Here is a 72,089-nt window from a genome sequence, read left to right on the forward strand (position 1 = left end):
TTTGTTATATGATCATTGTGGTCATTTCCACATGACTATTTTGTGTTTGATCAAGTTGCTCATATGTTTTACAACATGTTTACTTGTTATATTATACTTGTCCTTTTATCACTTGATTTACCTTGAGGGTCTAATGTGTTTTGTGCAAGTGTTTCAAGTTATAGGTATAGATGTTCCAAGTTCATCATAGCTTCTAGAATTAGGTGTGAGTGAGTTTTGTCATTGTTTCCAAACTCACCTTTAAGTCTAGAGCCTGTTATAGGGTGTTTTTTCACGGAATAGCTAAAGGGGGAGATTGTTAAGTTACAATTTTTATCATAACATTAGTATTGGCTTATTCCATGACAAAAACTGTTGTAATAGCATAAATTTATTTCCTTGTATTTTTGTGGGATTTTATTATATTGGGTTTAGTATTAAGTTGGTGATGACTGAAGCTTAATTGAAAATCAAGTGGATTTTGCGAGAAGCTAACCCTCGAAGTAGCCACATGAGAAGCACATGACTAGAAGATGAAGGGTCGTGCCAGACTGTCAGTTTTGCGAGTGCCTTGCAAGTAAGGCCTTCTCGCGAAGTACTCGTAAAACATTCGGCCTAGAAGATTTTTAAGTGTGACTTTCTTACCCTTCACCCGTACTATATATACCCTCATTATCCATAGAAATTGTAAGGGGGCCATTTAGAAAGAAAAACCCTAGATAGGTTTTCAACAATACACACACCCATCTTTTAGAGAGAAAGCTACTCATCCTTAGTGAGAAATCATTTTAGCCTCTTCTCCTTCCCTCTCCCATTGTCATACCTTGAAAGGAGATTTGTACCCAAACACAACCCACATCTTTTCAGAGTGTAGAGAGTGTTTTGGAGCTTGGGAAGTTTTAGGGATTTTCCAAAAGAAGCCAGTAAGGCTTGGCGGATGCAATTGGACATATTGCATGATTCAGAGAGCTAGAGAAGACAAGGCTTCTGAAAGTTCAAATAGTGTATAAAACACCTATAAACGTTTAAAAGGAAAAGAGAAAAGGAAGAAAGATGCAAACGCAAAGATAACATGACGATGTGTTTATGAAGAGGAAGCCAAAATACTTGGCGAAAAACCTCTCTGCTGCTTTCCAAGCGGTTAATAATCCACTAGAGAATGAAGTTAGGATACATAAATAGTAGATGACCCTCCAAGCCTAATCTACTAGTGCACCTAAGCCCTTCAAGCTTCTTGCTCCAACAGGGTTACGCTGAACCTTGTCTTCTCTAACTTACTGGATACTGTAATAGCCCATTACATCAACTAAAATGAATTGGTCCCTTCTGAATTGCTTTCCAAGCACCAAAATACCTTCTCACTGATATAGGTATGGTGAGATAAGGATTTTCCTAAATGTACCTCTCAAGGATATGTCAATGGAGAAGGTGAGAGTAAAGGAATTTTGAGAATCAAAAGATGAAGATAGTGGATGAGTCAATCTTGTTTTTCTCTAGGGTTTCTCTCTCAAAATTCTCTCTAGAAGCTCTTTACATTTTGTAGGTATAAGGATATCTATAGTTGGGTGTCTGAGGAATGCGAAAGATCAGTTTTCATTAAACAAGGCATTTTGGCAACTCTACCTCGTGACTAGAACAAGTCCTGAGTTTGAGTCATGAGCTAATTGTCTAGCCAGACTCTGTAAGTTTTGTCCTGTAGTGCTACAGCTGGTGTGACCCTTCAACTCTCCTTGCATGCTTCATACGTGTGCCATTCTGGCGACTTGCCAGTCACTAGACTCCCTTGCATTGCACACTTCTTGAGATTTCTTCACACTCTCTCACACACTACTCCTACACAATTTCCACTTAAATACAGAGTATCTAGTTGCTAAATTGCAAGCAAATTTGGCACGGAATAAAGACAACACATGATTGAATAAATTTAACCTTACAATTTCGTTAAGTCAGTTGGTAGCAGGAGTTTGGAGGGCTCAAATAAATGGGGTAGATTAGGCTTGGAGGGTCTTTTGTTATTCGTGTACTCTAACTTATTCTCTAGTGGATCGATTTACCACTTGTAGGCTAGCAGAGAGGTTTTTCGCTGAGTTCTTTGGTTTCCTCTTCGATAACACATCGGAGTGTTATCTTGTGTTTGCATTCTTCTTCCTTACTCTTTTATCTTTCATTTTACTGCTATGATTTGATGAATATGGCTTAGATTAATTATATTGTTTATCCGCTCGCATTTACTCTATTCCACACTTAGTTTAAGTTAGAGTAAAATCAATTGAGCTGTAATTTTAATTTGGGGGTCTAAATAGCTCTTGTTTTTTCACACAAATTCGAGCTTTCAAACAAGAACCAACTAAACTTTTAAACAAAAGTTTTCCTCTTTCTTTTCATTGTTGTTTCTTTACTTTAATATATAATTTTTCACTTGATATTCAAAGCATCTACATTGTACTCCAAGAGATAACTTAATCCACTAGTTATTCAATTTTGGAATTTCACATGTACATTTTTAAACCCCTTAAATACAAATAGATTAATCTAGTTATTTAGCCAAGTGATTAACTTAGGTAAATTATTCAGATCTAGATTAACACAAGTAAATCATATCATTGAAACAGTGCGGAAAATAAAGAACACAGTGATATGATAATACAGGAAAACCAAACTGGTAAAAAACCTAAGGATGATTTAGCCTAACTATCCTCAAGGTAAAACAAATCCATTATGAAAGAATTGAAGTTTTACAATAGCGACTTAGACCACTAACATCCTATTTCTACCTTGAGTAGAAAACTTATTACTACGACCACGTGACAGCTCCGAGTCCACGGACTACTATTTTCTTAGATTTACACCAACCACAAGTACTCTCACTTGTGTTTTTCTTTAAACTCTTTATGCAGCAACTGAAACAATCATCAAGCTATCAACATCAATCTTGATCTTGATAACCCTAAGTATGTATGAAGGAAAACACCTCTAGATCTCACAAGAGATTCATACACACAGCATAAACAACAACAATAAAGTATGGTTAGAGTTTTTTCTTTTATACTTAAGACAAAACATTAAATCCTACACATCATATGGGCTTGGGCTGAGTTGGAAAATTCTGCAGAAAAACAATCTGCGCGAGCTTCGATCAATCGAGTCTAATTCTCGATCGATTGAGTCTTGTAGAAAGTGAATGGTAATTTTCTGCAATTACTCGATTCTAACTTTACAATAAACATACTTTAAGCTGCCTAATTCTAGACTTTAAGTTTTGACCATGGTTTTCCAACATTACACATTGAAGTTCTAATACATTCGGATCCTAAATCCTTAGAACCTAACAAATTCCCCCTTTGTCAATCCGTGACAAAACACATAATAAAACATAATGCTCAATGTTATGAAAACAGCCCATTACAATAAAATTGCCCAATCAAAAACAATCCAACCTAACTACTATTTATTAGTTGCAAGTGTAGGCGGTAGCACAACTGAATCAACCTATATATTCCTAAAACACTTTAACAAACACATAAACGCATGTGTGGAAAATACAAGTAAAGCAAAATAAATTCTTGATTTCACATAACATAAAATAAAAGATATATATCATGAATAACCTCATAAATATAAATCAATAGCCAATGTAGCACAATGTGACACAAGAAACAGAAATAAAAACATAATGTCTCCCCCTAACATATACAACTCATAAGAAAATAAATACATCAAGATAAATACATCATGAGCCAAAAAAATAAGTATAAGATGAAGCACCTAGATACAATCTGAAGCTCCAAAACAAAAAATAAATAAAAAAATCCCCCTATCTCCATCTATATGTACTCTCCCTTTTTGTGACAAATTGCCAAAGGGTAATCAAGACTCATCATCCAAAGGAGGTGGTGGAGGTGACCGTCTAAAGCTCGCCAAATCTGCATGTAAAGATTGAAGCTCTATGAGTATGTCCACCAAAAGCTGACCATGGGCCGCCTGAATGGTTATGACAGTGTCTAACATTTGATGAATGCTAGAATCATCCAAAGTAGAAGGTGGAGGAGCAGCAGCAGCAGTTGGATCAACAAACTCCTTAGCAGTGGGATCACCTAAAGAAGGAGGAGGAGGAGGTGCAACACCTGAAGAAGACTCAACTCTAGGGCGCTTAGAGCTACCTCTCATCTGAGCAGCTCTCTGCCTAAGGAAGGTGACACCTATGGGAGCTATAATATGTATGGTCTTAGAAGCAAGAAACTCATCTAAACCTAAATGTAATAAAATCTAATGAATAAAAACCAAGAAGAAAAGAGCATGTGCAGAAGAACTACTCCTATGAACCTCAACCAAGGATCAAATGAAAAGATGAAAAAAACTCATAGGTGCATCTATCACAAAGGCATACAAAAACACATCTCTCGATAAGAATGCTGTGTAAATGAGAGATGGGCCAGATGGAATGACAAGAAATCCAAAAAAACAGATAATGAATCTCAAACAACTCATGAGAGGTAATTTGAGGATCAGTACCCCACTGAATGGAAGTACCAGTGAGATATGACATAATGTCATCAAATGGAAGGCTTTCATCATAAGGGTACACAGGATGCTGTACCTTAGGCACCCTAAGAACAGAAGCCATTATTGAAAGAGTAATGACATACTTTTCACCCTGTATCCAACTCTTCACAAACTGAGTGTTGGAATCATTGGAGTGGACAAAGAGGTTTGAGTAGAACTCTTTAATCAAGGTAGTCGGAGGAGGATAATCTATATCCATCAAGGGTATCCATCCCCTATGCTCAAAATTTCTCCTAATTTCCGGATCAAGCTCATCTAAAACAACTTTTCTCTTAGCCCACATAGACCTAAGGATGTTCAGCTTCTCATAGGTCTCTTGGTTTTTCTCACTGAGAAACCTCTCACTATCAAAAGCTGGAGTAAAGGTGGAGGTGGATGTCCTATGGGCTCTAGTCTTCCTAACCATGATGCTAAAAAAAAAAAAAAAAAAAAAAAAAAAAAAAAAAAAAAACCCAAGGGTAGACTGCATTAGATAAGATTAGAGCAAAAATATTGAAAAGAACAATCTAAATGATACATGAACAGTATAAACACATGATGCATGCTCTAATGCATTGAGAATAGTTCAATTATACTTTAAAAACATAGAATTGGCTTGAACTTAGAGTTTTAGAACGAAAACCCAAACTTTAAAAAACCCAATTTCAAAAATCCCAACAAATTGATCAATTTATCATTACACAAGGTAGATAATAGTATATAATGACATAATTAATCAATTACATAGGCCAATTTCAGCAAATTAATCTCAATTGAACAAAATCCCCAAATCCGAGAGTTTCAAGCCCTAGAATTTTCAATTCTTCCCAATCCACCAAATTGATCAAAATAAATCATGAGAAACATGATTAAATTATCCAATAACAAAAACCCATTGATCAATTTTGAATGAAATCATCTCAAACATCAAAAGCCCAAAAATTATTAGGTCTGAAAATGTCCCTAAAATGCATGAAAAATGAGATTAAACTAAAAAAGAAAGGGTAGAATGGTCTTACCAGTGCTAGATGAGAAAAACCTTGAGAACAATTGGAGGGAAAACGACAAAAAATTGACAGTGAATCTAGATCGGTCGAAGAGAGAGAGAATAGCTTTTTGAAAACTTTTGAAATAGTGAAGAACATGTGAAAAGATCATTTTAAAAAAAAAAACTCTCTGATCGATTTTCAATAGGACGAAAAATAGGATTGATCGATCAAAAAACATATTCGATTGATCCAGCATCAATCGAGTAGCGATTGAGCCAGGCAGATTCAAACCAAATTTTTAATCACAATTTTGATCGGTCGAGCAATAGGTTCGATCGATCAAAAATCTGGAAAAATCAAAATTTTGAAAACAAAGCATTTTAATGCTAAAACTCCTCAAAGCACAATGTTTTAGGAATAAAATGCATGAGTATGAGATGAAAAGTTTTCTCAAAACCCTTGAATTTAACCCAGATTTTCCATAAACAAGATTTTCAATCAATTTGTCCCCAATTCTCAAACTTTAAACACATCTTACATTAAAATCAAGGAACTTTTAATTTTGGATGGCCACAACAAGATCACACACAATATAATGTACCAAGTTTAGCAAAGAAGAACTTGTATAGTATGTGCAACTAGCAAGAGCTTGAGATATATGTGAGGTGATAAGTAAATAGTAATCAATCATAATTTCTACAAAATTCATCACATAAGTTTGAAAGTGACTATCATCTAAAGAGTTACATCATATAACTCTCACATCTCCTAGAACACAAGCTTGCAATCATGTAAGTTTTTTTATTTGCCTCATAATGTACACATCAATTTTATTTGATTTGAAACTAATTAAAACAACCAAGATAATGTACACACCAATTTTATTTGAATTTGAATTTTATTATAAGCTGAGGCAACACCTTATGTTTTTTTTGTGCATGTGCTACACTTTCTCAAGCACAAAATCTTATGATATGCACTAAGGTGTTTATGATTGTCTAGTAAACAGTGGTGAGATGGTTATTTATGCATTTCTCTTAGGATTTTTTAGTCCTTACAATCAAAAGCATGTGACTTCAAGATCAAGATCATGTGATCAAAAACTATAAAAAAAACTCCCACACAGCATGCATTACAAAACTCAAATTAGTAAAGTGCAACAAAATAAGCTTATCCAAGCTAAATAAGGTACATAAACATGTTATGTAGAGATAATATGGCCAACCTTGATTTTAAATCCAAGAAAAATAATGCAAAACACATTTGTCTTCCCTTTTCCTTCATTTTTTGTTTTGTTTTTTTTTTTTAAAAAAAAAAAAAAAACTAAAAAACAATCTAGCATGAAATGCATGAATATTATACAATGCAAATCCTATAAACAAAGAAAACAAAAACAACAAAAAATAATGGTCACAAAGAGTAGAGAGATGAAGCACAAGGACCAAGTTAGAAAGACTCAATTAGATCGAGCCTTTTGCATCCATATTATTCATATTAGAATGTTGAGCAACACTAGGATTGAAATAAAGATTTAAAGCCTTTACCAATTCACTAATAAGTACCATAGGATCTTGTGCTCGAGGCATAGGTACTTTTGGCTTATTTGCTCACTTAGCAATTTGCAACTTGAAACAGTTTGGGCAAATATGCCCAAAATTTCCACAAAAATGACAAACCCATGCAGGTGTATCATGCAACTTGTCCTTAGGAGGGTTAGGAGTCTTAGGTTTAGACTTTTTGAGATCAACCCTAATCTTCCTAGGAGGTGTAACTTTTGTTGGTTTGACAATCTCATTCACGGGAGGATTAGAAGAAGAAACAAAATTTGTGGAATGATTCTTAGGCACATAGATGCTATCTTCAAAACCTAGACCAGTTTTTTCTAATGGAGACTTTTGAATACTCAACATGTGTTCAAGTTTAGAACTAGCAGACCTATTTGTTTGTTCTTTAGCAACAGATAATTCAAGTTCTAAATTCTTAAATTTATCAAGCAACAACATGTTCTCAGTCTTCACGTTATCAAGCAATTCATTAGCATCAAACAATTTTATGAGCAAATTCTTCTTATCAACATTCATAACTTCCTTTGCGGTAATCTTGCAAAGCTTATTATAGGTTTCTTGCAAATAAGCATTCTTAGAGAGTTCCCCTTCAGAAGATTTCTCATCAACCACAACACTTTCATCAACTATAGCAGTAGCTATGAAAGTAACAAAGTTTCCATCCTCATCACTACCAGACTCATGATTAGAAATTTCATCATTACTAAGGGTTACAGCCATAGTTTTACCCTTTGACCTACCTTCTCTTTAGGTTTTTCAATATTATTTACTTTAGTGGGATCATTCCTCTTAAAATTTCTAAGTTTAGTATTGTTTTTACCTCTTGCCCTTCTGTTATTGTTCCTAAGAAAATTTCTAAAGTTCTTGGCAAGATAAGCAATCTTTGTAGTAGAGAGTTCATCATCAAATCCATTCCCTTCAACATCATCAACTAATTTAAGAGTCATTGATTTGGATTTTTTTGTCTTAGGTAGATCTAACTCATGGGACTAGAGAGATCCTATAAGTTCATCAACAGGGATGAAGTCCACATCCTTACTTTCAATAATGGAAATCACTTTGGGTTTAAAGTCCTCAGTCAAAGATCTAAGTATCTTCCTAACGATCCTAGGTTGATCATAGATTTCACCCAAATTATAAGCAAAATTAACAATATCATTAAGCTTAGCATAGAATTTATCAAAATTTTCATTATCAGACATTCTAATACTTTCAAATCTAGTTGTTAACTGCTGTAGTTTGTTGATCTTAATTGCCTTTGTGCTTCATGCACAGTTTGAAGAATATTCCAAGCAGTATGAGCAACCTCAACATTTGAGATCCTCTTGAATTCCTCCATAGAAAGAGCATTAAAAATAGCATTCATGGCTTTGCTATTAAAAACGGCTACTTCTTTTTGAGAAGTTTGCCACTCACTAATTGGAGTAGTGAGCTTCTCTCATCAATAGATTTCAAGAATGCTTTCATCCTTACTTTTCAGTAGGCATAGTTATTCTCATCAAAGTGAGGTGGGATCACAAGAGAGTGACCGTGTTCCACGACAACAGGGGTTAAGGATCAACTCTTAGATCAAATGATCTAAATGCTAGAGCTAACTTGCTTTGATACCACATGTACATTTTAAGACTCCTTAAACAGAAACAGATTAACCTTGTTATTTAGCCAAGTGATTAACTTAGGTAAATTATTCAGATCTAGGTTAACACAAGTAAATCACATCAATGAAACAGTGCGAAAAATAAAGAACACAACAATATGATAACCCAGGAAAACCAAACCAGTATCCTTAAGGTAAAATAGATCCATTATGAAAGAAATGAAGTTTAACAATTCTTATCGCTACCTCGAGTAGAAAACTTGCTACCACGACCATGTGACAGCTCCGTGTCCACGAATTACTTCTTTCTTGGATTCATAGCAACCACAAGTACTCCTACTTGTGTTTTTCATTAAGCTCTTTATGCAACAATTGAAACGACCACCAAGCTCTCGAAATTAATCTTGATTTTGATAACCCTAAGTATGTATGAAGGCAAATACCTCTAGATCTCACAAGAGATTCATACACATAACATAAACAACAACAATAAAACGTGGCTAGAATTTTCCTTTTATACTTAAGGTAAAACACAAAACCCTACACATCATATGGGCTTGGGCTAAGTTGGAAAATTCTACAGAAAACAATATGCACGAGCTTCGATCGATCGAGTCTAATATTTGATCGATCGAGCCTTGCAGAAAATGAACGATAATTTTCTATAATTACTCGATTCCAACTTTACAATAAACATACATTGAGTAGCCTAATGCTAGACTCTAAGTTTTGATCATGGTTTGCCAACATTACACATTGAAGTTCTAATATATTTGGATCCTAAATCCTTAGAACCTAACATCACATAATACATCTCTTAATAAATTAAAGTACACAACTTTTATTAGATCCTAAAATACACAATACTACAAAGCTAAGCATCAAACTTCCAAAACAGGGGCTATACTTTTAAAACTAAAACCAATTCCTCCCAAAACTCGACTAAGGCTTCTTCTGGTTTAGAATAAAACCTGTTGACTGAAAGAGTGGAAGGGGTGAAAGGGTGAGCTAAACAGCTTAATAAGGGTAAGTTACATGAGAATTTAATAAGAATGCATGTAAACCAAAGCATTTCATTTAAGGACGGACCCAAGAATTCAAGCTAGGAGGGCCAAAGATAAGAAAAAAAATTCAAATACACATCCATATAGTAATAACAAACGATCAATCAAGACAAATATACAAAAATCATTATTTCTGAATATATTTAGATACAATCATTTACCAACAAAAACAAAAGACAGAAAACACTATTGTCTCTTAATACATTATCTATGAAAAGGGAACTCAACGCTCTTTTAAATCTTCAAAATCATCTATGATTGAATCCAAACTAAATGTCAAAGCTCTATCCTTTTCAATCTATAACATCAGAGAATCCATCAAAAAATCATTTTCCATTTTGTTACGAAGGTTAGTTTTGACAACTTTCATAACAGAAAATGCTTGCTCTGTAGTTGCAGTAGAAATTGGAAGAGTAAGCACAAGTCTCACCATTCTGAAAACAAGTTTGTAGTGTTTTGAGTTTCTAGTTCTCACTAACTATTGACACAACTCGAATAAACTTTTCAATTTTTTGAACTTTGGATCCTGAACTACATTATGCTCATAATGATAAAGTTCTTTCTCCAACACTTGTTTGTCATAATCTGTGAAATCTTGTGGATAGAACTTCTTTACCAACAAAAAAAGATCACTAATTCTGAAAAGAATTTAATGCTTCTCGAGGTTCTAAAGCTAATCTAAGCCTAAGTAACTCCATTGCATCCTTATTAAACTGATGATTTAGTTTCTGTAGTTGAGAATCTATTGCAGTATAAAAAATATTGATTCGATAATGATGCTCAATTGTAAAGTCATCTTGCTGTTTATGAGCTCGGCGTCGCCTCCCAACATAACAATCATTAATATCTAGGACATCAATGCAATACTTCTCACAAAATGATATCACAGTAGCAAGTAAGCCATCCATCCATCATCTCTAAATTTTTGGATAAGAGCTTTAGTAGATGAAACTAAATGCATGACATTTAAAATGTCTTAAGATTGGCTTTGCAAAACTTGACAAGGTTTATCAGTGATCTCTATAGTTTCCTTCTTAAGATGCAAGATGAAGACAAATTCAAATGAAGTTAAACTATCATAAGCTGACTCTGCTTCTGCTTGATGTTCACCATCACTTGCATCATCAATTATATTTAGTAAAACTGCACATGTTGGAGTAAACATCCTTAATAAGCTAGAAACTGATCTAAAATGTGAACTCCAACATGTTTCTACAGGCCGTTGTAAAGTGCCAATTTGATTATATCCATTTCCAGCCTCAAGCTCTTCAAGATCAATCAAACGTGTTATTTCATTAGCATTGGCAACTTTCAATTGCTCATTATGCTGGCATGAAGCATTAACAGTTTTGTAGTGTTTTGAGTTTCTAGTTCTCACTAACTATTGACACAACTCGAATAAACTTTTCAATTTTTTGAACTTTGGATCCTGAACTACATTATGCTCATAATGATAAAGTTCTTTCTCCAATACTTGTTTGTCATAATCTGTGAAATCTTGTGGATAGAGCTTCTTTACCAACAAAAAAAGATCACTAATTCTGAAAAGAATTTAATGCTTCTCGAGGTTCTAAAGCTAATCTAAGCCTAAGTAACTCCATTGCATCCTTATTAAACTAATGATTTAGTTTCTGTAGTTGAGAATCTATTGCAGTATAAAAAATATTGATTCGATAATGATGCTCAATTGTAAAGTCATCTTGCTGTTTATGAGCTCGGCATCACCTCCCAACATAACAATCATTAATATCTAGGACATCAATGCAATGCTTCTCACAAAATGATATCACAGTAGCAAGTAAGCCATCCATCCATCATCTCTAAATTTTTGGATAAGAGCTTTAGTAGATGAAACTAAATGCATGACATTTAAAATGTCTTAAGATTGGCTTTGCAAAACTTGACAAGGTTTATCAGTGATCTCTATAGTTTCCTTCTTAAGATGCAAGATGAAGACAAATTCAAATGAAGTTAAACCATTATATGCTAACTTTGCTTCTGCTTGATGTTCACCATCACTTGCATCATCAATTATATTTAGTAAAACTGCACATGTTGGAGTAAACATCCTTAATAAGCTAGAAACTGATCTAAAATGTGAACTCCAACATGTTTCTACAGGACGTTGTAAAGTGCCAATTTGATTATATCCATTTCCAGCCTCAAGCTCTTCAAGATCAATCAAACGTGCTATTTCATTAGCATTGACAACTTTCAATTGCTCATTAGGCTGGCATGAAGCATTAACAGTTTTGATTACCAAAATCAATTTTAGAAAAAACCCACTAATGGGAACAACTTGTTTTGATGCTTTTACTAACGCCAATTGTATGCGATGTGCAAAACAATGAATGTAGTAAGCATATGAGCCATCATTCAAAATCAAAGCTTGTATTCCATTCCACATGCCTTGCATATTGCTTGCTTCATCATATCCTTACCCTCAAATATTTTGTATATCTAAGCAATGTTGAGATAACAAAGAATAGACCCCCTTCTTTAGAGTCAAAGCCGCAATGTCGACAACATGAATAAGCCCAAAAAAACGTTATTTCACAAAGCCTTTTATATCAACATATCTAAAAACCACAACCATTTGCTCTTCCATGGACTCATCACGAGCTTCATTAGCCATTATGCAAAACTTTGCATCACCAATTTCTTCCCGAATGGCCTTCTTCACTTTGGCTGAGAAAACATATAGAATTTCCTTTTGAATCCTAGGTGATGTGTAGGTTGCATTTTTTGGAGTTTTTTCTATTATTTCAGCAACTTTCTGATTCCAAAAAGTCACAATATCCAATGATTCAAGAAAGTTCTCACAATTAGATGAACTAAAGCTTTCACCTCGACCTCTAAAAGATATAGCTTGAAAGGCAAGATGAAAAGATATATATATTCCCATTTAGAAGTCAAACCCAATTTAAGATGAAATTTACTCTTCTAAAAAATAAGGACTAAAGTTATAGTTGTACTTAGAAAAAACAAACTAAGGCTCTAACATACTATACCCAGCCAAATCAGCTACAATAATGGTGAATGGATTTAAGGCGATGTGAAGAGAGGGGGGGGGGGGGGGGGAGAAGCATTATACTGAAAAGATAACACTATAACAAATATGTACTCCTAATAGACCATTAGAAAACCATCCTATTAGCCATAATTATATTTCCTCTGTAATGGAAAGGTAATTAATGTTATTGCCAAGCACAAAATTGAGCTTGCAAAGTTTAATTGCTACATGATCAACATATTTGATGCCAGTCCTAAAAAATCCAAATATAATAAACATGACTAGCCATCTGAAAAAACAAACAAGAAGAGAGCAAATCGGTTCAAACTTATAAAGTGTAGATAATACATGAACTCTTAATGTCTACCATCTTTGATTTCTGTGTTGCTTCTGAAAAAACAAACAAAGAATTTGGGGAAACAAAACAAACAAACATGGCAATTAAGAGATTTCGCATATTTTATGGAATTAGGGTTTTGATCCTAACCTTCCAGTTCTACTATATCAAAGTGATTTTGATCTTTTTGAGAAACCTTCATTGGTGAGTAAAGCCACGAGATGGAGATGGAGATCACCCAAGTGACAGAAGAGAACGCGAGAGAGTCGATAGCTCAGATGAAAAAGTACGTGACTTTTTTTTTTTTTTTTGGCTTTTATACTAAACCTACTTGAACGGTAGCAGGTTTTTCATTAAAATAAAATAATGGTTAAGATTAGAGCAAGTAAAATCTATGGTTCTGATTTTAGTAGGTACCGTACCCACCAAAAAAATATATGGGTACCGTAGAATGACCCATGATTTAGATGCATATATGGAAATATCCTCCAGCTTTGCTGAAGCCATGTATAAGATGCCCTTTATGTAAGATGGTAGTAGGGTACAAAATTCTTGGCAGTAGCCGACTTCAAAAAACTAAAAACACGTTAAACCTGATTTTCGATGTTTCTAGCCACTGTTGAAGAGTAGTCAAAATGGGTACAAAGTATCGCCTTTCAGTGGCCTTTCCACACTTTTTTTTATTTTTATTTTTTGGTAATTTGGACTTTCATTAAAGCAAAAAAACCAAATAACAATATAAAGGACAATTAACCCTGTAAATATCAGCAATAACAGCATGGAGGTTGGACTTATTAATATATTACTAAAAGCTGAAGCGTAGAGTTTAATTCTGCTGCTCTCACGTTGCGCCACATCAGCTGCCATGTCATTTTCTTATTTTAAAAAAATATTCTTCCTTCAATTTTTAAATGGTTCTTCTAATTTACAGCCCTATAAATCTCATCAATATAAATCCCAACCCACTACTTCAATATAAATTTGTATGATTAATGCAGCCCACCTTTTATATATTGATTTCCACTATGAAGCCCAATCCAAAGCTTTTTCAGTTCACCTTAAAGGAAAAAATAAAATAAAAATAATAATGAGGCTTAAAGGGAGGATAATATTACGTTCAGGGTTTTGAAGATATGTTACATTCATGCCGGTTTGAAAAAAAGAAAAAAAGAAGAAGGAAAGCTTAAAGGGAGGATTGGGTTTTAAATATGTAACGTAGAGGGGAGATTAAAGGGAGCAAAAAGGAAAACAAAAAAGGGAAGGAAATCAAAATTAAAAAAACGTACATTCTTGAAGCAAGCCGGTTTGGAAGGAAAAAAAAAAAAAGGAAAGCTTAAAGGGAGGATTGGGTTTTAAATATGTAACGTAGAGGGGAGATTAAAGGGAGCAAAAAGGAAAACAAAAAAGGGAAGGAAATCAAAATTAAAAAAAACGTACATTCTTGAAGCAAGCCGGTTTGGAAGGAAAAAAAAAAAAGGAAAGCTTAAAGGGAGGATTGGGTTTTAAATATGTAACGTAGAGGGGAGATTAAAGAAGCAAAAAGAAAACAAAAAAGGGAAGGAAATCAAAATTAAAAAAAACGTACATTCTTGAAGCAAGCCGGTTTGGAAGGCAAAAAAAAAAAAAGGAAAGCTTAAAGGGAGGATTGGGTTTTAAATATGTAACGTAGAGGGGAGATTAAAGGGAGCAAAAAGGAAAACAAAAAAGGGAAGGAAATCAAAATTAAAAAAACGTACATTCTTGAAGCAAGCCGGTTTGGAAGGAAAAAAGAAGAAGGAAAGCTTAAAGGGAGGATTGGGTTTTAAATATGTAACGTAAAGGGAAGCTTAAAGGGAAAATGAAAAAGAAAAAGAAAAAAAAAAACGTTGAAGTCTTCAGGTATTGCTTGAGAAGACAGAGAGTTTGAAAGCTACCCACCTTCTTGCTCTATTGTTTCTCAGTAACGGTTGCCTATCTGATTTTCTTCCTCCCTTTATTCCTTTCCACGTGGTTTATAAATGCTGACAGAACCTCCCTGCTTTGGTTGAGGTATCTCTACATCTCAATTCTTTTTTTGGGTGCAAAACTTTTATTCTCTGTTTCAAATTTTTTTTTTTTTTTTTTGATGCAAAACTTTTATGCTCTATTTATATTAAAAGCTGAAGCGTAGAGTTTAATTCTGCTGCTCTCACGTTGCGCCACATCAGCTGCCATGTCATTTTCTTATTTTAAAAAAATATTCTTCCTTCAATTTTTAAATGGTTCTTCTAATTTACAGCCCTATAAATCTCATCAATATAAATCCCAACCCACTACTTCAATATAAATTTGTATGATTAATGCAGCCCACCTTTTATATATTGATTTCCACTATGAAGCCCAATCCAAAGCTTTTTCAGTTCACCTTAAAGGAAAAAATAAAATAAAAATAATAATGAGGCTTAAAGGGAGGATAATATTACGTTCAGGGTTTTGAAGATATGTTACATTCATGCCGGTTTGAAAAAAAGAAAAAAAAAAAGAAGGAAAGCTTAAAGGGAGGATTGGGTTTTAAATATGTATCGTAGAGGGGAGATTAAAGGGAGCAAAAAGGAAAACAAAAAAGGGAAGGAAATCAAAATTAAAAAAACGTACATTCTTGAAGCAAGCCGGTTTGGAAAAAAAAGGAGGATTGGTTTAAAATATGTAACGTAGAGGAGATTAAAGGGAGCAAAGGAACAAAAAGGGAAGGAAATCAAAATTAAAAAAAAGTACATTCTTGAAGCAAGCCGGTTTGGAAGGCAAAAAAAAAAAGGAAAGCTTAAAGGGAGGATTGGGTTTTAAATATGTAACGTAGAGGGGAGATTAAAGGGAGCAAAAAGGAAAACAAAAAGGGAAGGAAATCAAAATTAAAAAAAACGTACATTCTTGAAGCAGCCGGTTTGGAAGGCAAAAAAAAAAAAAGGAAAGCTTAAAGGGAGGATTGGGTTTTAAATATGTAACGTAGAGGGGAGATTAAAGGGAGCAAAAAGGAAAACAAAAAAGGGAAGGAAATCAAAATTAAAAAAACGTACATTCTTGAAGCAAGCCGGTTTGGAAGGAAAAAAGAAGAAGGAAAGCTTAAAGGGAGGATTGGGTTTTAAATATGTAACGTAAAGGGAAGCTTAAAGGGAAAATGAAAAAGAAAAAGAAAAAAAAAAACGTTGAAGTCTTCAGGTATTGCTTGAGAAGACAGAGAGTTTGAAAGCTACCCACCTTCTTGCTCTATTGTTTCTCAGTAACGGTTGCCTATCTGATTTTCTTCCTCCCTTTATTCCTTTCCACGTGGTTTATAAATGCTGACAGAACCTCCCTGCTTTGGTTGAGGTATCTCTACATCTCAATTCTTTTTTTGGGTGCAAAACTTTTATTCTCTGTTTCAAATTTTTTTTTTTTTTTTTTGATGCAAAACTTTTATGCTCTATTTATATTAAAAGCTGAAGCGTAGAGTTTAATTCTGCTGCTCTCACGTTGCGCCACATCAGCTGCCATGTCATTTTCTTATTTTAAAAAAATATTCTTCCTTCAATTTTTAAATGGTTCTTCTAATTTACAGCCCTATAAATCTCATCAATATAAATCCCAACCCACTACTTCAATATAAATTTGTATGATTAATGCAGCCCACCTTTTATATATTGATTTCCACTATGAAGCCCAATCCAAAGCTTTTTCAGTTCACCTTAAAGGAAAAAATAAAATAAAAATAATAATGAGGCTTAAAGGGAGGATAATATTACGTTCAGGGTTTTGAAGATATGTTACATTCATGCCGGTTTGAAAAAAAGAAAAAAAAAAAGAAGGAAAGCTTAAAGGGAGGATTGGGTTTTAAATATGTATCGTAGAGGGGAGATTAAAGGGAGCAAAAAGGAAAACAAAAAAGGGAAGGAAATCAAAATTAAAAAAACGTACATTCTTGAAGCAAGCCGGTTTGGAAGGAAAAAAAAAAAAAGGAAAGCTTAAAGGGAGGATTGGGTTTTAAATATGTAACGTAGAGGGGAGATTAAAGGGAGCAAAAAGGAAAACAAAAAAGGGAAGGAAATCAAAATTAAAAAAACGTACATTCTTGAAGCAAGCCGGTTTGGAAGGAAAAAAAAAAAGGAAAGCTTAAAGGGAGGATTGGGTTTTAAATATGTAACGTAGAGGGGAGATTAAAGGGAGCAAAAAGGAAAACAAAAAAGGGAAGGAAATCAAAATTAAAAAAACGTACATTCTTGAAGCAAGCCGGTTTGGAAGGCAAAAAAAAAAAAAGGAAAGCTTAAAGGGAGGATTGGGTTTTAAATATGTAACGTAGAGGGGAGATTAAAGGGAGCAAAAAGGAAAACAAAAAAGGGAAGGAAATCAAAATTAAAAAAACGTACATTCTTGAAGCAAGCCGGTTTGGAAGGAAAAAAAAAAAAGGAAAGCTTAAAGGGAGGATTGGGTTTTAAATATGTAACGTAAAGGGAAGCTTAAAGGGAAAATGAAAAAGAAAAAAAAAAAAAGTTGAAGTCTTCAGGTATTGCTTGAGAAGACAGAGAGTTTGAAAGCTACCCACCTTCTTGCTCTATTGTTTCTCAGTAACGGTTGCCTATCTGATTTTCTTCCTCCCTTTATTCCTTTCCACGTGGTTTATAAATGCTGACAGAACCTCCCTGCTTTGGTTGAGGTATCTCTACATCTCAATACTTTTTTTGGGTGCAAAACTTTTATTCTCTGTTTCAATTTTTTTTTTTTTTTTGATGCAAAACTTTTATGCTCTATTTATATTGATATGAGATGCTTTTATTTTATTTTATTTCATTTTTTATTTGTTTTTGTGTTTATATTATTTGAGCATCCTTGGCATGCCATTGATGTGTTTGTGAGATTGCCTGAATGTCATTTCAATAGTGCTATAATTTTACTGCCCAAAAAAGTATTTTATTTTACCTTGATTTATTTGGAAACAGACATGCTTATCAGTAGTTCATCTGTGGCAGCTGGGAATGGTGTCAGTGTCACACCTATTGGACATGTGGTGCTTTTACTACTCCGCCGAGTTATTCTTCTATAGAACGTACAAGGTCTACCTACTACTACAAACTTTTCTTAACAGACGATCTTGCTGAGTGCTAAGGAAGAATCTAGCAGATTTCACTCCATGGCAGCAAAAGTAAATAAACATATTACAACTCTAAAATGTTATTATTGTTATATATTTTGAATTAGTATCTTATTGAATTACAATTTTTTTATATTTTTAAGGTCCATGTCATAATTTATATTATATTTTTCCTTCAATTTTTAAATGGTTCTTATTGATATTTTTCACTGCACTTTCCATTGAAGAGGTATCGTGATCATCTCTATTAGCTGTATTCTTGGGAACCCACCAAACTCTTATGCTTTTGTCAAGGCTTCCACTATAGAGCAAGAACCCACCGCCAATATTACTTGATGATTCTTGCAAGCATTTGACTGGACCTTCATGGCCACTTAATGTTATGATTGTTATATATTTTGAATCAGTATCTTATTGAATTACAATTTTTTTTTTTTTTTTACATTTTTAAGGTCCATGTCAAATTTTGTTCAGATTTTTTTTTAGGTTCAAGGCCACCGTCAACTTTAATGGTGAGGAGTTGTTAGATGCCGAGCTGTTGATATCTACAAGGTTTGTATATCAAGTTGAGGCAGGTGGTGTATGTTTACTGTTTTAATTTTCATGTTGATGATCATGACATGTATTGGTTTGGGGAAAAAATATAGTTGCACTTTTAATGGTTTTCAGCTCACTATGAATATAATTTAGTATAAATGTGTCCACATCTTTATTTGATTAATCTTCAGTTGCATAAGAAAGTTAAGCTTAAAGTATGTAATATGGATATGTTTTACACATTTTGATGAATCGTTTTCCGTAAATGTCAAACATTGTAAGAAACAAAAAAAAACAAAAAAACAAAAAAAAAAATTGTTCTAGGAAAACCAAAGGTTGCCAACTCCATCAACAATCAAAGAATAGAAGTAGCAGAAAGTTTAACTAATAGTTCTCCACTTGCTTCCCTCATAACTGTTGAAGCTCTAAAATGCCAATCCAAATGCTTCACAAATAATTAAATAACTTATCTTTCCTATTTTTTTCCTTGAAGGAAACATATATTTTATTGCAATTGCATCAAGGATAAATTGTTGTTGGACAAAGCTTCATCCATCCACACTATCAAATTCGTCCCAAATTAGGCATGCCTAGCCACTGTAGATTTTCCATGTTAACTTCTCTTTTTACAACAAAAACTTCAAAGTGCTCAAAGCAGGACATTTGTGCGAATTTCTTCACAGTTTGTGAACAATGTATGTGAGCAGTACATGTTAATATAATTTGTCTATACATATTCATCATGGATGGTTTTAAATTTACATTTAACTTTGCATTTATGTATTCTTATGCTTTAATTTACATATTTATAACTAAACAATGAAAATTATGAAGAAAATAATTACAGCAGTTCTTTTTCCTACTCTTTAAAAAGTCACAAATTTTCTCTTTTTTTTTTTATTTTTTTTTTTTTAATGATTTCGGTTTGCTTTGCTATTGCATCGACCCATAACAAATATGACTTTAATTCTGTTTAATGACTTGCTGACTCCATACTTGGAAATGAGGCAAAATTTTGGTTCAGTTACTGTGGCGTTATAGCATCTTCAACAGCCATGCTTGAGGCTCTTCCTCTTCATTTTCTACATACCTCACTTGAGGCTTTGTAGAAAATCCAACTGCTACAGCGGCTCTCTAAATCCAGAAAGCCACTGTAGCTCTCCAAGGCATTATATTATATTTTCCTTCAATAATACACAGCTTTTTGACTCTTATAGAGAGCTAAATTTAATCCATGGTATTTTTCTCTGGCTTTCTTATTCATATCTCCAACAAACACATGCCTCTTGGATATACCCAAACCAACAATCTAACCCAACCTAGCTAGCCCTGAGCTCCAATGTTGCTCTATCTCCAGTCCCAACATTATATACTAAAAGTTGATGGTCGGCAGAGCAAAAGCCACCTGAACATATGAATAAGTTGAGTAAAAACAGAACCACCTGAATATATGAATAAGTTGATGTACACAATTACATGTCATTAATCCCACAACCATACCATTTAACATTTATTAAAAACAATGGCAGAAAGTATATTCAACTTCATAGCATGGGATAGGAAACATTATGAGGAAGTAGCTAAGGGCGATCATGCTATTGTGAGGCAGACAATGATGAATGTAAACACAAACAGAAGCAACCAGAACTTGGAACAGGAGTATCTAAAGGCTGTTCCCATATCAAATTAAAACAAGGATACTTGGGGAAGAAAATAACAATAAAGAGACCATATTCATTCCTCCATGCATACAATTTGTAGCATCCGGGTTTTTCTCCTGCTTATACATTAGTTCGGAGCCCAACTTTCAATTGGATCACTGATTCAGGCTTTTGGCTGCATATTATATCAGATACAAATCAAGTATAAGTTGGCTTCCCCACTAAGCTGATAAAACAGACTTTTTCTGAACTAGGTGGATCAATTTTCAAGGCACAATCCATTATTAAAATGATAGTTTAAAATAATAATGATTAACTAATAAGTCATAAATTCTCAATGATGAAACAGAACAAATCTAGCATGGCAAAAAGCTCATGCCCATATTCAAATAAACTCAACTCAGCCTTATACCCAACTAATTGGAGTTGGATCCTCTTATGCCACTTGGCCCTATCTAGAACCATTTCCCTATTTCCCTGTCATATTTGGCCTCCCTTTAGCCTTCACTGCTCCTTCCATTTTTTCACATTGGCGCATCCACTGGCCTACGTTGCACATGTTCAAACCATTAAAACGACTCTTCCTCTTTTTATGCTCAATTGGTGCTATCACTACTTTCTCACAAATAACTTTTCTTTAATCAGTAAATGGAAACTTTATTCAAAATAAAACAAAGGTACAGCAAAAGAAAACAGTTACCCAGACACACAGGGAGTGTACCAAAGCATTAAACAAAACTACATAAATCTAAAAAAAAATCCAACAAAAAAATATGGGAAGACAACTCAAATTAGTTATCCACTCAAACAAAGATAAGATGAAGATGTGCTTCAACTCAATGATAAGAAAAATGGAAAAAATAAAATATGCAAAAAAAAAAAACCAATGACAATTGAACAGTCAAACATAATTTACAGGATTTAGGACTTATAGAGAAGGGTATATGGAAAGCTTCTATTCAAAAATAAAACCCAAATAATTAATTATAAATAATTGCAAATAATTTCAACAATCACTCATCCATACAACAATCAAAACACTATAAATTACAGAACAAAACAACCAAAAAATACACACCAAAAATACCATAAAAATACACTCACCACAATCACAAAAATGAGCATGCAACATGAATTACCGACAGATTTATTGCTCGAAATATTTTCCAATGTTGGAAGACAATCACCAAAATTTTTAGGCAACATCAAAATCAGGTACACAACTTTAAATTCAAATCTCATGTTTGTTACTTTCATATGAACTCGCCACTTTTTCCCTACTAATCACAATAAATCACATCCATAATTGTGCCACAAAATATTGAAATCTTATATTTCGTCTTTTTATTAACTTTTTACTATGACATAGTGCGCAATTCTATAGTCATCGTTATATTTCTAAAACGTAAAATATTTATAGCTTCATAATCAAATATTGCAATTAAAAAATAATTAAAAAATTTACACTCCCTACGGGTTGAATAGATGTAGAGTTTTTCTTTATGACTATGGCCCTTCACATTAAACTTCCCTACGTTACATAGATGGTGTATTCCAAAATCATGACATGAATGATGTTACATATATATATATATATATATAGATATATTTTCTTCCTCATTACAATGTATAAATCTATATATATATATATATACACATACATTTTCTTTCTCATAACAATGTTGGTCCGTATATCACAACTTCAAATTTCCTCTTTTCATTAACTTTTTACTGTGAAGTACTGTGCAATTCTATAAACATTGTTCTATTTCTAAAAGAAAAAATATTTTTAACTTCAATAAAATATTGCAATTGTGATAATAATAATGTTCAATTATAATTCTTAATATATGATTATTGTCATGTTTTGTCACCAATTCATTTTTTCTAGCGCATTAGTTTCTTAATATGTCTTTTCATTTTTTTTTTTTAAAACAGCTACAAGCGATTCAATTGCCTAACCAAAAGGAAAAAAATTCTTCACCACATCAATCTAACTGGACTACTCCAAAATCCATTATTCCTTCGAAACGACGAAGAAAAACTCATTCATCAATGCTTTAGGGCTGAAAACAAACAAGCACTATTTTGGGTCGGAGCTCACAAATATTTTGTACAAGATCAAACTAAAGTGGGAAAACAAATCCTTCTTCAAGCAAACATAGAAGGAGACAAAAATGCAAAGTATGGATTGGCAATTGCGTTGTTATGCGAATCAAATGATGAAGGAATGCAATTACTATTATCAATTCTAAACCAACCAGATGGAAAACAATTGCTACAAAACTATCGACAAATCCTTCGACATACAGTTTTTGGAACAAAATCATTTTGCATCCCAAAAAACCAAGCATGCAAGAAAAATGGAGTGGGTCATTGGGATCGTGAATGCCCTTACCCATATTAAAATTTAATTAAAAACACTTGAAACAACTTAATTACAGTCCTCTAAAGTTTTCACCTACCATGACGCTAACTTTGAATTTATAAAATTCTTTCTATCTAATTTTAAGTTAATTAAAATTTCCTAACTTGGGAAGACGGATGATCAACTCTTGATTGACTACAAGGCCAACTATAGTTCTATTCTTTCCACATCTAATTCCAAGACAATACCTTCTATCATGGATCCTACAGTATATTGTTTATACATATATAACACGATCATTAAAAAAATAACCACGCGCAACGCGCGGGTCCACGACTAGTTATAAGAAAAATACCTTCTAAAACTACCAGTCAACTTAGCAGAAGTATGGGCTGCACTATTCCAGTCTCTACTAATTTCTAAAAAATTTCTAATGAAGGTGAAGATGAACGAGTACACTTGCTTTCCCTTTGAATGATCTAATATGATCATCATTTGGCATGTGTTTTCAATTTCAAAAGAACTTGATTAATCGTGCTTCTATTTTAACGCCAATTTTAGGCACATCATATTGTCTTGGCATTGTTAAATTTTCTAAAAGAAAGTTGAAAAAATAAAAACTATAACAAAATAATATCTACCATGAAGAAAATTTTACAATTGCAACCTAATTTAAACTCGAAGAAACAAGAAGTTTGAACTAACTAGTTAGAAAATATAAAGGGACAATACTCCAGGTAGCGCCATGACATGAGCTCCCCCACTGTTATACATCCATCTATCGTGCATTCATCTCGGAAATGGACAAGCCATTCACCGAATGGGTACTTGATTCTTTATCAAGAATATTTGCCCCACTTGCTTTCCTTCCAATAGAGAATGCTGGTTTTTTAGGCAAAGCTAGTGGCATATTTTCATTTGTCAGCATAAATAGTACATCTGACATGGTAGGCCGATCAATTGCACTATCCTCTACGCATAGTAGACTAACATGAATGCATCTTAGCACTTGATATTTGACACATGAATCACTTATTGTTGGATCAACTAGTTGTATCCCTTCACCTTCTTGCCATAAATCCCATGCCTAAAAAGAAGGTTATAGTTAATTAGAATGTCTAGAATACACAATGATCAAAATATACTTAATTCAAGGTCGATGTTTACTTAACGTACATATTCTACGAGACTGATCACATGGTTAGCATGATGGAAGCTATTGTTTCTTCGACCACTGACCATTTCAAGCATTAGTACTCCAAAGCTATACACATCAGATTTAATTGAGAATACACCCTTCATAGCATACTCGGGAGACATGTAACCACTACATAAAAAGACAAAATAAACATTTTTCATTTAACAAATTAACTACTAAGCTTTTTGAAATAATGCCTAATTAGCAAAAGCCAAACGAACAAAAGTATATGGATTCATGGTTAACTATTGTGTATAAGATAAATGATGTAATTTTAACTTACTATGTTCCAACAATTCTATTAGTATTTGCTACTAGTTCATTTTGTTTGAACATTCTTGCCATGCCAAAATCAGAAATCTTTGGGTTCATATTTTCATCAAGGAGTATGTTGCTTGCTTTTAAATCTCTATGAATTACTCTTAGCCTTGAATATTTATGGAGGTATATCAATCCTTGAATAATTCCTTCAATTATGTTGAAACGTTTCTTCCAATCTAGTAGCTTGCTTCTATTTTGATCTGTCCAATACAAAATGTTAAATATGATCAATATTATACTTTTAGTAAAAAATGAAATCTTAAGATGAAAGTGAATGTTGCACAAACCAAATAGAAAGTAGTCCAAACTTTTATTGGGCATGTATTCATAGATTAACATTCTTTCTTCTCCATGAATGCAACAACCCAAAAGCTTAACAAGATTCATGTGTTGGAGTTTAGATATGAGTATTAACTCATTCTTGAACTCTTGTATTCCTTGATTTGAATATTTGGATAATCGCTTTATGGCTACATTCTGCCCTGTTAGCAAATGTCCCTGATATGATGACCAAATAAGATTAAGCCAGCATTAAATATGTTAATTAAAACATCTTTCATTTCAATCAAATTAGAACTTACCATATAAACAGGTCCAAAGCCACCCTTTCCAAGCATGTCTTCTAATGAGAAGTTATTTGTGGCGGCTGCAACATGTGCATAACTAAATACACGTAAATCATGCTCCTTTTTCCCATCAATTGAAATATCATTGACACTAGATCTCTCTAATGTCACTATATCAAGCAATTCCTTTTCATCTTTTGTTATATTATTCCCTGTTTAAATTTAAATAATATATATAACTTCAATTAATCAATAATAGAAAATCATCATGATATTGCAAAATTATAGGTTAGGTTTTGGTGTAATAGCAATCGCCTTCCACCAAAAAGAGACAAATCGGGAGTTTGAGTTTGAGAATCAACTTCTCCAAATGCGCGTGTGCGAGGGGGGGTGGTGGGGTGGTTATGGCTAACTACCATGGCTTCTCCTAGACCCTACAAAAGTGTGAGTTTTATATAGTGGGTACGACTTTTGACATACCAATTAAGTTAAATCTATATGAGAGTGATATACCTTTAGACAAAACTTTTCTCCTTAGTCGATAGAACAATAATATTATAAGAAGAGCAATAGAAATGGAGATGGAAATACCAATCCATATCCAGTTCTTCGTTCCTACATTGGTAATAAGTAGTTGTGTTAGTATGCATCATATTTAATAAAAACAAATTATATATTGCAAACTTATTGAATCTCTACAAGGAGGAAGTGAGATTTTGATGGCTTAATCACGATTCCGAAGCTTGTGGAAGAGCCACTGCTAAATATATAACATGCCTGGTGTGCATCAAGATGCCTAATTACCTTAAGAAGTTAAAGAGGTTCATATGGGCCTAGCAATTTGTTTGGAACTTTGGGTGGAGCATTTTCTTTTTATTTTAGGAATGGAGAAAGGATTTAAGAATTTATAATAAAAAATCCAAACAAGTTTTCTACATGAAACATTAAATAAAATTAAACCATTCTTTCAAATAACTAAATATTTAGAATTTTAAGAATAAGTACGAAGAAAATGTGCAATGAGCTTACAAATAAAGTAGATCTGATACAAAAACATATTTATATTTTTTAATGGCACTTGAAGTTGATGAGTACCAATAGTATTTTCATCTAAGATATATAAAATACATAATATAAGCTTAGCATACAAAAAATACATTAAAAATTGGTCAACCAAAAAAATTAAATTTAAAATTTTATGGTAATGACTTTGGTTAGGTTGGTTCTATGTTTGACCCAATCAATTTGGGTTACCATTGGGTCCGAAACCTCTTGCCAACATCTTGGGGCCACCTTCATAGGATTCTTCCCTATAATCTTGAACCTTAGTCGGACCTCAAAAATTTCAGTCGAACCTCAAAAATCTTGAACCTCTCTCGTTTACAGTTCTTTGAACAATCCAAGTCTAAAAACCATGCTATCAACTCGAACCCAATCTAAATTGAGGTTTGAAATAAAATTCCTACCAAACTCAAATCTAACTTGAGGTTTGAAATAAAATTCCTACCAAACTCAATCCAACCCATCTACTCACAAAAATCAACCCTGAGTCAGTGTCATAGGGTTGGTAGGTTGGATGGATACTTCTAAAGACTCCAAGAAGTAAAAGCCACACAACCACAGTTGTTCCAGCAAATAGCTCTACAGTCACTGATGCTAAGACTTGAATTATAGTTAACTGAAAGGTCTCCAGCTACTAAATATCCAGATCTGAGATCGAACGTGTCACCATGATGCCTACATTCTGGCTGCTTCCATCTCTGACATCCTCCATTAGTGTTATAACCATAACAATTATCAGCTCTAGCAATATCTTGTCCTTTCAAATCCTTCAATTGTCCCATAGGAGTAAGCAACCATTCTGACATGAGACTTTGATTTCTGTTACTGAAAGAGAAGTATTCTTCATCTTCATTTGAAACAATGGTGAAATCATACATAGATGTTACATCTAGTGAGATACTCTTAAATCTGTTACCTCTCTTCAAGACCCCACTTGTCCAATAAACCTCCCCTTGTCGCCGAATGATCAATTGGAACCCCTTGGGGTCCCATTCAAGCTTGCAAGGCCCTGGAACAGGGATGTCATCAGTTAACCATGATGTGAGTGACCATGTTTGGCCAGTTTTGTGGCTGACCCCTAATTTCATTCCAGGCAAAAGTGTGTCACCAGGATAATCAAAACTTTGCTATAAGACCCGTTTCATAGATCCATTTGAGTGCATTTCTTTCAAGATAAAATTTCCGGAATCCAATAGAGTAGCAACTGTGTTTTCAGTAGGTTGAGGAGAAGAGTATAGAACTACAGGATCTCCACCCTGTGGAACAATTTTCAATGTTCCCTTGTTGTCAAAGGTAAACATTCCAGAATTGTTAACAATAGGTCTGTCTCGACTACCAAACCATACAAAGACATTGAAAAAAGAACTTTGATCAGCAATCTTACATATTGCTAAGTAGGTTTTGTTAATAGCACCGTCAATCCGGTGGAAGAACCCCAAAGCGAATGTGGCTTTAGCAGAAACTATGTAAGTTGAGGAATTAAGGGTGTCACCAGGATTGAGACTGTCACCTGGGGATGATATCTCAGCACCCATTGTGCAGCATGAGGAGTCCACAAGCATGTGAAGAAGAGCAGGAAAACTAGTTTGAGGTGTACAACATTGGTAAAATTCATTGGGAAGGTCTGAAAGAATATTAGAGGAGTAATTGGATCAATACAGTATGGTTGATCCAATTACTTGGTGGTATATTATTTATAGCCATCACATTTTTTTTTTTTTTTTGAGAAAATAGCCATCAAAATATGGCATATTCTTTTGGGGGAGCAGTTTGGGTCCAATGTCTAATGGCTGGACCCGTTGAGATGGTGTCACGTGTTCATTTTTTAACATTTGTCACAATCTACTTTGGTCCAATGCACTAGAAATACTGGACATAATCTAGACCCTTCTTTTGGCTAGTTTTTACACACTGACCACAATGCAATGACCTCATAATTTTAAGTCACCATTGAATCGGTGTGTAACAGATTTTCCTCTTTTTTTATTTTTTTTATTACTAAATCTTAGTATGGTATATTATGTATTAACTAGTATGTAATCCTGTGTATATCTACAGGTACATTTAAAAACAATCACAATTATATATATATATATTATGAAAAATATATATGATTTAGAATCTAATTGGATCTAGACTTTTCGGTTTTTGCACCCAATAATTCACTTGCTACAAAAATTAAAAAATTAGATAGGACACTTTCTTTTCTTTTGCTTTTTTGAGGGGGAAAACTGGAAATTTTATTAATGTAAGCCTATCAAATTAGCTTGTAAAATAAAAAGTATTTGTGATAGAACATCCTCTATCCATACTAAAAAATCTGGAATGCCTATTGCATATCTAGTCAGACTATGCACTACTTGATTACCGTCTCTCATAATTCTTCAAAATTATGAGACAAAGCCTTAACATCCTCTAAAAACAGTTAGATAGGACACATGGTGCAATATTGAACTATAATTAAAATTTAATTTAGAATCTAATTGAATTTAGACTCTTTGATTTTTGTATCTAATAATTCACTTGACATACAAATTTAAAAATTAAATGAGACACGTGGTACAAAATTAGACTACAATTTAGAATTTAATTAAATTTTCTCTCAGTTTTAACTATATATATATATATATATATATATAGATGATTGCCTAAAGTCCAAAGAACAAAATAATATTACTCCTTAACCGTGATGCTGTGAACATAGGTAAAATGTTTGGACGTATATTTTGACCCACTGAACGCACATTTTTTCTCAACAAAATTTATAGACCAATGGACCCATATTGGATTATTGGGTCAATTACGCGTGAAATTTTTTTAGTGGACCATCAATTCCACTTTATTGATTTTTTTGATGTTGAAATTAATTTAATTAGATGATTTTTTTTTTCTCAAAAAAAAAAAGATGATTTTTTTTTCTTTTAAAACCATGTTGTTTAAATTTTTTTTTTCTTTTGTTAATAATTTAATGGGAAACAAAAATAAAAAATGCTATTTAATTGATCTTGTTGTTTGATCTTTTTTTTTTATTATTTGTTTTTTTTTTTAAGAGATCTTGTTGTTTGATCAGTATCACGTTTTAACGCATATATAAAATTAAAAATAAATTCTTTTCAAAAAAAAATTAAAAATAATTTGGTAACATATTCACTTGAACATCTAATATCTAATGAATATCTAGTGAATATCTGTGAATATTATTAGATATACACTCGATCAGTTTCTAAAAAAGAAAAAGAAAAAAAGAAGAAGATATTCACTCAAACATGGTTCACAGCATGCCTCCTTGACAATCACATTTTGCAAAACTTCTCGTTGGCATAATGACGCGAAGTGTGAACAGAAGATAAAATATATAAATGCTTGACTGCATTTACTCTGTGTGACCTTGGGTCTGGGCTGAGATTCTTTAGGTAGGATGTCACATTATAGGATCTTGGATGTGGAAATTTCCCGATTTGGGTGAACAAGCCGAAGAATTTTCAAATTTTAGCCATAGTTTGATTTTACCGTATGCCTGGGAAAAAGAATTTCAATAAAGCTAAGTATATAATAAAAAGGGTCATGCTAACTGGTGCTCTTAGGACAATGATTAACAATCAATTTTAGGAAAGTTTTTACACTACTTTTGTGATAAATTAAAAAAGCTGTCAAAACGTTAATTACTTTTTAATCTTTTCCCATAAAACTTTATTTAAATGGATTGTTAACTATTACTCTAAAGACATTTATTAGCATTTTCCTTATAAAAAAATATAAGAGAAAAGTTAATTGATATCCTAAGAGAATTGTAATATAAAATATTTTTAGAAACTTTTTATATGAAAAAAATAATTAATTTTTTTTGAAGATTTTTAATATTTCCTATTAAATAGGTGTAAATTTTTTTCTAAAATGGTTTATTCATAATTGCCTTAAAGACGCCCGTTAACATGACTCAAAATTTGAAGTATTCAAAATTAGTGTGCCAATTTTTTTTAATGACCCATATGTTAGATGATAGGTTAATTTAGGAATAGTGTGAAATTGATGTGAAGTAGAGAAAGAATTTTCAAATTTTTGGTTCCAATGAACTAGAGAAGGATTTTTCAAATTTAGGCTAGGATTTGTGTGTTCCATATCCCAACTAAAAATTCAGCCCCATCATTTCCAAAATTTCTAAAAAAATCTTTCAGGCTGCTGAGACAACAAGATTGATTTGAAAAATATCTGAATTTCTCATTAGGATAAGTAGATACAAATGCTCTGTTTTTAACTTTTTATATGACTAATCACTAAACAAAGCATAACAAAAGTTAATTAACCAACCAATCACTGCCTTCTAATCGTTGCATAGTAATTAACAAACAAAACTTACATAGAGAGACTTTTATTAAATGACCACCGCGCACCTTTGGTGCAGCGGTCACTCTACAAGTATAAGTACTTGTGGGGTGTGGGAGGCAAGGGTCAGGGTTCAAATCTCTAAGAGGGAACTTCATACATATAAACACTTAAATTAAGTTAGAGTAGAAATTTCATCTTGTATAAAAAAAAAAATGATTTTTATTAAATGGCTAAATTGCAAATTACACCCCTAAAGTTTGGGGGTATTTGGATTTTACACCATGAAGGTTCAGAATTTGAATTTTATCCTGTAAATTTTAAGAGTGTTTTGATTTTATATCCTGAGTTTCAAATTTTGGATTTTGTACTCCTAAAGTTTAAGGGTGCTTGGATTTTATGCCCTAAAGTTTGGATGTATTTGGATTTTACGCTATGAAGTTTCAGAATTTATATTTTACTCCTTAAAGTTCTATTCCATTTGCATTAGCAATTTCTCGATCATTATTTTATCATTTTATTATACAATGCCAATTTTAATTATTATCAGAATGATTGAGAACAAATGGCACAACAGCTTGAAGGGAACAAGTCTGATAAGAAGGCAAAATGCAAGTTGTAAGAAGTGGAGCTAAACGACAGATTAGAGTAGACGACTTGTACTTTTGTAGTAGTCACGTGTGTAGCACATGTTTAGTTAGCTTGTTTTGGAGGGGTAGTCTTTATAGTTTGGAAGTTAGTTAAGGCTTTGGTTTTGTAAAATCTAAATTCTGAAATTTTAAGATGTAAAATTTAAATTTTGAAATTTGGAAGTCAGTTATGAATAAAATCTAAATTCTGAAACTTCAAAGTGTAAAATCTAAATTCTGAAATTTTAGAACGTAAAATCTAAATACTCCCAAATTTTAGAAATGTAGTTTGCAATAACCTTATTAAATTTAAAAGTCAGATATTATTAAAAATTATCAAAATTGAATTTTTTACAATGGACATTCTCACTTTCCATCACTTAGAATTAACCGAACTAAAATAGAGGGGTCAATTTTATCTTTTGTGCTAGTTCAAGGGTTTAAAAATATAAATTGATATTAAAGAAGGGCTATGTTTAAAAATGAGCAAAAACTCAAGAAGTGTCTATGCATTATCTTTGCCTTTTAATATTAACATCTTAGCTAGTTGGTTTATGTACAATTTTTTAAAATCCTCATTTTATATATATATATATATATATATATATATATAACTGAATGGAAGGAACTTTCTGTGAAGACGAAATTATTTATGAAATCACGTTCTATTTTTTTCGTTAAATGTAAAAAAGGGAATTTGATCTGGGGCTAAACCTCACAATAGGAATAGATACATGCCCCTTTAAGAAAATTATGGGGTGACTACTCTCAAATAATTGGGTTTAAATTGTAAAACCATCAAATCAGCTGAATTCAATTATTAGATATCCACTCGAACATGGTTCACAGCTTGCCTGCTCGATGATCACATTTTGCAAAACTTCTCATTGGTATAATGATGGCAAGTGTGAACATAATATAAAACATAAAAATGCTTTCATCCAAAAAAAAAAAAAAATTAAATGCTTGACTGCATTTAGTCAGTGTGACCTTGGGTCTGGGCAGAGAACTTTCGGTAGGATGTCAGATTATAGGATCTTGGACGTGGAAATTTCCCGATTTGGGTGAACGAGTCGAAGAATTTTCAAATTTTAGCCATAGTTTGATTTTAGCGTATGTCTGGGAAAAAGAATTTCAATAAGCCTAGGTACATAATAAAAAATTTAAGCAAAAAGTTAATTGATGCCCTAAGAATATTGTAATATAAAATATTTTTAGAAACTTTTTTGTATGATTAATTAGGTGTTGAAATTTTTCTAAAATGATTTATTCACATGAACTAGAGATAGGTTGATTTAGAAATGGTGTGAAATTGTTGTGTACAGAAAGAATTTTCATATTATTGGTTCCAATGAACTAGCTAGAGAAGGGTTTTTCAAATTTAGTGTCAGTTTGGCATGATTAATTTAACTAACTTATTTTATTATTCAGCTTATTTTTGCTATTATTCATGAGCTTCATTGTACTTTTTGATACTATTTATGAGTCCCATTGTACTATTCAGTCCATCATTTCTAAAATTTCTAAAAACTATTTCGGGCTACTGAGACAACAGGATTGATTAGAAAAATATATCAATTTCTCACTAGGATAAGTAGATACAAATGCTCTGTTTTTATATGACTAATCACTAAACAAAGCATAACAAAAGTTAGTTAACCAACCAATCACTGCCTTCTAATCGTTGCATTGTAATTAACAAATGAAACATACAAAGAGAAACTTTTATTAGAGAGAGCAATAGTCAAAAGTTACATACATAAGAGTATAATGCAAACTTTATCGTGCAGTTATATTAGAAATAAACCTGTCATTGAATGAATGAATTTTTGATTCATTTTCACGTGTACACCTCATTTACTTTTCTTCCAAATGAAAACGCTGGTTTTTTTGGCATTGGCAATGGCATATTTTCATTTGTCAACATGGATATAATTTCAGACATCGTTGGTCTATCAAATGCACACTCTCTTCTACGCATAAGAGACTAACCTGTATGCATCTTAACAGTTGCTGTGTAATACATGAATCACATAGTGTTGTATCCATTATCTCTACCCATGTGCCTTCCTTCCACAAGCCCCATGCCTGAGTCAAGAATTAATATTGTATAAATGTCAATTGCACACATAATAAAAATGTCAACAAATTTCATGTGTTTGACGTACATATCTAACTAGATTGAGTGGGTGCTCAACGTGGTAAAAGCTGTTAATTTTTCTGCCACTCAAAATTTCAAGTATTAGAACTGCAAAACTGTAGATATTAGATTTTATGGGAAAAAAATTCTCTCCATAGCATAATCAGGAGAAATATATCCACTACATCAAATAAAAAAACAAGTATTAAGTTTATAAATACATCAATAAGCATGTGGAAGAAATAATGCTAAGAATTTAAAGTAAAAATATATAAGAATGAATATATTTGTTTACTTACTATGTCCCCACAACCTTGGTAGTACTTGCTTCTTGTTCATTTTGTTGAAAAATTCTGGCCATGCCAAAATCAAAGATTTTGGGGTTCATATTTTCATCAAGGAGTATATTGCTAGCTTTTAAATCTCTATGAATCACTCTTAATCTAGAGTATTTATGGAGGTGAATCAATCCTTGAGCAATTCCTTTGATTATGTTGAGGCGTTTCTTCCAATCTAGTATTTTGCTTCTATTTGAATCTGTCTAACATAAAAATGTATATATGATATAGATATAAATAATTTAATAGAGGAAATCACATGAAGTCTAAAGATAATTATGAATGTTTTTCGAACCAAATATAATGTAATCCAAGCTTTTGTTGGGCATGAATTCATATATTATCATTCTTTCTTTTCCACAACTGCAGCAACCTAGATTTTTAACAAGATTCATGTGTTGGAGTTTAGATATAAGTATTGTTAACAATATAAAGTGAGAGGGAGAAAGACTGAATAGTCTATATATTATATGTGTAAACAATAATGTACAATAGAGGGCCTTATATAGGCTAGGTATGTGTGCAATACAAGTAATATGAGTAAACTACAAGTACAGTATATTGGGCTAAGCCTAATGGGCTAATCTAGTCTAAGCTATACACTAACACCCCCCCCCCCTCAAACTTGAGGTGGCAAAGAGGAAGCCAACTAGAGTTTGGATATAAGATCTCGAAGACGACCAGGCAAGTGAATCTTGGTGAAGATATTAGCAGGCTATTCAATAGAGGAGATGGAGAACAACTTGAGATTGCCTTTCTTAAGATGCTGGCGATTGATGTGGCGGTCGATCTCAATATGCTTGGTGCGTTCATGGAAGACATCTTTACGAGTAATGTAGATAGCACTACGATTGTCACAATAAAGAGGAGTGGCAGTGGGCTGTGAAGCATCCATGTCAGCCAAGAGCCAATGTAGCCTGACAAGCTCGCAGGTGGTGTCTGCAAGGGCATGATACTCAACCTCAGTACTGGAATGGGAAACCACATCCTGCTTCTTACTACGCCATGAGACAAGAGAAGTACCAAATAGGAAACAGAAATCTGTGATAGAGCATCGATCAGTCGGATCACCTACCCAATTCACATTTGAATAAGCATGAAACTCGAGAGAAGACCGAGAGGAGTAGTAGAGTCCATGACAAAGTGTGTCCTTGACATATCGAAGAATCCAAAGAATGGAAGCATAGTGGACAGAATGAGGGGCATCCATGAACTTATTGACCATACCCACGGCATGTGAAATATCCGGACGAGTAATAGTGAAATAGATCAAACTACCAACCAACTGACAATAGCTAGTAGCATCGGATATAGGTTCACCATCCAAGGGTGTGAGCTTTGCACTGTATTCCAAGGGAGTGGAAATAGTCTTGTTGTTGGTGATACTGGCTTTGGAGAGAAGATCAGAAGCATATTTAGCTTGGGAAAGATAGTAGCCTTCAGAGGATGAGATAACCTTCAGCCCAAGAAAATAGCTGAGAGAGCCCAGATCTTTCATCTCAAAATGTTGACTAAGGAAGTGCTGAAGAAAGCGAACATCTATAGAATCATCTCCAGTAATAATCATATCATCAACATAAAGAAGAATAAGAGTGATACCATTAGAGAATCTTTGAACAAAGAGAGCAGTGTCATGAGGACTCAAAGTGAAACCGTGCTGAGCAACAATTGAGCTAAACTTTTCAAACCAAGATTGCTTAAGGCCATAAAGAGCACGGCTAAGGTGACAAACTTGGCTGCCTGAGTGTGGATAACGACAAAGGTGACAAACTTGTATTTAATATTTTCGTTATCAAGTTGGAATCTCCTTGTAGCTCAAACTGATCCTGTAAAATGAAGTGTATATGTATTATAAAAATATTATTATATGAATTTAATATGCTTAGTGACAACAAAGACGAGTTAGACACTATCAATGTAAATTTACCGCGATATTTTGGAGCACCACATCTCTAGTAGTAGCATCAAAACTTTTCCAATTTTTCACGTCGTAACTGGACAAATTACTTCACACTTATACGCCAATTTGATTGACAAGCTTGCACACATTCTTCCCAATAGGAGCATCATACTCTGCAGCTATACGTACGGGCATCTTATCACTTTTTTCAACATGTACCCGTACTACTATACTACGTGTTGTTCCACGAGTATTTCTGCTAGTAGATCCTATTTAAACATTATCAATGTTAAAAAATTATACATTCCATGTACATTAAGTATAATGTCAATAGTAAAGACAGGGTGCAGTTGTAATTAAGTATGTTTTATGTAATTTACCAGTCATGCTAGTTAATGCGTCAATAGCCTCCACTCTAGAAGAACTTTGGGCGAGAGGATTTACTTCAGGAAGTATTTCCATAGATTGAATGGTAGATTGGACCACCGGGATATGTGTCTCACCTTACAAGCATATAAGTCGTCCTAGTGCCATCTATAACTAACGAACATACATATAATTGAACAACAAAGTCATTATAAATAATGGAACAACAAAGTTATTATCTATTGTACCCTATGAAACATCTATTGTACCTTATGGATTAAAGAATTAGATGACTCATCATCATTGTCATCGTCACCAATAGGTGGTACATAATCATCGTCTACCACAACACTAGCTCTACTTCTTTTCCCTTTTGCACAACTGGACTGAGTAGAATCCTTTAGAAAAGTTGAGATATGCTTCAATCCCAAAGCATTAATTCTCTCTTGATTTTGTCTCATTCTATCCAATCTTGCCATCTCATAACTTGGTATATTATGAGTGTATTTGGCATTTTTGGGCATTTTTTGAAACTATGTATTGACATGAAAGATAAGTACAATTGCTACTAACTTAACATCATAGTTCATACCATTATCCATATCAAGCAATTCACAAGTGCAAAATTTGAACATAATTGCTGCTAACTCAACACAACAAATGACCACATCAATATCCATATCAAGTTTAAGATAAGTACAAAACATCTCAATAACAATTACTACTAACTTTACATATCATAGTCCACACCATTATCCATATCAAGCAATTCATAAGTTCTAAATTTGAACACAATTGTTACTAACTCAACACAACAAATGACTACATCAATATCCATATCAAGTTCAAGATAAGAACAAAACATCTCAATAACAATTACTACTTAGACAAGTATAAAACTTTAAGACAAGTACACAACATTTAAGACAATTGTTATGAACTTTACATATCATAATCCATATCAAGATCAATATTAGGTATGTCATGCTCTTCATTTTGATTAGCATCTCTTGAAGTTCCACCTTCAGGAACAACCTCAGTTTCAACATCACCCATACAATACTTAATAATATTGTCTTCAACATTGATAATGACAACATCAACAATTGCTTCTTGTTGGAATGCATCACTATCTTTTGTATTATCATTAGATTCTCCGTCCCCAACTTCCGGGACATCAAACACTCCCTTATGTTGGATGCATTGCACAATTTTTCAAAAGTCACGCAATTTGGTATCTTGAAGGTAGAAAGCTTGTTTCGCTTGACTAGGAAGTATAAAATGGTCATTTTAATACCACCGACTTGTAACATCAATGCTCGTGTAGTGTGCATTGGTTCTTATCATTCTCCTTCGACCATTGGTACCAGTATTGTATCATTCACACTGGAACAAAACAACTTTATGGTGAAAAATATACTCTAATTCCCAAATTTTGCACACATGACTATAGAAGTCATGCATTTCTCCCTCATGGTCCCCTTCAGTACATATACCACTATTTTGGGTTACATGACAATTGTCTAGGTCCCTTGTATGAAACTTTACACCATTGACCATACAAACTATGTACTCCTTCACATTTGGCTTAGGACCATTTGCTAATGACCATAACTGTTTAATAGCTTTTGATGACTCGTTAACTTTCAATCTATTCATCTATAATGATACACAAGTGATATTAATTAGTAATAAGCAATGACAAATAAATTTAAATGTTTAAATTTATTAGTGTGTAATTAAATTTCAAATGTCTTACACATTTTCTAAACCACTTGGGAAACTCTTGTCGTTGGATTTGAGTTATGGCTTCTCCAATAGGATTATGTAATGTGCTTTTATGTTCGCTGTTAAAAATAAGGTGATTTATTTTCAGCTCAGCATTGCAGATAATATTTAAAACTTGATTAAACAATATATGCATATGAAATCACATACTTTAAATAAGGCTCTAACTCAGGATTATTGTACAACAAGTACCAATAAGTAGTGTCAAGCAATACACGAGACAAGTCGCCATCATTCCACCTATCACCTGTAGGTCAGGCAGTCTGTGAAAAAACCATCAATCCTTCATTAGATTCACCAAAATCTTCATTTCTTTCTCTTCGGTTATGCACAGTTTCGATCCCATCAATATACAAACACTAGTTCTTAATACATTCTTTAAGAATGTAAGCCTCTGCAATTGAAACTTCTAGTTGAGCTCGGTTGGAAACATATCTTTTCAATTTTCCAAGGTACCTACGAGGAAAAAATATGCACAATATGTGATTGTATACCACGTCGGAAAGATGCAATTGATGAATGCATCAAAGGATCTAATTACCTTTCAATTGGATACATCCATCGATAAAGTACCGGGCCTCCTAGAATTGCTTCTCGAGGCAAGTGAGCAGCAAGGTGGACTATAACATCAAAGAATGCTGGAGGAAAGAACCTCTCAAGCTTGCACAGTATAAGAACTATACAATCTTCTAGTTTCTCCAATTCACTCCGCTTTAGGGTCCTTAAGCATAAATCTTGGAAGAAGTTGCCTAGCTCAAACAATACAATACTAATGTCCTTATCTGCAAACCCTCGCAACCCAATTGGAAGAATTCGTTGTAGTAGCACATGACAGTCGTGGCTTTTCAAACTAGATAATTACCATTTTTTGCATTCATTGACCTTGATATGTTGGCTGCATAGCCATCCGGATACTTGATTGATTTCAAAATGTAATAAAAACCATCCCTTTCATTGGGGTTTAATGAAAAGAAAGCCCAAGGCTTGTCATATGATCCATCAGGATGTTGTTTCAAATGCAACGTGTGCCTAAAGTTCATATTTTGCAAGTCTATCTATGCCTTATCAGTGTCCTGGTTTTTCCCTTTAATGCCCAACAAAGTACCATAAGTACTCTCACTAAAGTTCTTCTTCACATGCGTGACATCAATGTTATGCTTAAACTTCTTATTTTTCCAATATGGAAGCTTGTACAAAATACTTACCTTTGACCGATTTGGCTCCCCAATGAGTTGTCTCTTCTTGTTACTTGGATGCTTTCCTAAAATTATATTTGACATTCTAAATAGCTACTCTTGTATCTTTCCCACTTGTAACTCTAAAGATCTCTTCTGTTTCTTCGGTAAACCATTATGCAACCGACTATATCTCCAATGATGTTCCATAGGCAAATAAGTTCGATGGTTAATGAATCCAATTTTATTTTCCAAAGCTTTTGAATATGGTTTATCGTTACAAGTGTAACAAGAATGATAACCCTTTGTCTTCCACCAGGACACATTACCAAATCTAAGATAGTCATGTATTGTCCACAACAAAGTTGCATGCATCTGGAAATACTCTTTACTATAAGCATCATAAGTTTCTACACCTTCTTCCCACAACTCCTTCAACTCGTCAACCAATGGTTTCAAGTAAATATTAATCTTATTTCCCGGTTGATGGGGACCAGGAATAAGCAAAGACAACATAAAATATGGCTCTTTCATAACCAGCCAAGGCAATAGGTTATAGGGGGATAAGTATGACAGGCCACATACTATAATTGTTGTTCATATTTCTAAAAGGGTTAAATCCATTTGTAGCCAATCCCAACCTTACACTGCAACGTTCAAGGGCAAAATCAAGATATTGCAAATCAAACTCCTTCCACTCCTCATTATCAGGCGGATGCCTCATTATCCCATCATCCACATATTTGTTTATATACCATCTCATGTCCTTAGCTCTTTGGCCTGACATGTACAATCTCCTCAGTATCGATGTCAACCGGAAGTAACGCAATATCTTATGAGGAATCTTCTTACCTTGGGCAAGTGTATCCTTGTACTTAGGCGCCTCACACACCGGCCATTTATTAAGGTTTTCATTTTCCTTCCAAAATAGTGCACAATCATTTTTGCATGCATCTATATGCTCGTATGACATGCCCAAGTCATGTAATATCTTCTTTGCTTCATAAGTTGACCTTGGAACCAATTTATCTTTCGGTAAAACCTTTGTTAGCAATTCTAGCATCATATCAAGTCCTTTATTACTCAAGTTGGTCATTACCTTTACATTCAACATCTCAATAAAAAACTTCAAGATACTATAATCAGTGCAACCCGGATACAATTCATGTTTTGCATCTTCCTCAAGTTTGTCAAAATGACGCACTTCCTCATCTTCAGTTGCGTTTCTTGGTTCCCCTTTAATTTGGTCACTTACCAAGGCATTGATACCATCCATATGATCACCATCCAACATTTCATTATCATGAATGTTCTCGTTCAATACACGAGATTTTCCATGATTATACCAATTAATTTAAGATTGCATAATACCATGATGAAGCAAATGGATACGCATAGTATGAAGAGATTATCAATAGCAATTCACATAGTGAATATACGGGCACAAAATATTACCACTCAAGTCCACAACCGCCTTTGCAAAATTAATAAATGCATTGACCCCTTCAATATATGGACGACTTAATCTGCCATTAGGTGTCTTACCCATTATCATCCAACTTTTATCCATGTTTGACTACAATTGCAAGGTGAATGCTATTTTAGCAAAATAAGGACAACTTACGTATAATGTATTCTAACATCTAAGTCTATAAGCTACTTAGGTAAAATAAGGACAACTCATGCACAATATCCCATTCATGAATGCACAAGTCTATGTTAATACTTAAACAAATATACATTGCACACTCAAATACTCCCAATATTAGTTTAAACTACCTTATAATATAATACAAGCCATCCACTTTCTCCAACATAACAACTTACCATAAAACCAATCACAAACATTACAAGTAGAGAGTTTTACAAGAATTTATATAAAATAAAATACTATTCAACACATTTAATCAACAATACTCATTCACATTTGCAAGAAATGAAAAACACTCCCAATATGAATTTAAACCACCTTATAACACCATGCGAGCCACTCGCTTGCTCCAACACAACAACCCACCACAAAACCAATTTCCAACATCACAAATATAGAGTGTTACAAATATTTAAATCATATAAAATGCTATTCATCACATCTAATCAACAATACTTATTCAAATTTGCAAGAAACGAAAAACACTCTCAATATGAATTTAAACCACCTTATAAAATTATGCAAGTCACCCGCTTACTCCAACACAACAACCCACTTCAAAACCAATTTCCAACATCACAAGTATAGAGTTTTACAAGTATTTAAATCAAATAAAATCTATTCATCTTATCTAATCAATAATACTCATTCAAACTAACAACCCACAAGAAAACCAATCACAAACATCACAACTATAATGCTTACAAGTATTGAAATCTACTATTTATCACATTTAATCAACAATACCCAATCATAATTCAAAAGAATGTAAAACACTCCCAATATGTATTTAAACCACCTTATAACACTATGTAAGCCACTCACTTGCTCCAACACAACATATCACCACAAATCTAATTTCCAACATCACAAGTATAAAATTTTATAAGTTTTTAACTAGAATTTATTTACTTTGATCAAGCTAAACTTACAACTTTCAGAAAAAAAAAAAAAAAAAATCCAAAGTTATTGCAAATAATGTGTATTTAGCCTACAAAAGAAAACTTCAATTTATAAGTCCTTCAATCTTGAAAATGATATAACTACCAGAAACAATAAAAAAGAAAAAATTATACCTATGAAAATTAATGAAGAAGAGTTAGGAGCTTAGTTGATGACTATAAGGAATACATGGGTATCAACATGGAATTAAACTATTAATTATTACAAGGAATGCCCAACATTTCTACTTACATAGACCCATGCTGTAAGTGCTGAATTAAAAAATAAAAAATAAAAGGCCCTACTTCAACATCAATTGCAATACCACCAGCTATAAAGTTGCTGTGAGGATGTGGAGAGATAAAAATTGATGAAGAGCTAATTCAAAAAATCAGGGAATTCAGAAGCATAGAAAAGTAGCCAAGAAATATTAAAAAATGGGACATGTTACAGAGGATATTAATGGTACCAGTTGTGCCACCAGCCAAGAGAAATGTTTACACATAATAAAGTATGAAGACTGAACACAACATCACCATAATTATAATACAAATCACAAGCATCCACATAATAAAAAAGAACCTAACCAAAGAGGCACACACAAGCAAATCTACTGCCTAGCCCTCTATTTGGTTGATATGAAAGCCTTTTACAAGATAATATACCAAAAAATTGTCCATTGTTCATTTAGTTTCCTAAATTACAAGACATACAGCTCAACTACAACATATCATAGCACAATAAAGTTTAAAAAATAAAAATAAAAATAAAATTGCACATTATAGAGCAAGCAAATTTGGAATGTGAATGAGAGCTTTTAGATGCTTGATAGTATATAAAAATCCAAAAAATCCACACAGACCCTTTATTTTCAGGGACTTCAACTACAAAACCCTTGAGTAGAAAAAACCCCAATTTGCAAGATTCTCAGAAGACCCACCAGATCAAGCAACTCACAAAACCAATCAAGTCCCTTACTTCACTCACAATCAACTATATTGTACAAAAACATTATACTAAAAAAAAAAACCATGTTTATTTTTAACTAAAATCACTGAAAAATAAATACCCACCAACGAAAAACACCAAAAATTTTGAAATTTACATTTTCCAAGTACTAATAGTAATAAAAAGAAAATAGTGCCAAAATCTTCTCACAATTAAAGGGGAGGAGAGTAAGTTTTACCTATTAACAAGCCTTGACTTTTCTCTGTACAAAATGAGGATTCTTGTTGGCTAAAATTTGCTTGACAGTCTCCGCATAAACAAAAGTGACAAAACCAAACATCCTAACATCTTGAACCAAAAAAGGAATCCCAAATTTGCCGCAAAACATGGAATTTTGATTAGCTCAGAAACCAAAAAAGAAAAGCAATAAATAAATATAATTTCAGAGTCTCTTACTTGAAGTAGTAAGAAAGGGAGAAAAAAAAAAGAAAAAAGGTTGAATCAGTGAAGGGAAGGTGAAGGGTTATCGGTTGGAAGTGGGAGGTGAAGGATCAGTCGGGAGTAGGAGGCGAAGGGCTAGTTAGGGGTTGAACTGGTGAACGGTTGGTGATTAGGAGTGGGAGGCAAAGGGTCGGTGTGGATGGGAGCCAAAGGGTCGTGGGAGCTGAATCGGCGAAGGGAAGGCTAACGGTCAGTGTGGGTGGGAGCCGAAGGGCTGTGGGAGCTGAATCAGTGAAGGGAAGCTGAAAGGTCGATGTGGGTGGGGGCCGAAGGGTCATTGGGGGTTGATCGGCGATGATGAGCAAGCTTTAACGATGATGAGCAAGCTTTAGCGGCGATGACAACGAGCCAAATTGACGGCCGAATCGCGGATGGGCTATGAGGGAGAGATTGAGGGAAAGAGAGAAAAAAACCAGAAAAAGAGAAAAAGTGAAACAAAGAAAAAAAAAAGGGCTGAGCTCATATTAGTATAAAATGTTTAGTGACGAACTCAAATTCGTCGCTATTGGATACCTTTAGCGATGAACTCGGATTTGTCACAGACAATGTACTAATATTTATGTTTTATTTTTAGCGATGACTTATTTTCGTCACTATATGTTATATTTAGTGACGAAATAATTTTTGTCACTAATAGTGTTCTTACTAACACCTTTAGCGACGAAAGTTTTCATCGCAAAAAACTTAAACTTTTAGCGATGAAAAGGTTCGTCGCTCAGAATTTAGTTTGGCACCAACATTTTTCGCTTGGCGCCTGAGTTCATATTAGTATAAAACATTTAGTGACGAACTTGGATTTGTCGCTATTGGCTACTTTTAGCGATGAACTTGGATTCATCGCTGATAATGTATTGATCTTTATGATTTTATTTTTAGTGACGACTTATTTTCGTCACAATATGTTATATTCAGCGACAAAATAGTTTTCGTCACTAATAGTGTTCTCACTAACACCTTTAGCAATGAAAGTTTTCGTCGCAAAAAAATTAAACTTTTAGTGACAAAACATTTCGTCGCTGTAGCTGAATTTAGTTTGCCGCCAACATCTTTCGCTTGGCGCTTGAGTTCAACACAACATATAGCGATGAAAATTAGATTTCGTCGCTAAATATTACTAATTTTTTTTATAAATAGCGACAAAATATAAATTTCGTCGCTATATAGTACTTTTTTGTGAGGAAAAAATTTTCCTTACTAAAATTTGTCACTGAAACTACATTTTGTTGTAGTGGAAACAACAAAGATGAGCACGAGGCTGGAGCTCTGTTCATTCATAAAGAGGAAGAGAGACAAAACAAGCACAACCAAAAATATGAAGAGAGGAGTAGTCAAGAGTTTGACCATAGAGAAGCTCGAATGGAGATTTGTTATGTGTAGTTAGTGAAGAAATACGATTAATAGTGTACACAATAGTGAATGCGGCCTCACCCCAAAAATGCTCAGGAAGAGAGGCATAAATGAGAAAGGTGTGGACAACATCAAGAATGTGATGATGTTTTCGTTCTGCATGACCGTTTTGTTGAGAGGTGTAAGGACAAGACCGCTAAGGTAGGGTACCATGATTGTCTAAAAAGGATAGGAAAGATTTATCAATATATTCTTGAGCATTATTTGATCGAAAGACTTTGACAGTGCGATTAAGCTATGTTTCAATCATTTTTTGAAATATTTGGCAAATAGACACAAGGTCAAACTTATGGTGAAGTAGATAAATCCAAGTATATCAAGAAAAATCATCTACAAATATGACAAAATATCTAGATCCCCCCTCAGTGGGAATAGGTACAGGACCCCAAATATAAAAATGTATAAGATCAAAAGGTGCAAAAGAAAAGGAGTCACTATTATTAAAGGGCAATTTTGTTTGTTTGCCAAAATGACAGGAAGTACAATCAAAATTTTGAAACTAAACTGAACCTAAATGACCTCGAGAAGCTAACAACTGAAAACAAGATAAAGATGGATGACCAAGACGAGCATGCCATAGATTAGGTGATGGGTGGCAATGGTAGCAACTGTAGAAACAACTTGTGAAGGAATCTTCAAGTCATGAACCTTAAACATGAGACTAACCTTACGACCTATCCCAAACACTTGACCCATCCAGGGATCCTGCACATCCACACCATGTTTAGTAAATAAAAGATCTATGCCTAATTCACAAAGTTGACCAACAAAAAGTAAATTAAGGGATAACTTTGGGATATAAAAAGTGTATGTAAGGTTTAATTTATTCAATCATGTATTGGCTTTATTCCATGCCAAATTTGCTTGTAATTCAGCATGTAGGAACCCTGTATTTAGGTGAGAATAATGTAAGGGATGTATGTGAGAGAGTGTGAAGAATCTTAAGAAGTGTGCAATTCAAGGAAGTCTCACGACTGGCAAGTCACTAGAATGGCACACGTGTGAAGCATGCGGAGGGAGCTGAAGGGTCATGCCAGCTATAGCACTACAAGACAAAACTTCCAGTTTGGCCAGGTAGTTTGCTCACGACTTAAACTCGCGACTCGTTCCAATCACGAGGTCGAGTCTCCAGAATGCCCTGTTTAGTTGTAACTGACTCTTCACATTCCTCATACACCCTACAAAAAATGCTCTTATACCCACGAAATGTAGAGTGCTTCTAGAGAGAATTTTGAGAGAGAAATTAAAAAAAAAAAAAAAAATTGACTCATCCACAATTTTTGTCCTTTGATTTTCCAAATTTCTCTACTCTCACCCTCTCCATTGACATATCCTTGAGAGGTACATTTAGCCAAATCCTTATCTCACCATATCTATATCAGTAAGGAGATATTTTTTGGTGCTTGGGAAGTAGTTCAGAAGGGACCCATTCATTTTGGTTGATGCAATGGGCGATTACGGGATTCGTAAGTTAGAGAAGACAAGGTTCGGCGTAACCCTGTTGGAGCAAGAAGCTTGGAAGGCTTAGGTGCATTGGGTAGACTAGGCTTGAAAGGTCTTCTGCTATTCATGTATCTCAACTTCATTCTCTAGTGGATTATTGACCACTTGGACGGCGTCAGAGAGGTTTTTCGACGAGTACTTCGGTTTCCTCTTCGATAACACATCACTGTGTTATCTTTGTGTTTGCATCCTTCTTCCCTTATTCTTTATCATTTAATTGCTACTATGGTTGTGATTAATTATGGATTAGAGTATTTTATCAATTTGGTTTTAGCTTATATTCATATTCCATACATATATTGTTTATTTATAAGCTTGTGTTGATATTTTTAAATTGGGGGTCTAAATGTTCATTGGTGTTTTACACACTATTTGAACTTGCAATTGGTATTAGAGTAGGTACACTTGTTGTGGTTTAAATACCTAAGTGTGATCCTTGACCTCTTATGTTTATTTTCCATGGATAGTGCATTGTATGCCTTTATGCATGCTTTGGTTGATGATGAATGTAACATACCACATGTTTGTGAAAATGCCTCTATAAGTGATAATTCTCATGATTGTGATGATATGTTAAATGAATCTTTGGGTGTTGTTGATATTCCAAACATCAGACTCCTAAAGAAAAATGCTAAGCTCAATGAATCCAACAAATTGGTTGAGAAATATAAGAAAATTGCTGAAAATTCTCTTGAAAAGCTGAAAGAGTTTGAATATTTGAATATGGACTTGGATGCTAAACTTGTTTTGTCTAACAAACTTGTTGACGAGCTAAAATGTGAAAATGAATCTCCTAAGATGAATGTCAAGTGTTTTATTGCTAAACCTACTGCTAAAAAGAATGAAAATATTTGTTGTAATCATGTTGTGGTACTCGATTTTGTGCCTATTGTGTGTTCTACCTTAAAGGACAAATTGGTGTACATTCCTCAACACAAAAGAAATCAAAAGGTGGAGAAAAAGGCTATTAAGTCAAAGCCTTTGTTTAAGTCTCAATCTAAGGTTTTGGATGGATCTAAGTTTGTTCCAATTTGTCACCATTATGGTATGATTGGTCATATAAGACCTCAATGTCATAAGTTAAAAAGAGAATAAAACCATGTTACTAGATCCCTTTCCAAAAAGCCTAGTGGACCTAAACACATTGTTTGTCACCATTGTGGTGTCTTTGGTCATCTTAGACCTCATTGCTCTAAGTTTCATGCTCTTAAAATAATCAAAAGAAAAGAGAAACTTGAGCTACTTGGAAATCGTGCTACGAAAGCTAAACTGGTTTTGGGGGAAAATGGTAAGTTGTTGAAGAAAGTTTTTAATGTTCTTATGTCTTTGTCGATGTGCATCTCTGGTTCTCATTCTTCCAACCCTTGTCTCACTTTTCATGAGACACTCATTCAAATAATCATTGTGTTTGGATGAGAAAGGGTTCTTATGGTTAAGCTTTTGCTCTTTTTGTCCCTAATCTAATTCTTTCAATCTTTGTAAGATCATTCATGCATTAGATGCTATATATTCATGCATTTTTGCATCTTGCATTTATTTGTATGCATTGCTTTTGTTTTTTATTTTACTTTTATGTTTTAGTTTTGTGTGAGTAAAAAATCCAAAACCACATAAAAAGTGAAAAATTCAAAAAATTTAATCGTATATGTTTGAGCATATATCACATGTGACTTAACAAATTTTCCAACACACAAACTACATTACACAAGCATGGCAATATCGTAAGGTAAAGGAAATATAAAGGGGAAGACAAGCAAACCACAGATAACATCACAAGTATTATGGAAGAGGAGAACTTGAGCCTCGGGTGTAAAAACTTCTCCCTCGACCACCCATTGGAAATCTCCACCATGCAAGATAGTTGCGGTACATAAGGCATACAATGAACCCTTTAAGCCTAAGCTTCTACATGTATTTGAGCCCTCCGAGCTCCAACTAGTAATTGACTTCAACGAGCCCTTTCTCTTCCTAGCTTACCAGAGACCCTCCACTTAAGCACCAATGGAATCACCTCCAATAAAGATTGGATTTATGTTGTGGCTTCTCAAGTTTCCTTACGCATTCACTCACTCGCAGGTATATGTTTGTGGATGAGGAATGTGTTTACTGAATTTCTATCAATAAAATGAAAGAGATGGAAAAGGAAGATTAAGAACTTGGTTTTTCTCTAAGGAAAAGGAATTACTTCACTCTCTTGGCACCCTTAGGGTTTCTAGGGTTGGGACAATATCTAAAGCCCTTGCCACGCCTCACAGCTATGTGGGTGTGTGTGCTAGCAAAAAAGCAATGATTGGTGCAATTTGCAGAGTATAGAGCTTGTGCAACTCGTGACAATTCGCCCCCTAAGGCTGCAAGATGGTCGTGAGGTGCACATTTGTGCTCTTAAACAAAAACCTGCCATGTAGACTTCGCGGGCAACTTAGGTCGTGAGCAGGTCGCCTCCAGGCTGTGAAATCTCAGCTTGATGTAGCTTTCATTCTTCTGGAAGAGGCTCAAGTACACTACCCTAACTTACAAAAAATCCTAGAAAATAATACATCACCAATAAAATGCATTACATATAAAGTTTTGATACTGAATAAAGCCAACATAAAACATGACTTCTTAAGCTATTAGCCAAAAATTGTATAACAAAATTATCATTGCTCAAAAATAGAATACTGATATCATTAAGACTTAATTGTAAATATTAATTTGAAGTACCAGAGAACCAATAAGCACCAACTGGTTCAGCCGAGCTATTTACAGTATAGGCAACAAGGTTTCCATCTTGCTGCGTAGAAAGCCTAAATAGTCCACTTGAGTGGTCTGATGTAGAGACACTAGAAACCAAGTCCTTCATGGAAGAAAGATTCTAACCTCCTAATTTGGTGTCAGTTTGAAAATCAATGCCCTCCCATATGATATTAGAAGTCATGTTGTAGAGCATTAAATTACTAGAATCCAGCAAAGCAACTGAAGTTGTAGGATAAGGCACACTAGATATGTTTTTTTGTCATCCTTGCTCTATCTCTGGTTAGGTGAAAAGAAGCATTTGAGGAGACTGGCAAGTCATCTCGATTTGTAGTCCAAGTTATTGTTTTTTCAGCTTGAATAATCAGCCATATTCTGATAGCAAAGCCATCACCTTATGAGTAGAATCCAAATGCAAAAAGTCCAAAAGGAGAGAGCCATGAAGTATGGCTTGAATTGGGAGAAAGCGAAGATCCTAAATGTGTTACATTGGAGTGGTTTTGATAAGCCTTTGCCTTAACAGAAAGTGGGAAAACAAGCAGTAAGAGTAGAACTAGCATGAAAGTTATCAGATAAAGAGTAAGAGAGAGGAAAGGGTTGAGAGATGATTATTATTTTTGGAGTAATGCTATATGCACAACATTTTCACAACAAATCTTATAAGACAAGCTATTATTAGTGGGTGAAAAAATGATATAACTATTGGCCCAAAATTAGAATTAGTAACTATAGACACCACATTTTGTACCCATTAGTAAATTTTAGTCTCTAGTCCCAATGATGAGCTTGGCATGTCTACAAAAGGTAATTGAAGTTATTTTGATAGTTTGGAAGTAATCACAATTCAAAAGTGCTCAAATTGCTTTGAAAATGATGCTAAAAAATGACCTTGCTCATTGTTTTCATAATAAATTTTGATTCATAAAGAATGTTTTAGTGAGGTTTAATTCATTGGCAAGTATACATCCTAAGCTTCAATTTGAACACATATTTTGCCTAATTTGGATTAATATTGAGTAAGTTATGGCCATTTGAAGTCGGGCCATCAGAGCTATCAAAATTAGGGATTTTGGGATGCACGCGTGCACAGGGGGCATGCATGCGTGCGCATGCCCAAACCTACATATGCAGGCCAAATTCCAAAAGCCCAGAACTTCATTTTTTAGGGCCCAAAGCCTCCCTATTTGATGGACTCTGGGCCCTAGACTTTTTGGGACATCTAAAACCCTCCAAATGAGTCTGAAAATCCTAGTTTAAACATATAAATATGACCTTATGCCTCCAAACTCAAACCCTAGCTAAGGAGAGTTGATTTTCCACATAAACTTCTCCAAAACTCTTTTCTAACTCAAAACTTTCTGCACTCACAAGATTATGGACATTTTTGAGTCCTTCAAAACCTCTTTCTATTATTCTTAAGACAGAAACTATTTTCTAATTTTCAAAAACCCTTTTCAAACAATCTTTTCAAGAATATTCTTTTATTTTGAGTTTTGATTACCTATAAACTATTGAAATCTTCTATTAGCTTTGATATCTCATTGAATCTTGTTGTGTAGACATTGAGGGGTTGGTTAAATATCAACCAAGTTTTGTTTCATAAGTAAGATGAGTCTCTCTTCATGGGTTTTCCTTGATTAAGGTTTTTATAACTTGCATTCTTTTTGTTCTTAATTGATTTACATGTTATATATGCTTAGAAATATGTTTTGTTCCATTAAATTTCGTTTTATTGTGTCTCGTCATGTTTTGATTGGAGAGTTGAATAATTGGATATATTGATGATCATGTTTTGATATGTTAAATGTTGTTCTTGTTTGTTGTTAGATCCAATGCATGTTTAGGAATAGATTTTTGTTTTGTTTTTGATATCTTTGTTGTTAGTTTAGGTTGTTTATTTTTATATTAGAAGCATGCTTAGGTTGTTAGTTCTTTGTTTTAAGTTTCTGCTTTGTTTTTCTGCATTTTAGTTTCTAGGTTGGGGTTTGAGGCGTGTATGTGTGTGCATGCTTCTGCATGCATATGCATACTCGAAGTATGCATATGGATACAACTAGCCCACATATGCAAGCTTATGTATGCGTATGCATATTCCTACCCAGAAACCCTAATCTGAGTTTTCTGCTTCAGTTTCTTTATTTCTTTCATGTAATATGCCTCTATTTTGAACATTTCTTATGTTTTTGAGTCTCTATCTCTTAGTTTACTTGTTTGTTCTTCACATGTTAGATTAGGGTTCTCTTCCAATGTTTCCTTTATTCTACCATGAACATGCATATGATATGATCATGCATTGATACATAGGTGCTATGATGCAATAAGGTAAGTGATGTAAGGCATGCATTCATATGTACATGCATTTGATTGGGATTTTAGGTTTGATGAATATGATATGAGAACTTGGAATATGTTTGTGTTCTTGATGCTTTCCAATAATTCTCTAATGTTGTCATGACCATGTGATATCTTTATTTGTTTACTGCCTTGGATGAGATAATATGATATGCATGATGGATGTATGTTAAGTTTGATATGAGTTGCCATAATAGATGTATGTTAGGGTTTTGGGATGATTGATGCCATGTTGATTGCTAGATGTATGCTAGTGTGTGTGAGTATAGATAACAATATTGAATAGGCCTTCAATGAGATTAAGATGTAAGATACAAGGACTAGAAGCTGACCCATGAGTCAGGTGGGGTTGGGTACCTAACACCTTCTCATCCCCTTACCTGAACTCCAAACTTATACTCTGGTAGTCAGATTAGTCCTTTCATGTAAGGACACTATTTTATGGTTCCTAGACCTAATCTAGGTGGTGACTCCATCTTTAACCTAAATTCTTGTAATTCTCAAGTGAGGGTGTTCAACATTTATATTGGTACGATAATAAGTTGTTAATTTAGTGTGTGTGGATTTATATATATATATATATATATATATAGAGAGAGAGAGAGAGAGAGAGAGAGAGAGAGAGAGAGAGAGAGAGAGAGAGAGAGAGAGAGAGAGAGAGTGTTTGTTACACATTGTCTGTTAGGTGTAACAGGTAGTTTGCACTGTGCACTAGTCATTACCCTTAAAGCAAAACTTTTGTATATTTTTTTTAAAAGCTTCTTTTAAGGTACAATTTGAAGTCATGACATGCTCAACATATTTTAGGCCAAATAGTTTCTCAACATCAATGTGATTATTAACCTAAGTTAGCTATTTATTGTAGTTTTCAAATGTAGCATCAACTAATTTTGAACAATAACAACAAAAATTAGTCCAAATAACATAAAAAAATAACCCAAATAATAAGAAGATTAGACCAAATAACATCAAATGAACAAAATATTCAACAATTCTTTTTTTTTTTTTTAAAAAAAACTCTCAATTATTTTAGATTCGTAAGTCATTCAACCCATTCTATAAAAATAATCTCTAATTTGATTTTCCTACTAAGAGAGATACCGTGACAATGAGTTTTTCTTAATGACACCGACAACTCTACTCTTCCTAACTATGCAAAAGCAACAACTCTACTTTTCTCAATGGCTTGACTCGCACTCATAACTAGTATCATTTGTTGTTCTCTACATCTCTCTCTCTCATCATTTTAGACTCTCAATCACACTATTACTCTTATCATAGGATTTTCAATTCTCACTTTATCTCTCATTAATTAGTTATTTTTTACCTTTTCATTTTATTAGTAAAAATAAATTGTTAAATTCACATATTTGTATTTTTTTTATGTCGATATATTCAAATTCTATTTTATTAGATTTTGTATAATTAGGTTTCTTACACTCGACCTTAGAAAAAATTATTAGTAACATGCATGTGCTTGTATTATTAAATAGGTAATGGAAAGAAATCATGACAAAAAGAGTAGCAAAAAAATATTTCGAAAAGCTAATCCAATCTAATGTTGTATTATTCTATAAGGATAAATGTCAATATATTTATAAATAATAAAAAAAACATTTAATAATAAAATATTTTCTCATACGTCACAATGGCACAAGAAAGTGCTCTAGAAGACACAAATATCACAAACATGGCCTTCCCATAAACACTTTTTTTTCTTTGAGCAAGCCCATAAATATATATCAAAGAGAAAAGAAAAAGTAAAAAGCTGAAAACTTTATGACAATTTCTTCAGACCACTCTCACATATACAACTCACAAGCTCTTCTTCATGTAATTAAAGTTGATAGATACAAACTGACGCTAGCCATTTCGCCTAAGAACGCAGTAGTTTTGGCAATGGGATTGGTCTTGCCAGAATCCGAGAACCCGTCATCGCATGTCCCGTAGTTGGTCTGGGCGGCCGAGATGTAGCTATTCAGGCCATCCAAGTCATGGCTCGGGAGGCTTCTCAAGGCATCTTTGAGGTTGTCAATGGAACCCTCAAAGGCAGTTATGCAGTCATCAATTTCGGGGGACTTGGCCTGCTTTTGAGCCAACATCTTTGCCGCTTTGGTCTCGTAAACCAATTTTTTAATGGACGTAACCAAGGCATCATTAGCGTCAGTCCGATTACGAACAATTGCATTGCAGTAGGGCTTATTTTTAGCATTGTCGCATAGGCCAGCGCCATGAGCGTGGCTAGCGAGGAGGAGGATGGCTATTGCTAAAAAGACATGAGAGAAAAAGGTGTAGTGCTTGAAAGCCATGGTTTTTGTTAGCTTTAATAACAAGGCTTCCTCTATTGTTGGGATTCAGTGAAAGAAGTGATTTATGTAATTTTTTTGGTGATTTAAAGAAGTGATTTATGTGATTTATAGAACTTTTCTTGGTAATTTTTTTTCTTTAGCCATGGGAAATTATTGATTTTTTGTTTTTCTACAGCGAAGTGTTTGACTAGAAAGCACCTTAACTTTTTTATTTTTGTATGGATTGAGAGGATAAGAGGGGTTGGTTTGTGAGGTTTACTTTAATTAGAGGAAAAAATTTTGTTGTGTATTTTTAGCTTTTTTTAAGGAACAAATTTAAGTGATAAGCTCGACATATTTTGGGTAAAATAGTTACTCAACATCTACGTGGTTATTAGCACAAGTTAGCTATCTGTGGTGGACTTTAAAATAAGAGGGGATACGGATTTTGATGAGCCTTTTTAAGATTTTACCATCGAAGATCAAATTGTTCTGGAGGAGCATCATCTATTTTTGAACAATATGAGTTGCAACCCTTTTTTTTCACTTCTTTTTCTTCTTTATTGACTGTGGATATCTTCAAATAGATGAATATCTTTTTAGAGAAAACTTACACTTGTTTGAATACAAATTTACATGCACCTAACTAGATTACATGAAGAAAATGACAAAAAATGATAAATTGAAAATACATAGGACTCTACAAAAACATTAAATTGTAACATATACATCTTCTTGGTTTAAGAATTTAAAACCACTTTGAGGAAGCATAAACTCCAAAGCCCCTGCATGAGTTCCTTTCCTTCTCTTGTCAGAAAGCTTATGATAATTGCTTAAGTTTACACTACTATCTTACTTTTGATGGGTAATATCACATCAAGTTTATGTTTAATTACACGTAAATATGTGAATTTGAAAGATTTCACTAAAATATACTCATTACGTGTATTTTTCTCTTGTAAGAGATTAAAACTAGTTAGCTACTCAAACAGAAATAAAGCCAAAAGAATCCAAGGGTCAAGATCTGTACAGGCTTAGTTTTTGAACCATTAAATAATTTAAAAACTTGTGAGTAAAAAAATGAAGAAAGAAATCCGTTCAAACCAGAAAAGGAAAAATCCGAATCATCCTACATTTTCTCAGTATTTTTGGCATAAATTCATGCATAGATGTCCGATCAGCCTGATCTTTCAGCCACAGAAAGAAGACTTAAGGATCTAAAACTGTTTAGTTTACCACAAAGTCATAAATAATGGTTTTGGAGGCCAAACGTAGGCTGGAAGCTGTCAGTGAAAAAAACTCCAAAAATTAAGGGATTCACTTCCTATGTATTTAAGGAATTTTCTCATTTCATTTAGAGAAGACTGAAATTATGGAGGAGGAAAAACCCTAGAACCTTTTTTTTTTTTTTTTTTTTCCTCTATTTCTTTCATATTTTTTGCATTGTTTCTATGGATTTCCTTTGCACAACTATGTGTGTCTAAATAACTAGCTAGGGTTAGAGGTGAAACCAAATACATTTATTATGTGTTCTTAGGATTATCTATGTGCTTTTCATAGATTATTGAAATTTCAAATTTGAGATTCATTTGCTATTTGGAATCACTGCATGTTAGCAAGTTTTTAAGATTTAATATGATTTTTATATATATCGAATGCTTGAACTCTTTGATTCGATATGAATTGAGAATATATTGAATGCTTAATCTTCCCTGTAACATGTCAATTGAATTATTTGCTCAATCACACATGTTCAATCTATTTTACATGTAATTTGAGTACTCTATTATTGCATTCTCCAAGTAGTATTAATCATTCCCCATGGATTGCCCTCTGACTCGCGAAGATGTTATTACTTGTGAAAAATATGCACTTTGGTTTGCATTATTTTGATCGCAACAAGTTTTTGGTGCCATTGCAGAGAAAAACTTATAAATAACCAAGGGTTAAAAAATTTATATATACATCCCTTGATAAATAAGGTTATTTAAGGGTCTTTTGACCCTCAAAATAAGATTTTTTAAAAAAAAAAAAAAAAAAAAAAAAAAAAAACAGACACTCAACCGTGCACAAAAACTGCATACTACAACCACATACATCGAAGTCCAATGTAGTACAACCAAATACTTCAAAAGTCCAATATACTACAACCAAATATATCAAAAGTCCAATGTACTGTAACCAAATACAAAACTGGCCTTCTTACCCGTCATCGGGGGCAGTTTTAACAACTTGATCAAAATCTTAACTTGATCAGCATCCTTCTTTGTTTGCCATATCAAATTAGCATAAAGAGAAAAGACATTTCCATCACTTGGGTTAGCCAGCATTGCTCTTCCACAAAACTCGTCTGCTTTTCCAAAATCTCCACGAACCTATTCACATGTTTTAAGATATCATTAAACTCTATCAGATATTCTTTGTACTTGGTATTCAACTCAAAAGCTTGTACCAAACTCAAACAACCTGTATGAAGACCTTATAACCCCCTCAAAACCAATCATGGGAGAAACTAATCTTTTCCAGCACAAAGGTCTCACTTTAAATATTTCCCAATTTCGAGGGAACTACTTCAAAATATCAAACAAAACCCATAAAAAGCAAGCCAATCTAGGGGAACAATTACTTCTACCTTATAATGCACCCGTTTCCTATTTCCAAATGCAAATGACAAATGAGACATTACGAACATGGCCTATCCCCCCTGACACTCTGGGAGATGGCAAAGAGCCTTGTCGAGGATTTCCAAGAGGCCATCGTGATGGACTTTCCCCCCAAGCAGCCAATCCATAGGGGCTGGTCGGCACCTCCTCCTGGTTCTTTCAAGGTAAAGGTAGATGGTGCGACATCCACAAGGGGTGCTGGGAACTCAGGAGTTGGTGTGGTCATTTGAGATGAGGAAGGAAGGGTTGTAGCAGCTCTCAGTAAAATGCTGCCCTCGCACTACCTTCCTGAACGGACAGAACTCTTTGCAATGCAACAGGGGGTTCTCTTGGCCCAGGAAATGGAACTCTCCAATGTCATCTTCGAAACAGATGCTCTCTCAGTCATTCAAGCCATCTCCCATGACCTCAGTGGTAGTGAAATGGGACACCTGATACAGGGAATTCAGCTTGCAAAGGCTTCCTTTAATAGTTGCTCCTTTCATCACTTGGAAAGGGACTACAGGGTTGCTCATGAGCTTGCCCAGTTTGACAAATGTAATCATGCCAACCAAACTTGGGAAGGGTGTTTCTCCACCCTTTGTAGCTCATCTGATTCAATCAGACCTAGGTTGATCTCTGTGTTTGCTTTTGGCTTCTGTTGTACTCCTTTTCTTGTTTAATGAAACATTTGGTTTTCTCCTAAAAAAAAGAAAAGAGACATTCAGTAAAAAAGCTAAAAACATTAGAGATCGAAACATGAGAAATATCTTGAAAAGTAAACATTAAAAATATATATTTGAAAATCTGATTTAACTTGATTAGCTAGGGCAAGCTGAAATACCAAGGTAAAACCAGATTTATGCCAACATAAAACTAACAAGCAATAAAAATCCTGATTATCAATGGAGGGACTGAAGTAGCGGAGGAAGTGGAGTTGCTAGTATGCTAGTTAAATGAGATTCTCTTGCAACCCTAGGTATCAAATCCAGAAACGCAACTGTACAAAGATAACAATGCAAAACATTGGAAAAAGTTAGAACAAAACCCCAGTCTAAAAATTGAAGGGTAGAAGAAAACCATTTAGATTTTTTTATAGGTGAAAACTGTTGGGTTCTAAGACTTAAGGTTTAAATGTATTAGAAGTTCAAATATTTGTAATATTGGCAAACTATGATTAAAACGTTTTAGTCTTTGTTTTAGAGTTACTCAAAATGTGCTTATGTGTAAAGTTGGAATTGAGTGTTCTGCAAGATTTACTATGTAAATCTAGTTGGCTCAATCGATCGAGAATTAGATTCGATCGATTAAAGCTCATACAGATTGTTTTTTTGCAGAATTTTCTAACTCAGTCCAAGCCCATTTGATGTGTAGGGTTTTATATTTTATCTTAAGTATAAAAGGGAAAACCCTAGCCATGTTTTAGGTTGTTCTTTATGCTATGTGTGCGAATCTTTTGTGAGATCAAGAGGTGGTTGCTTTCACACATACTTAGGGTTTCCATGATTCAAGATTATGTTAAGAACTTGGTGATCAATTCAGTTGTTGCATTAAGAGCTTAAAGATACATAAATGGGTGTGCTTGTGCTTGCTGTGAATCCAAGAAAAAAGTAGTTCGTGGAATTGGAGTTGTCACATGGTCGTGGTAGTAAGTTTTCTACTTGAGGTAGTAATAGGATGTTAGTGGTCTAAGTCGCTATTGTGTAAACTTCAATTCTTTCAATGAATTCAGTTTTACCTTGAGGATAGCTAAGTCAAATTCTCCCTAGGTTTTTTACCGGTTTGGTTTTCCTGAATTATCATATCGTTGTGTTGTTTATTTTCTGCACTTGTCAACGATATGATTTATATGTGTTAACCTAGATCTGCATAATATACCTTAGTTAATCACTTGGCTACATATCTAGGTTAATCTAGTTGTGTTTTAAGGGGTCTATAAACAAACAAAAAACCATTTAGAATTTTAGACAGTATAAATACTTCATTGCTTTGGAAGGGTGCAGTAGAAAGCCTAAACAGAAAAATCTATTTTCACTTAACTTCTAGAAACATCTTTATCCACAATTAGTTCTTCACAAACAAATCCTATAATTGTAATGTGACAGTAACTTTACAGATCAATGTCAGTTACATGGTCATGAAGAAAACACAACTCAATATGAACAAAAAACATCAAAACCAATTTCCCTGCCATCACACTACACCAGAATGGTAGATGTCCAAATCACATTACAATGTAATGATAACAATTAAAACAAACTCCTTGACAACAAATCAGTCCAGCATTTGGGATAACAAGCCATGTTGATCTTTACAACTTTTACCCAAAATTTGAGGGTAAAAAATTACAACACTCCACAAACCATTAATTGCCATATATCTTTTTTTTTTTTTTTTAATTTTTTTTAATACATAATCTAAATGCATATGTGTGTGAAGCTCCCTCCTAGAAACTTAAACCCTGACCCTTGCCCCCCACACCCCACAAGCACTTATATTTGTAGAGTGACTACCGCACCAAAGGTGTGCAGTGGTATTAATTGCCATATATCTAAATATAATAAAATAAGCATACCACTCCTAGACAATAGAAAGAAACAAGAGAACTGAAGTAAGAATAAAAATTCTCCTATCAGAAAAAGAAAAAAAAAAATCAATACATAAACAGAATAACGTGCCATTACCAATATCAGCACACATGAAAATGAATACACAATTGAAAGAAACAAATCATCATTCCCAACTGCAAGAACTAGTAAAATGCATAACATTAATGAAACCAAGATTTAATCCGAATCAAAGTCAACTCTATGGATCCTAGTGAACTTATCAGGGTCAGCCCAAATAATATTGTCACACAAACAGGCAACTCCAATTCCTTCTGTAGCAAATCACATAGCCTCACTATCAAAATTAACCAAACTAGTGGACCCAAAATTCAAGATTGGCAGTCTAAAATACCAGTTCCTCCAAATTCAACACATAATTTGCCATTCTACATAATGCCAAACCCATGAGAAAGTTCCAATTTTTTCAAAAACACAAACATTCACAAATTAATCCAATTCAAACACACCCCACAAGTGACTAGCTTGAGCTGATCTTCATACCTTAGTGATCACTACTAGATTGAGCTGATTGTGAGGTGATATAACTCAACATTTGCATCATCATATTGTCATAATGTGTTCTTTATTGGTTTGAGTAATTGGATCCAACTATTACCATGGTTATTCTCTAGAAAGTGTCATTACCGTGGTGAAGTTGTGGTTTCAAAACACATTGGGTCATGTATCACTTACCCATTTAAAATTAAATAAATAATAAAAATTAAAAATAAAAATAAGGAAAAAGAACATAAACTAAAGCCATTAAAGTAGGACCTTTATAGCACCATCTCAAAATAGCAAACAGGAAGCTCCCTACCCTCAATAAGCCCAGCTTTTCCCTCTACGTCTTTACACACCGTACCAACTACAAAGGAATAGCTTTCCAGGCATTACCACTACTTAACACTTCAAGACCTCCCTCTCTAGTTAGCCACCAAATCCACCAGTGATCTAGTTATATTGCCACAGACACAGTCATAGAGCAAAACAGAAAAGAGAGAAAACAATTCCTAGAGCTGTAGAGTGGACCCAAAATGGCACATAGCATCACTCCAACACATGGAACACCAACGAGTGATAAAATGACCTCTCTTGATCATACTTCCACTATAAGGATATACAACAAAGCATTAATGAACATAAGAAGGATATGTTCAAGGGAACACCATATCACAAATATTTTTCCGAGGGAAAACATTGCTCTAACTTAGCTGAAGAACCACATGTGATGACCAAACCATGAAATTGTGGCTTTTTATTGGTCTCAAGCTTTTATGTAGTCTTCATCGCATCACATCTATTTCTATGAATTGCCATGGCTTGAAGGAGCACATGACTTGCAGGGCATGCAAGGGAAGGGAGGTGTCTATGATATTGATGCCTTGTAGGCACTTGTGTTTATGCAAGGACTGTGATGTGTTAATTAGTGCCCGTCCTGTATGCCAGTTGATGAAAACTGCTAGTGTCCAAGTGTACCTGTCCCAAATTATAAAATATATAACCATGAAAATGAAAAATCAATTATTCTACATCCCTAAAATTGTGAATCATATGTGGGGGAACCAATTATGTTCACATATAGAGTACGTGTGATTTTTCCGTAGATACTTCCTTGTGTGTCATAGGGTCAAATTTTTCACTCAATTTTCTACCTGTGATGGCCTTAAGTTCCTAACTTAGTCTCAGCCAACACCACTTACGCGTAAGGCGAAAAACACTTAGAACAGATTATATAGGGACTCATACAAATAGCACACATACTATGTTTACAGGGAACCCACCCCCAGCCTTTATTACTTAATCTCAAGTACAAAGGAAACCCTTTATAAGCCTGAAGAAATACACAAAATTCTCTCCAAGGCAAAATACACTCTGCTTTTGACACCCTTAACAACAATAGGGTTATATACATAGAAATAACTATTGTTGCAGTTATTGTTTGGGTCTTGGACATTCTGCCACTTGTGGTCTGACTTAGGACACCTTCAATTGATTTGTTTTGGTTTGCTCTCCACCTTTTTAGCCCCTACATAGAAGGTTTGAACATCATAAAACTAGGAACTACTTGAAACTTCTACTGTAAATACTACACATGCACAGCCCATGTCTCAGTAGAACATGGGGCTTCTGCGAATCCTCTAGCAGCCCACACAACATGTTTCCCCACATTTTGGGAGGCTTGGCCCATGCCCAAGCCTTTCCCCATCAGCAACACAACCCACACAACATGCCCACATGCAATACACCAAGTAACTACCATCAACCCAGTAGCATTTGTCCATGCATTAGCCAGCACCCATTAGCCAAATGCCTTGCACACAGCATTTGATCATCATAGTAGCTTAGTCCTGTCTTGCACACAAGCCACCAAGCCCACACACAAGCAATAAGCTAACAAGCCACCAATGCCATACACCACCAAATAGGGTCAGCACCAACTGCTGTTGCACATTATAAAAACCAACTCTGCCCTCCAGGGCATTCCTCTCCCCAAGCAGTATTGGTAGGCAAGAACTGGTCCTTCAATTCTTTCTTTAAGGTATCCCACGAGTCAGTCTTCCCTCTACCAGCATCTACGTCATTTTCCACATGAGTTCTCTACCATAACTTTGCATCCCCTGAAAGATACATCCTAGTAATAGTCACCTTCTCTTGATCAAGCACTCTAGTAGCCTTGAAATACTGCTCTATGTCCCAAACAAAAATTTCCAAATCCTTGGCACTCCTAGCACCATTAAAGGGATTTGGTTCAAGCACCTTCACTTTTGTGGCAACTTCCTCCGCCCTAGGAATATCAAGCATTGCCTTCTTTAACAAGGTCATTTCTATCTCAAGTTGGCTTTGGGTCTCTTTTGTTGCACTGCTCTAGGCATCCAATGCTGCAGCCAACAATGTTCATTCCTTACCACAGAAGTTTCTACAGAAAGTACATCCAATCTGTCACACATAGAAAGTTGTTCTCCCTCTACCCGAACTTCAAGTATGGTCTCTAAGATAGTCAATCTTGCCTTGGTATTTGAAGACATTGCAGCTAGGCTTTGATACAAATTGTCACAAGGTTAAATTTTTCACTCAATTTTCTGCCTATGATAGCCCTTAATTCTTGACTTAGTCTCATCCAACACCACTCACACACACTACAAGAAACACTTAGAATAGATTATACAAGAACTCTCACAGATACAGAACACACTATGTTCTAGTACTTTGGTTTGACTTAGGACACCTTCAACTGATGTTGTCTTGGTTTGCTCTCCACGTTTTTAGCCCCTACAGAGCAAGTCTAATAATCTGGAAACTACTAACTACTTGGTAATTGCTTGTAACTGCCACTGCATATACTGCACATGCAAGGCCCATGTCTCAGCAAATCCTAGGCTTCTGCCCATCCTCCAGTAGTGCACACAACATGTTTCCCCACGTTTTGGGAGGCTTGGCTCATGCATTAGCCATCACCCATCAACCCCCTAGCATTTGTCTATGCATTAGCCATCACCCACTAGCCCAATGCCTTGTACATAGCATTTGATCGTCATAGCAGCCCAGCCCTATCTTGCACATAAGCCATTAAGACCAAACAAGCAATCAGGCAACAAGCCACCAATGTCATGCACCACCAAATAAGGTTAGCACCACCTACTTCTACCCATCATAAAAACCAACTCTGCCCACTATGGCACTCCTCTGCCATGGCCATGGGGCATCATGTGGAGCAAGGTGCCTCCAAATGCTACCCCCTCATTGGGCTCATCAATCCAACTCAAGTAGGGAGACCAAGCCTGTCCCCCTGAAAGAGCCCTTAAGAGCATTACTAATCTTGCATAAGGAGACATCAATGTGTTGAGAAAACATGAAGCCAAGTGATTGGCCTAATGCTGCCCAAGCACCCATATCTCTCTCTCTCTCTCTCTCTCTCTCTCTCTCTCACACACACACACACACACACACACACACACACACACACACACACACACACACACACACACACACACACACACACACACACACACACACACACACACACACACACACACACACACACACACGTGAAACTAATGAGATAAGTTGGCATATCATAATCAACTAGGTGAGCATGGGAAAAAGCATATTTTGTGAATGTCATATGACTCATTTTGTTTGACTTAATTTGATATGCTTTTCCCCTTTTTTTAATGAATATACAAGGTAAGGCTGAGGGTTTGTTGCTCTGACAATGATTGGCTTTGTTTCACCTATATTAGGACAGAGATTACCTTTAATTGTTTGGTGGAAAATCATTCATAACATATTAGGCAAAAGATTTCTCTATGGGGGCTTTATTTATAAGCATTGGTAATGCTGAAGGCTTATAAATAAAGCCCCCACAAAGGGCGGCAGAATTTTAGTTCCTAATTATAGGTGGTTGGGTGGGTGAAGGACCCCAAACTAGTTTGGCAAGCTCTTAAGCTACTAAACACTGCCACCACCACCAGTATGATTGCAACAAAAAAAACTATATATATGGCTTCAAGTACATTTTTCCAGCACTATTTAAATACGCTTTTGGCATCCCATTTCCCATCAAGTAGACCCAAATGCAAAGTATGTGGAACTCTAGTGCAACTAAAAAAGCAAACTATTTCTAAAGGCAGTCAATAATGCGCAAACTTGAGGTCACTATTTTATAAAATTAGGATAAAATTAAGATCCCCATCATTACAACAGAGTACATGCACTTGATCAGCTATACAGATGTATATGATACTATATGATTGTTGCCATGGTTACAATCATAAGTGCATATTGGCCTTTGATTCTTGTCCTTGGATTCAAATCTAGCAACGTTATAAGCCTAGAAGGGGTTGAACTTGAGAAAAATCTGGATGATGGAGCTAGTCTAGGTTTCAGGGTTTGCCAAATTATATTTAAAAATGTATTATTAAGCAAATAGGCCTATTCACTTTTTTTTTTTTTTTCTATTTGATCATGATAGTTTCAGAATATGTCAGTGAGAGCAGCAATCTAGAAACTATTGAATTGTACCTCGTGGAAAATTTTAATTTACTAAAGTGAAAATATGGAAAATTAAGTGGCCTCTCTAAAGCCTTTGTTAAGTTCAGAAAATAATCCACTGAGAATTACTGCTAATTTGTATGTTCCTAATTGCCAAAGTGGATTTTCAAAAACCAAAAGTGGAGCATGGATATGATGTATACACGGTTTCTTGCATAAATTAGCGTAAGGCCTAAGAATGAGGAATCAACATTTTTATCATAAAAATAACCAGCTAAATACACCCAGCTCTTGCATAGAAAGAATTCAATACAGACCATCCTCAATACAACCAGCTATCAAAGAAACAAGAAGTTTAGAGTCAAGAGAGGTATTGAAATTTTTTCATAATTAACCTCCACAAGGTGATTACAAATGATTATCCAAAAAAATTAAATTGATTGAACTAGTAGGTTACCCGCCAAAAAAAAAAAAAAAAAACTACAATCGCAATTGCAACAATATAAGTACTTATACGTGGTGCTTCAAAAAACGCAGGAAATTTGTGAAATGTTAAATCGTATAATCAAACACAACAAAATCTCCTAGATATAAACTGTTAGGTGCTAAGGATTAGGAACTAATGTATTAGAACTCTGACTTGTAATGTTGGCAAACCATGATCAAAACAGCTTTTAGACTTATTTAGACTTGCTCAAAGTGTACGCGTTTTATGTAAAGTTGGAATCAAGTTATTGCAGAATTTATTATGCAATTCTGTCTGGCTCGATCGATCGAGAATTAGACTTGATCGATCGAAACTTGAGCAGAACATTTTTCTGTAGAATTTTCCAACTCAGCCCAAGCCCGTTTGACGTGTAGGGTTTTATGTTTTGTCTTAAGTATAAAAGAGAAAACCCTAGCCATGTTTTTAGAGATGCTCTAGATGCTATGTGTGTGAATCTTTTGTGAGATCAAGAGGAGAATACCTTCGCACATACTAGGGTTCCCAAAATTTAAGATTATGTCAAGAACTTGATGATCATTCAGTTGCTACATTTAAGAGCTTAAAGATACACATGCTATTGTGCTTGTACTTGCTGGGAATTCAAGAAAGAAGTAGTTTGTGGACTTTGAGCTGTCACGTGGTCGTAGTAGTAAGTTTCCTACTCGAGGTAGCAATAGGATGTTAGTAGTCTAAGTAGCTATTGTGTAAACTTCAATTCTTTTATAGTGTATTCGGTTTTTCCTTCAGGATAGCTAAGTTAAATCCTCCTCAGGTTTTTTACCAGTTTGGTTTTCCTAGATCATCGTATCTTTGTGTTCTTTATTTTTCGCACTTTACATTGATATGATATATGTGTGTTAACTTAGATTTGTTAATTTACCTAAGTTAATCACTTGGCTAAATAACTAAGTTAATCTGATTGTGTTTTAAGGGCTCTAAAAACAAACATAAATAAACACAATGTCATCATGATAAATGACATCTAAAGCATACTCTTAATAGTATTCCATCACTTGAAGTCTGTCCTTCACTTGATACTAAGTTATAGGTAAATGACTTGCAGAGATCAGGAAAGAATTTGTAAACTGTACCAGTGACTGCATGTGCTCTTATGTGAATTTTTCAACAATTACAAATAATAGTTACCATCCCAAAAAAAAAAAAAAAGGAATACAAACAATAGTTCAGGTTTTCAGTAATCCTAGGAATCATACAATATTTTGATTCTTCTTATAGATACACTGTGGTTGCTTAGTCCAAACACTAGTAGGAGTCATCTGAGGTGAAGTAGTTTACTAATACAAGAGTGAAACAGCAGAAAAACGAAACTTGTAAGGCATAGTTGTAAAGAAGAAATGCAATCAAAGAACTACTGTAATCTCCTAATATCAGGACCACCAAAAAAAAAAAAAAGATTAAAGGTTGTACCAACCTGACTAAGGTCATAAAAAACATAGTTTCTTTACCATTTTATAGACTCTATAATACGGCCGACATCTGAAGTGAAAAAAAATTATAAAACATGATATACTAATTGAATGTACTAACAAAACTCTATCATCACATACAATTATGGACTCTGCCAATTCAAGGTTGAATAATTCAGAGAGTGCATACCTCCTCAATGCTGCATAAACTTCAAAAAGTTCAGTGATACATGCACAGATGCACTAATTGTTTCACACCTCATAACAATTTACCTCAACAAGATCACACTGTGATACAAAAGCAATAGGTACAAAAAAATTCGATGTATATTAAAAAAATAAATAAATAGAGAGATAACAATACATAAAAGTATCAAAAGCATAAACCAATGGAGTTACGCGCCCAAAAAAAAAAAAAAAAAAAAAAAAAAACCCGCAATCGCAATCACAACAGTATAAGTACTTATAGGTAGTGCTTCAAAAAATGTAGTAAATTTATGAAATATAAAATTCTAATAAACAAACTAAGCAAAATCTCCTAGATTTAAACCAAGTTTGGATGATCTAGTTAACTAACTATTTGAATTTCGTATTGAATTAAAAAAAAATGGAGCAGAAGTTATAGGTAATCATCCAAAAGAATATGAAATTCCTGAAAGATCAAATCGTATAAACAAGCACAGTAAAATCTTCCAAAAATAAGATGAGTGTTTAAACGAAGCTTGAAGGAGCAAATTAAATCACACACCAAAAGCCTATATTCACCAAAATTGAACCCCAAATCACACATCAAAATCAAACCCTAATTTCCACATTCAATCAATAAGAACAAATACACAACAAAAGCAATGCACAATATTCAAACAATACAATTGCATTGCATAAATGCCATCAAAAGATTCGCCAGAGGAAATAACAGAGGATACTACAATTCTCATCGATGTTGCTGACCTAGCTCTTTGGAATATTTCTTACTCCGATTAGAGATTCCAGCACACCAAAAATTTTGTTGTGAGAGAAAGAGAGAGGAATCGAATGAAAAAGAAATAAAAGAAAATAAGAGAGGAAGAGCCTAAATTGTTAGGACATATGTGATTCAATGTTAGGAACATATGTCAATATTTTATATAATTGTCTAATCCTTTGACAAAACGCATTTTACTTGTAATTGGGTAGATCTAGGATGAGTTTAATGCTTCAAGGAACAAGGTTTCAAGTTCAAGTGTTAAAGCCATGCAAGTCTATCCTAGAAACAAGTGAAGAAGTGCTGGATTTTAAAACTTGACAGCTAGCATCTATCGAGGTTTAAAAGCTATTTCAGCCTGTGGCTCGATAGCTAGCTTGATAGATGGCTATCTATCGAGGTTTATGAAACTCAGTTTTTCAAAGCTGTTTTTCATCCAATCTGTGAGTATGTGTTTAGGTCTTCTTTCCTCACAACCCTAAACATATATAAGGATTATTTTAAGGGTCGTCAAAGGTTGCATAGTTGCACGAGTTTGAAACAAAGTTGTGTTCATGCAAATTGTAACCGAAGATAGAACTTGCCCTAGATCATCTTTCTCTTAAAGAAGCTAAAAGTTAAATAAGTGTATGAAACACCTTGAACGTTTAGACCCCAAATTTACAAATTACCAATTCAAGCTTAATATCAAACAATTAATGTGTGGAAAATGAACAAAAGCTTAATAAAAAATTGATAAACAATCTAAACCAAATAAAATCACATTCACAGCAGAAATTAAATGGAAAAGATTAAGGGAAGAGAGATGCAAACACAAGGACAACACTCGATGTGTTATCGAAGAGGAAACCAAAACCCTCAGCGTAAAACCTCTCCACCGCCCTCCAAGCAATAAACAATCCACTAAAGAATGTAGTTGGGATACATGAACAGCAAAAGACCCTCCAAGCCTAATCTACCGAATGTACCTAAGCCCTCCAAACTCCTACTCCAACGAGGTTACACTGAACCTATTTCTTCTTTAGCTTGCCGGATTCCACTACTTGACCATAGCATCTACCAATATGAAATTGGTCCCTTTTTATCTGCTTCCTAAACACCAAATGGCCTCCTCACAGATATGGGTATGGTGAGAAAAGGCTTTGATAATGTACCTCTCTAGGATTTGATAATGGAAAGGAAGAGAGTAGAAGAATTTGAACAGTCTCTATATGAAGATTGTGGATGAATTAATCTTGTTTTTCTCTAGGGTTTCTCTCTCAAAATTCTCTCTGGAAGCTCTCTAAATATCGTGGGTATAGGGGTATATATATATAGTAGGATGAGAAGGAATGTGAAAAGTTAGTTTTTCCCAAACAGGGTGTTCTAGCGACTTGACCTCATGACTGGGTTAAGTCGCGAGTTCAAGCCGCGAGCTAACGGCCTAGCCAGCCTGGGACTTTTGTCCTATAGTGTAACAGCTGGCACGACTCTTTAGCTTCTGGCATGCTTGGCACGTGTGCAGCTTTCTGGTAGCTTGCAAGCCACGAGTCCCTGCTTCTTTGCATAATCTTGAACATTTCTTCACACTTTCTCACACACTACCCTTACATGATTCCCACATAAATACAGGGTTACCAATTGCTAAAATACAAGCAAATTTGGCATGGAATAAAGCCAACAAGATGGTTGATAAAATTTAACCTTACAATCTCCCCCTTTGCCTATTCCGTGACAAAACCCTAAAAAAAACTCTAGACTTAATATGTGAGTTAGGAACAATTGAACAAAACTCACTCATACCTAACTCTAGAATCTGATAAGCTCTTGAATCATATGAACAAGTAACTCCTGAAACACAACAACACAATTTGATTATTGTATGCAGAAAACTTATAAGGCATATGAGGCAAGCACAATGCGATCAAGCAAAATGGAATAAGAAATAAACCATGGCTTGACCAAACAGGCAATCACTATAAAATAATGACCACAATGTTCATTCACACTTGGAATGAATATCCGGACATACAAGTTAATAAGCTCAATGCAAATCACTTGCATGCCCAACACTCAGCCAATGCACAATACTTAAAGTATATGCATCTAGGAACAAAATCCTACTAGGGCACAAAAGTGAGAATACTTAAAGAAAATGCATAACATTTAGCTAGAAGTGTTATGGCAATAGAACATAAAGGCTGCATAGCATGGTACAAACCATAAAAGCCTACAAAAGCATGGAAACAAACCCTAAAAGCTTACAAAAGCAACATGGGCACAAACTACCATAAACATACTGAATAACAACTTTAAACATTAAGAAACCAAAGTAACATGAGTTGTATTAAAATAGATCCATGAGTTTAAAACCAAAACAATAAACTATAATAAACATAAAGTAAAACCAAAGCATAAACAGCTCCCCCTTAAACTGACACTCCCCCTCAAGAGCTGTCCCTCAAAGGTTCTCTCCCTTTTTGATCGGAATGGCCAAAGGGTCACTGCTGGGTGCTAAAGCTATCAAACTTGGCTAAAAGCATGTTGAGTTGATCCTAAAGAGCTGCCATCCTGTCAGTATGCTCATTTTGGATCTCTCTAAGTCCATCAATCCTCTCCAGAATTATTTGGAATACATCAGGTGGTACCTTTGATGAGGTTGAAGCTCTACTCCTCTAGTCTCGACTTTTGGGTGTTGAAGCTTGTCCTATAGTCACTGTCTCAGTCTCCATTTGGTCACCCTCATCTTGATCACCTACCTCTTCATCACCTAGAAGACGAACTTGAATCCTGATGATGGTTAGCTTGTTATAGCTGAAGGTGTAGGCATGAGGTTGATATCTTGAGGGATTTCAACACATTTTGCTTTGAAAAGCCTCATAAGAAGGCTAGGAAAGATCAGCTTAGGCCTAGAGGTGGTTTTAGTCTCATCCACAATAGTGTTAAAGATGTGAGAGCTGATGTCAATGAAGGTTTTCTCCTTAAGTTCCATAAGGAAGATAGCTCTGGCATTGTTGATTGTAGTCAGCTTCCTCATAGGATACAAATTGAACATCATGATGGTGGTTAGGCACCTCACGTCAGTTGGAAATGCGGTAGTGTTGAGGCATCTCCCTTCTCGTTGTCCACTAATGCGAGTTTGGACAGTTTCTATAGAAAGCATCCTGTCTTTGTAGTTGATGAAATTAAAGTCCTCTAATCCTTTAAGCCCTAGCACCTCATCAATATTATGGGCATCTATGGTGAATTCCTTTCTTCTAACCCAACAACTCAACTCATCCTCCCTTATCACAGCATTTCCATAGAATTCTCTAATTAAAGGCTCACAAACAGCAAGCAAGTCATTCAGTAATTTATCCCATCCTCTGCCCTCAAAGCAACTTGGAATGAAGGAGTCCCTTGAATCCCCTAAGTCAACAAATCTTTCCTGAAGGATGGTACCCCTCAAGAAAGAATCCCTATATCTATCAAAGCATTGAACCAACCTAAATAGGTTATAGTCCATTTTCAACCTTTTGTCAACTTTCTTAGTAGGAGTCTTCTTCTTTGTAGGAGAAGGTGTCATCTGTGAACAAGCAGAAAAGGCCACAATATAGAGCAAAATAAAGGGACACTCAAAACATTAGTCACACGTTATTGTCAAAAATATAACATCAAAGCACTCAATCAGGACACAGTTCAGAGATAGGTGTAGGATGAGAAAGTTCAAAGCAGTGAGGAATAGAACAACCTATTTACACAACAACTCAAACACAGACATTCTAGGTCACAATTCCAAAACAAAAAATGTATCACCACTACTCTGATGAATTGAAACAAGGAATACCACATTCAAAAAATATGACTATGAGACATATCTAAATGATTATGATATGATTAAACCAACGTAGAGCAAACAGTATCCTCAAGACAATAGCAGCATTCATAAGAACAAGAAACTACAGCAACAAGCAGAAAAGACATTATAACCCAAGAAATAGAACTTAACCAAACAGAAACAAAAATGCTCAAAAACAGAGTAATTCACAAAAACAATATCATATGAAAATGTGACCAATAAATATGGGTATGAGATTTACCCTACAACATAGATCAGATAATAAAATCTAATATTGAAATGGAACATGAAAGTACCCATAATTAGCAACCTAGCCCAAACAAGATCAAGCAAGCCCAAACACCCAAACTCATCAAACATGAACCCATCCCATAGTTGAAACTACAGATATCACAAAACTCAGTAATGAAACACCAATCCAAGGAAAACAAAGCTCAAAACATGAAATATGTAGTGAGAGAGAGAAAACCCATACATTTTTTCTTGAAGATTTGAAAGAGAAATGAAGCAAAATGCAAGTTCGTTTGAGAGAGACACGGTGAGTTTGAGAGTTTTTTAGAAAAGAAGAAGATGAACAATTAGAAATGTTTGAGGGAAAACTGAAAAGGTTTAAAAATTGACCAAGTTTGCCCAAAACACGTGATTTTCGCGACTGAGACAAGTCACATGCAAGTCGCCAGGACCAGCCGCCAGAACACTAAAAAGAAAACTTTGAAAAAAATTTCTATGTTTTTTTTGTAACTAGAAGTTCCACTCGCGAGAAAGTCACGAATTGAGCCGCGAAAATCTCTGTGTACCCCTCGCGACTAGACCTTCCACCCACAAACAAGTCACCAACCTGAGCCGTGAAAAGCATGAAAATCAAATTTTTGAAAAATATTCTAAGTCTTTTTCGCAAATGAAGCATTTACCTGCCAAGGAGTCCCCAATGAGTAACAAAAAATCTCTGTGATAGACTTGTGACTGGGGCATGCGACTGAGTCGCCAGAATAGGGCGAAACAATTTTTAAAATTTTTGGACCATTTTGCAAAAACAAAGTATTTTCCAAAAACAACTAAAATACTCAAAAATCTTTTTGTGATAAATCAACAAATATAGAGCATGTGAAAACACATTTAATCAAGTACTATCACACAAATGAATATGACATTCATTGAACATAGACATGTGTGTTGTGTGTGAATATCGAAGATGAGATAGTCCTTAGTCTAATGTGAAGCTTCAATGATCAATTCAATCAAAACATACATAAGTAGCACTAGATAATGTGATCTATCTCAATTATAGAAATATGCATATATGACTTCCCACAAAGGCTTGAGTATAATAACTTTAAAGCTTTTCATTTGGCTCCATGTTTGACATATCATTCATCGATTTGAATCAACATGTCTCATTTTGAGATCGATGCCTGAAATTTTTGATATTTCATATGATGAGTTAGCTTTTGGTTTTTTGGGCATCATGCAATTTTAATTTTTGGTCGTTTTTCCTTTTTCCTAGTCAAATACTAGCATGTGCGACAGACTTTTGCAACTCAATATCTCTTTTCATTTGGAGATTTACATTTGGTGAGCTCTTTTAACAAAAACAATAAAATAAAGAGTGGGAAGATATATAGATACAAGTCTATGCATGTCTTAAGATCAACAAAACCATTCACTAATCATTTATGTCAAGGTTGAAGATCTGTTTACAACAGTCACAAAATATTTCAAAATTTCTCCCACAATGATATAAGTGCAAAGGGAACAAGCTATGCTTGTAGATGCACAAAGCCATTTACACAAAGGTACAAGGTAAAACATATTTTGAGACAAAACTCAACAACGTCGATCAATCTTTTTGGATTTTCTACTTTTTTTGTGGTTTTTGGATTTTTTGACACATAAGAAGGAAAAGATTGATAAGAAGCAAAAATGTAAACAAAAAAAAAAAAAAAACAGCAAAGAAATGAAACTAACAAACAATTTTCAAATCTCATAAACAATAAACAAACCAACAGTCACACAACATAGGAAGTATTAATGCATGGTCATATGGTAATGCTTATGCATGAGTACCCTTCATCACCCACACATCACATGCGTTTGGGGTGATATCCTTATAGGATTGGGTATGAGAGTTAGGACGTTCAAACCTTCTAGTGAAGCTTTCCAAGCAGTTGGTGAATGCACCAACCATCTTCATCACGTCCATCATTCCGGGATTAACATTTCGATCTCTTGATGACTCATCAACCCAAGTCCTCTTGTCGTTTCTTGGCCTTCTTGACCTTTGGTCACTA

At 34.3% G+C, this 72,089-nt stretch overlaps 4 protein-coding genes and 1 pseudogene across 4 annotated transcripts; 1 reads left to right on the plus strand and 4 right to left on the minus strand.

Annotated features, from left to right (window-relative positions):
* Window positions 1-10,712: 10,712 nt before the first annotated feature.
* On the minus strand, window positions 10,713-12,641 carry LOC115985943. The gene is made up of 3 exons (XM_031108826.1): window positions 12,324-12,641; window positions 11,637-11,966; window positions 10,713-11,063 (listed from the first exon to the last, which is right to left on the minus strand). Exons 1-3 carry the CDS (start codon window positions 12,639-12,641, stop codon window positions 10,713-10,715), a joined length of 999 nt encoding a protein of 332 aa, XP_030964686.1.
* A 10,763-nt stretch (window positions 12,642-23,404) lies between these two features.
* LOC115985944 lies at window positions 23,405-27,535 on the minus strand (annotated as a pseudogene).
* Window positions 27,536-34,024: 6,489 nt separating this feature from the next.
* Window positions 34,025-35,671, minus strand: LOC115985945 (uncharacterized mitochondrial protein AtMg00810-like). The gene is made up of 3 exons (XM_031108827.1): window positions 35,590-35,671; window positions 35,330-35,478; window positions 34,025-34,966 (listed from the first exon to the last, which is right to left on the minus strand). Exons 1-3 carry the CDS (start codon window positions 35,669-35,671, stop codon window positions 34,025-34,027), a joined length of 1,173 nt encoding a protein of 390 aa, XP_030964687.1.
* A 16,558-nt stretch (window positions 35,672-52,229) lies between these two features.
* Window positions 52,230-52,933, minus strand: LOC115983916. The gene has a single exon (XM_031106777.1). The coding sequence runs from the start codon at window positions 52,882-52,884 to the stop codon at window positions 52,405-52,407; it is 480 nt and encodes a 159-aa protein (XP_030962637.1). The 5' UTR covers window positions 52,885-52,933; the 3' UTR covers window positions 52,230-52,404.
* A 2,696-nt stretch (window positions 52,934-55,629) lies between these two features.
* Window positions 55,630-56,202, plus strand: LOC115986680. The gene has a single exon (XM_031109915.1). It carries the CDS (start codon window positions 55,793-55,795, stop codon window positions 56,186-56,188), a length of 396 nt encoding a protein of 131 aa, XP_030965775.1. The 5' UTR covers window positions 55,630-55,792; the 3' UTR covers window positions 56,189-56,202.
* Window positions 56,203-72,089: the final 15,887 nt, after the last annotated feature.

Source organism: Quercus lobata, chromosome 4, assembly GCF_001633185.2.
Source record: "Quercus lobata isolate SW786 chromosome 4, ValleyOak3.0 Primary Assembly, whole genome shotgun sequence".
Classification (NCBI taxonomy): domain Eukaryota; kingdom Viridiplantae; phylum Streptophyta; class Magnoliopsida; order Fagales; family Fagaceae; genus Quercus; species Quercus lobata.

Excerpts from the sequence above, each read along its gene's own strand:
- LOC115985945 (XM_031108827.1), bottom strand. The coding sequence starts at position 35,671 with ATGGAAATACTTCCTGAAGTAAATCCTCTCGCCCAAAGTTCTTCTAGA. Across the intron at positions 35,479-35,589 it reads CGCATTAACTAGCATGACTG|GATCTACTAGCAGAAATACT; the intron begins GTAAATTACATA and ends ATGTTTAAATAG. Across the intron at positions 34,967-35,329 it reads AGCTTGTCAATCAAATTGGC|CACGGTTTCACTTTGAGTCC; the intron begins GTATAAGTGTGA and ends ATTGTTGCTCAG.
- LOC115985943 (XM_031108826.1), bottom strand. The coding sequence starts at position 12,641 with ATGGGAATATATATATCTTTTCATCTTGCCTTTCAAGCTATATCTTTT. Across the intron at positions 11,967-12,323 it reads TGGAAGAGCAAATGGTTGTG|CCTAATGAGCAATTGAAAGT; the intron begins GTTTTTAGATAT and ends GCTTCATGCCAG. Across the intron at positions 11,064-11,636 it reads TCACTGATAAACCTTGTCAA|CATAATGAGCAATTGAAAGT; the intron begins GTTTTGCAAAGC and ends GCTTCATGCCAG.
- LOC115983916 (XM_031106777.1), bottom strand. The coding sequence starts at position 52,884 with ATGGCTTTCAAGCACTACACCTTTTTCTCTCATGTCTTTTTAGCAATA.
- LOC115986680 (XM_031109915.1), top strand. The coding sequence starts at position 55,793 with ATGCTGCCCTCGCACTACCTTCCTGAACGGACAGAACTCTTTGCAATG.